This window comes from Mytilus edulis, chromosome 1 (genome assembly GCF_963676685.1).
Source record: "Mytilus edulis chromosome 1, xbMytEdul2.2, whole genome shotgun sequence".
NCBI lineage: Eukaryota > Metazoa > Mollusca > Bivalvia > Mytilida > Mytilidae > Mytilus > Mytilus edulis.
In genome coordinates, this window is record NC_092344.1 from 123,749,138 (window position 1) to 123,801,597 (window position 52,460).

General features: G+C 33.6%; 2 protein-coding genes and 1 long non-coding RNA gene across 5 annotated transcripts; all 3 read left to right on the forward strand.

Moving 5' to 3' along the window:
* The first annotated feature begins 18,811 nt into the window (after positions 1-18,811).
* On the forward strand, positions 18,812-19,573 carry LOC139506680 (uncharacterized). The gene has a single exon (XM_071295520.1). The coding sequence runs from the start codon at positions 18,812-18,814 to the stop codon at positions 19,571-19,573; it is 762 nt and encodes a 253-aa protein (XP_071151621.1).
* Positions 19,574-24,769: 5,196 nt separating this feature from the next.
* LOC139505310 (uncharacterized peptidase C1-like protein F26E4.3) lies at positions 24,770-47,817 on the forward strand. Of its 3 annotated transcripts, none has more exons than XM_071294995.1 (10): positions 24,770-25,855; positions 32,636-32,702; positions 33,792-33,902; positions 34,668-34,900; positions 35,660-35,810; positions 36,641-36,809; positions 41,117-41,162; positions 41,776-41,896; positions 42,260-42,305; positions 47,435-47,817. In XM_071294995.1, the coding sequence occupies exons 1-10, from the start codon at positions 25,546-25,548 to the stop codon at positions 47,726-47,728; spliced, it is 1,548 nt and encodes a 515-aa protein (XP_071151096.1). In that variant the 5' UTR covers positions 24,770-25,545; the 3' UTR covers positions 47,729-47,817. The 3 variants fall into 3 exon arrangements, with proteins under 3 accessions (XP_071151096.1, XP_071151098.1, XP_071151099.1); XM_071294997.1 differs by lacking the exon at positions 47,435-47,817 and adding an exon at positions 43,704-44,390 and having other exon boundaries at positions 24,771-25,855; XM_071294998.1 differs by lacking the exon at positions 47,435-47,817 and adding an exon at positions 44,107-44,390 and having other exon boundaries at positions 24,783-25,855.
* On the forward strand, positions 37,170-39,789 carry LOC139505346 (uncharacterized). Its single transcript, XR_011659678.1, has 2 exons — positions 37,170-37,267; positions 39,269-39,789. It is a non-coding gene; the product is annotated as an uncharacterized lncRNA (long non-coding RNA).
* Positions 47,818-52,460: the final 4,643 nt, after the last annotated feature.

A 52,460-nucleotide genomic window follows, 5' to 3' on the forward strand; every position in this document is an offset into this window, starting at 1 on the left:
GCGTTTTGTTACCAACAAATACAGAGACACCTCAAGTGTTGGTAACATGTTACAACGCCTTGAATGGCGCAGCTAGCCTCTCTGTCAAAATAAAAAGATGTAAGATTGGTAATGCTATATGAAATTGAACACGAAAAGGTTGCAATATCTTAAATTAATAAATAAATCCAACAAAAATCGATAAGCTTCAAAATTCCATCCTGCAAAACACAGTACAGAAAATAATCCTTTGTTCCAAGAACTATAACCGATTTGAACAAACTATATAAGAACATTACTAGTATAATTTTCACATCGGTAGACTCTTTTAAATCTTCAATTTCAAAGCATCAATATTTACTCAACTTTTACATCAAACTTATAAACATAGCATTTTTCGTTTTCACCTAGTATATTTTTTTCATTTGTATATTTATCAATATATATCTTGTTGTAAGTTTCCTCTTGTGACATAATCTTCAATTTGTTGAAGGCGGTCACTGTATGGTAGAATGAAAACAATCTGAAAAGCTACTTTCGTACATTATTTATTTATGTAATTGTATTGAAATATGTATAATTATCTCTATACTTTCTGTAATTTGGTTTGTGAGAATAAAGATATATATATGTCGTGTACAAGTTGCGATTTTGTACAGGTTATAACATGTACAAAAATATTGTACATGTTATAACTTGTATAATGCAAAAATACAAGTTATAACATGTACAAAAGTACCTCATACATGTTATAACCTGCACAAAATATTGCTTAAAAATGGTTTTAACTTGTACAAAATCGAAAAATAAGGATATTTTTCTATTATCGCAACAGATGATATTGACCTCAATAACATATTCATAACTTTTGTATTATTCCTTCATGTTAGTGTGTTTTCTCCTTTTTTGATACTGTAATGTCCAGGGGTCGGTAATATAACGAAGCATTCCTTAGACCTGTCATAAGATATATCTTAGGACATGTCTTATGATCCTCTTATGACTACCTATGGACATATCTTTATTTAATGAATTATAATGGTGAGTGTCCACTTTGAAGGCAATAGTAAAATACATTCTTTCTACTTGACACTAAAAGACATAAGAGGATAGCCAGGATAGATGTGTCTACAAATAAAATTGGGAATTGAAATGGGGTATGTGTCTAAAAGACAACAACCCGCCCATGGAGCAGACAACATACAAAGGCCACAAATACATGCTTTCAAAGTAGAGGATATATATTTAAAACATCAAAATGACATTCGCCTCATGCAATGATCTTATAGTTTATAAACAAAAATTGAGTTATAAATTTACATATGTCATGCTGAAGGCCAAAAATGTAGAAGAGTAGATCCAAAGATATTGATAATGAAGCATTGTCCAATGAAAACTATTTCAGCTCTCTCTTGCTTTTACAGAGTAAGCATATAAGACATAGTTTTAGTCTTTGCATGTTATAAAAACGAGAGGGAGGAGTATTTCCCAAAATTATTTAGAGTCGTTCTTAAATTTTATGGAAGAATTTAGTTACTATATAGTATCTAATGTAATTGTCATTGAGGAATGCAAGCTTTTAGTGAATAGTTTCACACTTATCTAAGCCATGATGGACTGCATGAAACATACAATTACATGAAAACACATTTTGCCAACATAAGTCATGAAACATATATTTCTGAAACTTTGTGATCATTGTCCTCTACAGAAAAAGACACGTTCTGGCCTATTTATTGTTTTTCTTTATGCATTGGTGAATTTAAATGTATATTTTACTTCATTAAAATTTATTTTAAATTTTGTACAAGTTAAAACCATTATTAAGCAATATTTTGTACAGGTTATAACATGTATGATGTACTTTTGTACATGTTATAACTTGTATTTTTGCATTATACAAGTTATAACATGTACAATATTTTTGTACATGTTATAACCTGTACAAAATCGCAATTTGTACACGACATATATATAAGATTATACTTGGTTATAATATTATTTATATCATGATTTATTAGTAAAGCAGACAATTTTTTAAAGTTACAAATTCAAAAATTTTAAAATAAATCTGACTCCAATCTATTTATCCTAATTTTTATTTATTTTTTTAAGTACAAATTAAAAAAAATTAAATAAATCTAACTCCAATCTATTTATCATAATTTTTCTCTATTTTTAAGTATTTATTTGATGAAAAAAGAAACATATTACAAATAAACAAGGTATTATACCTAAACAGTGTACCAAATAATTATGCTTTAAAAAAATACAGGTAAATCTTCAGTGAAATTCTAATTAACCCTGATTGTTATAAAAACACATTATTTATTAAAACATCTATTCTTATTTGCAAGTTGGAATAGAAGGAATAGTATTTTTAAAAAGTGGGAATAGGAGGAAGACACCACTGTATGGTAGACGTAGAAGTGTTGTCAATACACAATATGTCAGGTATTGTTTAGGTAATCAGAATCATTTAGTCTTGGTATAAAGATTATATTGTAGATATTATCAATCAGATTATCATTAACTTCATGAGACAATGTGATTCGGTTGGTCTTTTTTCTGCAGACTATGTGATGAGAGTATTTTAAAACGAAAACAATCTGAAAAGGCATCGAGAGCATTACGATTTATAAGGGATATTCACTTGTAAGTACTAAGGCACAATGTGTTCGTAGCAATACTCCTGAAACTTGATAACAATAATAATATAATGATGTCGCTGCTAATATGTGTTATTCCCTGAAAAGTCGCCAGCACCCATATCCATGAATATCTGTGAAACAGTGTAACCAGTAGCAAATTATGGAGATAATGTTTTGAACAATTTGTCGTCTAAGTAGAATAAATGTAAATATTCCTAAATATATATTGCATTTTCTGCCTTATTTTTTTCTATATTTCTATATTGATATAAATATCACCACAACAATTTTAAATCTTCAAATTTGCGAAATATATATTATTAGTTACATGGTGAGTTAGTGACCTAATACGATATATATATTGGGTCAGTAAATTCCATATGGGGTGAGAGCGAAGCACACCGCCCTTACTGAAAAATTCAGCCTCCTGCAAACATTTCCTGCAAGTCTGCTGCGAACTTGCTGCAGACTTGCAGCGAACACAGAGTCCGTGTTTGCCGCGTGTTTGCTGCAATTACGCTGCAGGTCTGCTGCAAACAATTTACCATGCAAATGAGTATTTGCCGCAGACCTGCTGCAAACATTTATATTCAAATGAGTGTTTGCTGCAGACCTGCTGTAAACATATTTATGCAAATTAATCTTTCTCCTGCGTGTTTGCTGCAGACCTGCGGCAAACGTTTTTATTCAAATCAAACTGTTATACAATTAACCAATGTCATGTTGTGTACACATCATTTTATCTATATTACACAGCAAATTCTAAAAATGTTATATTACAACCATTCATAAAATAATTCATTTACTTTATCATTTGAAAAATTATCATAGCATAAGTTTATACATTTTAACATGTTTAATAAGTTAAATTAATTCCTAGTACGTTCTCAAATGAATTACATGCATGAATCTAAAGTTAAAAAAGATTTATTTTAAATTTACTTTGCGCATGTATATAATTATATACAGCTATAGTTAAACTAAAATTGTCACAAAATTCGACAAGACTTTAATACATATATTTTGTAAGTAACAATCTCTAAGCATATGAGGGAGTACTGTATATTGCATGGTTACATATTTGAAAATGTATTTTTAACCTTCATGCAGATATCTGTGGAGGGAAGGAATTTTATACTATATATGTACTAATACAAATAATGTCTTGAAAAACTAATCTGTTAATTGCCAAGCTATAATGCCTCCCTGAACACTAATATATATCATGACACAAACATCACCAACATTTTCAAATTTAATCCCGCCACATTATTTATGTATGTGCCTGCCCTTACTGAAAAAATCAGCCTCCTGCAAACATTTGCTGCAAGTCTGCTGCGAACTTGCTGCAGACTTGCAGCGAACATAGAGTCCGTGTTTGCGGCGTGTTTGCTGCAAATACGCTGCAGGTCTGCTGCAAACAATTTACCATGCAAATGAGTGTTTGCCGCAGACCTGCTGCAAACATTTATATGCAAATGAGTGCTTGCTGCAGACCTGCTGCAAACATACTTATGCAAATTAATCTTTCTCCTGCCTGTTTGCTGCAGACCTGCTGCAAACATTTATATGCAAATGAGTGTTTGCCGCAGACCTGCTGCAAACATATTTATGCAAATTAATCATTCTCCTGCGTGTTTGCTGCAGACCTGCTGCAAACATTTTTACTCAAATCAATCTGTTATACAATTAACCAATGTCATGTTGTGTATACACATCATTTTATCTATATATATTACACAGCAAATTCTTAAAAGTTATGTTACATCCATCCATTCATAAAATATTTCAATTACTTTATCATTTGAAAAATTATCATAGCATAGTTCAGTTCAGTTTCTTGTATATTCCTCCATTAAATGTGGAGCACTACCCAAAGGGTATAGTTTGAGCAACTATTTACACCTTAAAACATAGGGAAACAATTAATTAAATTATATACAGATGACTGAATTTGGTTATAATGATCACTAAATAATAGATATCATAATTAATTCATAGGATTGTCATCATAAAGTTTTAAAAAAATATATAATAATTTATATGTGCTAGGGTGTAGGAAAGTGTTAAAAAACAACAACTGCATATACATGTATTTACAAGAATTAAAATGGTCAAAAGTTTAAAATTACTTATAATCATAGCTGAGAGTGCTATACATATATCAGGAATAATAATGAAAAATTTCCTGTAAGACTTATGTAAAGTGGTTGGGGTTTGGACAAAATTTAAGGTATAATATATACAAAAATTTTCTTTACAGTTTAATTTCTATATGGAGATCTTGTCATTACTCTTTTTAAATTATAACTGATATCTTACAATTTTAAAGTGAGGATTTATTTTAAAAAACTTATAAGCCGTAAAGTAGTTGGATGGTATACTATTTGTAAGTAACAATTTTAAGAAGTTTACTTATACTGTACTTGTGATCAGGTTTTTTATCCTTTTTGTGCGCAGCAAGTGCATCTCATAACACATATTTCTAGCAAGAGTTTCAATGTTTTCATACACAGTTGGGTAACAGTTTATGTCCTTGCTAGTACAGTCTATTATGAGCTGCAGTAAATTCCCTTGTTGTTTGATCTTCTTGTATGTTGACGTATCAATTTCATCCATTGTCTGTTCGATTTTTGAGCAGTATTTAGATCTTATTTGCTCTAGTTCTTTGCAGTGTAGAATAAAATGTTCTAGATCTTCATTTTCCTGTTCGCAAATTGTACACATAGGGTTAACTTTTGGATCGAACTTAGCTCTTTTGGCTTGGAATATGTACGTTTGAGTACTTATTCTTGCTTTTATTTCTCCTGCCTTTACATCTTTACTATTGTTTTTTACACTTTTCCATATATTGTGAGCTTCATTTAATGGATTGTTCTGTATCTCTATGTATTTAAGTGATGTTTTTTCCATTTTTTCATTATGACATTCATTTTTCCAGTATTCCTTGATCTTTATTCCTACTAGTCTTTTCCATTCCATTTTATTCAGTGGATTTTCTATGTAGTAGCTACTGGATTTCAAATTGTATTTTGATAGAGTTTTTTCTACTCTGTTGATAAAGTCTTTTCCTCTTTGGTCTGAGAATACTATTTGTCGGCGCAGAATTTCACATTCTATGGTTCCTGGATTTCGAACAATATTCATGAAGAAGGTAAGTACATTTTTGTCTAATGTGATGGCAATAGGTTCTGCTCCTACCAGGGTATATACAGCCATATTTGCTGTATTATTTGGAAGTCCTTGAATTTGTCGGAGGATTTTTCTCTCTGCCAGTTCAAGCATATCCTTTTCTTTTGCAAGTAAGTTCATCACCTCAAGTCCGTATATGCTTCTTGGTACTGCATATGTTCTCCACAGCTTGTATGCAACCATGGGTGAGAATCCCCTTCTGACATGTAACCCAGCTCCAAGAAGGCTGTATATTGTTGCCCTTCCGGTTCTTATTCTTTCTGAGATATTTGCACGGTTTTGCTCGTTTCTTTTGATACCTAGATGTTTGGTTTCATTGGTTATATTGATGTCATTGTCTTCAAATTTCAACGTTGATATGTTTGAGCCTTTTGCATTGTATAGAACCGCTTCAGATTTAGTTGGATTGATTTTGACTAGATCTCTGCTCGTATGGTGTTGTACGATGTCTAATATTCCTTGTGCATCTGCAGTACTATTTGCCAGGACAGCAATGTCATCGGCACATGTTGGTGCAGGGACTTGTATATCACCAATACATGCTCCAAGTCCACTTTTTAATATGCTATCAAGTATGACGTTGTTGTAGCATTTATATAGCGTTGTAGATAGTTTTGCACCTTGTTGAATTCCTTGGAGAACCATGACATCTTCTGTACATTGCCCTTCCCATTTAACCTTGATGCTCATTCCTTTATACAAGTTTCTCAGTAATATCCAGAGTTTTCCTTTTATTCCATAATGGTACAGTTTGTTGAATAGTATTTCATGGTTTAGCTTGTCAAATGCCTTTTCTGCGTCAAGAGTTACTAAGATCAGCAGTATCTTTAATTTCTTACTTTCTTCGATTGCTTCTGATGTGAGGAATGCTGCACATAGTGATGATACTCCTTCTGTAAAGCCTCTTTGCAGGGAGTTTTGTATGTTGTTAAATACAGAGTCAACTCTATCCTTCAATATACTTTGTAATATTTTTGCAAAGGTTTTAGTTACAGTTATTCCTCTATAGCTAGATGGTAATGTTTTGTCTTTTTCTTTCTTTAAGATTGGTGTTAGAATCCCTGTCTTTAGGAAGATTGGTACATCCAAATAGGTTAAGATTAAATTTAGCAAATGTACTATAAAGGGAGTTAACTCTTCCATCCCATGTTTGTAGTGTTCTGCCGAAATTCCATCTTCATCGGGTGCTTTTCCTGCTTTAAGTTTTTCTATAGCTTTATTTACTTCCTTTACATTAACAAGATCTATGCCTTGACCTTTTTCCCTTTCTATGGATTCTATTATATTGTTTTGTATCTCTACTAGCTCTAGTTTTTCAGTGTCAAAATTTTCCTCTATTGTTGGAGTAGCTAGTTGTTGGAAATGTTCTTGCCAGATGTTCATTATGCTTGGTCCATCTTCTGCAGTCTTTTCGTTTAGTTTCAGTATCTTGGTATTAATAAGTGGTGTTTTTCTTTGCATGTTGATAAGCTTGTAAAAAAGTTTTGTATCTGAGTTTGAAGCTTTCATAATTTTTCCCGCTGTTGATTCTCTCTGCGAGGCATAAGCTTGTCTTTGTGCTTTTCGAAGTATTCTCTTTGCAGCTGTCATTTTGATTTTGAGCTCATTACTTCTTTCTTGAGGTGCTCCATGTTGCCTCCAGACTTTAAATGCATTTTTTGATTGCTTTGATGCCTTATCTATTTGTTCATTCCATATCGCCTTTCCCTTTGATTTGATTTTGATTTTTCTTCTATACTTTGGGATTGCTGCTTCTCCGGCTTTATGTAGCAGTTTTTCTAGATTTTTTATATCTTTCTCAATAATTCCTTTTGATTTTTGCATGAGTTTTGGAAGTTCTTTATTGATGACTTCCTTATAAATTTGATGGTCGCAGTCAGTCCATTTAGGTTTTGCTATGATAGTTGTTGCTTTTTCCCTGACTTTTTTCAGTTGGCTGTTCAGTGTCAAGATAACAGGTACATGGTCCGAGGTATTCTCTGGGTCAGTATCAAGGACATCAATTTGTCTGATTTTGTTAATGATTTCTGAGTTACTTTTGAAGAGGAAGTAATCAATTTGTCCTTTCGACATACCATTCTGGTGATAAAATGTCTCTTTTACTGGGCATTTCTCAGTATTTCCTATACATTTTGCTTGAATATGGCCAGGATTTATTCTGCTCTGCTCTGTTGGTATTTGGCTATAGTGTGGAGGTGCCATAGGTGTCATGAATAGTGGATTGGCTTGGTTAGGAATCCTGGATTGCTGATTTATAAGCTGTGCACCAGAGTGCTGATCACTCATTTGATGTTGGTTTGAGTTCCTAGTATTGTCAATATTCTGATTATAAGGATAATATTCATGACTTCCTGGTCTTTGCCACATTCCTACTTCTTTCTGTAATTCCATTATTTGCAGTTTGTTTCTTAATTCGTTCATCTCCATTTGATGTTTTATTCTTAGGTCTCTATTTTCCATTTCTAACCTGAAGTTGTTCAGCATCATATCGACTTTGTTTATAGTCTGTTCCTGCAAGTTGTTGCTACAGTCACACTTTGGCTGGTAGGTATTTAAGTTACTTTTGTCAATAGTGCTTTCTTCTGATTGCATCCTAAGTAGATTGATTGTGTTTCTATAGTCTCTATTGGTATCTTCCATTATGACTATTCTTGCTCTGCATTGTGCTAATTGATCTTCAAGCTGTTGGTTAGTTTCATTTACATTTTTGCACTTATATTGCCTTTTCGGTTTTGCCTTGATGTTTTTTGGCTCATCTACATTTTCTATTTGTTCATTCCTGCTGTGCTGAACCATTTGGCTTTGCTGTTTGTATGAAGCCGTTTTGTTCATTTCTACCATGTCTGGTACTTCTGTGTTAGAATTTCTTGTTTCTGCCTTCGTGATCTGCGTTCTAGTTGGACTGTCTTTAGATGTATATTCTGGCATATTTTTAACTATATGGCCTATTTCGCTATAATCCTCTGTCACGCTTTGTTCATCTAGAAGTAACTTTGGTATTGTTTCTTCTGTATCTATAATTGAGTTATTGCTTCTTGTTGATATATTTACCACGTCCATGTCCATGATAGAGCAACTCCTACATGAATATTGTTCTTCTTCAGTTTGGCTTATTCTTGCAGGATCAATGTTTTCACATGCATAGTGAAACAGTTGACTGCATGCAATACAATCTATGGATGTTTCTGGTTGTGCTGTCTGATTGCATATGGCACAGTAGTTATGTATAGTAGACATGTTGACTGTACTTGTGTCCTGACTGGGTGTTGTTTCATCTTCTGACCATTCAATGGCTCTATTCCAGTTACTTAATAATTCTGTGTCTGTATTTTGTATACATTCTGTCCCTTTGGATACTTGTATTCTATTTATGTGGTTGATTTTAGGTTGATTATTTGTTGTGAATGATTCGTTCACTGTTCCTCTTATTTCTATATCAACTTCATTTCTCTTGATTATGTTTATCTGTTCCTCTATCTGTTTGTTGTAAATCTTATAGTTCCCTCTTCATTTCATTCTTTCTTTTATATCTTCAATGTGTGTCAAGAAGAGTTCCATACCTTGGCCATTAACCTCTACCTTTGATGTAGTATGGAATAGATTGATGCGATAGAGTTGTCTGTTATTACTTCTATTTCTGACCGAATGTGAAGTTCTGATGCATAGCCCTTGATTATCATGCTGGTGTTTGGGCAAGAGCTTGTATGTAGAGTGTTGTTCGAAGTATATGTCTATTTCCCCCTTTAAGACTTCATAAGCAGCTGCTGATAGCTCTAGGATGTAGTTTTGATGTTTCTGCTCAATTTTTATGTCCATTGCTCTATTACATGCTTCTAGTTTTTTGTCCAGGGCCCTGGTTTTATTGATACTAAAGTTTTCATATTTAGCTGGTGTATAGGGCTGAGGTTTGCTCTTGGTTCTTGCTGATGTTCTAGTCTGGATACTCATTTTTCACTTTATATATATTGCTGTTTTCTTTTAACGAAGAAGTTCTATGTAAGTTAGTGTGCAATCAGCGGGGCGTCCCCACTGAAAGCTAGCTTAGATTAGAATTTTCCAGTTAACTTTTATATCTTCCGATATCCGGGTTTAATGAGTATGTAGATATATATCTCTATATTTGCAGGTTATACAATATAGACTGGTGTTATATAAAAGCTGCTTATATTTCTATATATGAATGTTATTGTATATGGAATGGATAAATATGGTTGATATGAAGTTTATATATGTATAGTGTTCTATTCTACTCTATCTATAACATTGATGGAGAATTTTGGTTGCTATTCTTCTCATCCAAAGCTTTGCTAGTAATGAATTTGGATGTACGCCGTCAGTTCTGTATAGATTAAAGTTGTAGTATTCGTCAGTACCGCCTTTTCGTTTAGATGTTTTTCGAATGTCAAGATCAAATTTAGGTGATTTTTCTGTAGATTGATTTATTTCTTGGATGAAGGTATTTAAGAGATATAACTGGTTTTGAAGTGTTTGGTCGTCGTCACTGAAAATGTCCGGGTTTTTGTGGCCTTGAGATCTGTTCCAACGTTGAATAGAGTATGGCGGAATTTCTAAGAAGATGATTTTTGAATTTGGTTTTATTTTGGTGATGAGTTCCTTAAGTTCGATGAATTTTCTTCTTAGATATCTGACGTTTGAATCGTTTTGGTTCACAAGAGAGATGTATCTGGTAGTTCTGTTAAGTTCGGTTAAATTACAAGTTCCTAGCCAAATATAAAAAGTGATGTTTTTGTGTTGATGGCAGATTGATGGTAATTCTTTTTCAGCCCAATCAATAGCTTGCTGTACTTTTTGTCCTTTTTTTGTGATGAATTTGATGTTTAGGAAATCTTCAGTTGTTATAGCTCTTTTTATGTAGTTTCCTTTACTAACCGATATAATAATGGGTTGGCTTTGGACTGTTTTATCCTGAATATCTCTCTTATTTACTCTGAAGTATCTGCTTGACTTTATAATTTTATTCTCAGACATGTATCAATCTTTTGAGGAACAGAATACTAGGTTTTCTATCAGCTCAAAACAGGATATTAGTTGAAACACAAGTACAGTGTGTTTAAGAAAAAATTTAATTTTAACTATTTTAAGTATTTATCTATGCAGTACAAAAAATTTAAAGATAAAAGGGGGAGGGGTCTAAAACAAAAGACTTTATTATAAGTTTATACCCTTTTTAAAACATGATTAATAAGTTAAATTAATTCCAAGTACGTTCTCAAATGAATTACATGCATGAATCTAAAGTTAAAAAGATTTATTTGAAATTTTCTTTGCGCATGTATATGATTATATACAGCTATAGTTAAACTAAAATTGTCACAAAATTCAACTAGACTTACATATATTTTGAAAGTTATAATCTCTAAGCATATGAGGGAGTATTGTATATTGCATGGTTAAATATTTGAAAATGTATTTTAAACCTCATGCAGATATCTGTGGATGGAATGAATTTCAAAAGTTAACATTCTACGATGAATATGTACTTACAAATAATGTCCTTAAAAACTAATCTGTTAGTTGCCAAACTATAATGCCTCCCTGAACACTAATATATATCATGACACAAACATCACCAACATTTTCAAATTTCAAATCTTTATCTTCCAGGAAGTTACCAATAGGCATGCTCAGTCGCTTTATGTTGTTTCTTGCAATGCTCTTGCAAACACATAAAATTGTCAAAGATTCCTGCAATCTAGCTGCGAACATCCCTTATATTCTAGTTTTTCCTGCAATCTTACTGCAAACATATTTGTTTCTGCAAGCTTGCCGCAAGCTTGCAGCAAAAAGCTGCAATGTTTGCAGGAGGTTTGCAGCTAGCTGCAAACATCTGCAAACATTATTCAAAGGGTTCCTGCAAGCATTTTGTTTGCAGCAGACCTGCAGCAAGTTTGCAGCAGATCTGCTGCAAACATTTCAGTTCTGTAAGGGTGTCCCAAGTCAGGAGCCTGTAATTCAGTGGTTGTCGTTTGTTTATGTGTTACATATTTGTTTTTCGTTCATTTTTTTTATATAAATAAGGCCGTTAGTTTTCGCGTTTGAATTGTTTTACATTGTCTTATCGGGGCCTTTTATAGCTGACTATGCGGTATGGGCTTTGCTCATTGTTGAAGGTCGTACGGTGACCTATAGTTGTTAATGTCTGTGTCATTTTGGTCTTTTGTGGATAGTTGTCTCATTGGCAATCATACCACATATTCTTTTTTATAATAACAACTTGTTAGCTTTAATTATGTTTTATGAACTTATTTTAACCTTTCATCATCAATTTCGTCCTCTGTTGAATCATTTCAGATCTCTCCTCAACACAGTGTTGTTTTTATGAAGGGTTGTGGCATCATTCTTGTTTTGAAAGGGAAGTAACTCCTTACTAACCCATATGGTAACTTCATCATGCCCTACAATAATCTTCCATAGATTTGATGTATATGGCGATTCACTTGTTACGTCACATTTGCCATAGATTAGAACACGAATGGATAACAACTGGCATATTCCTGACTTGATACAGGCATTTTGTTATGTAGAAAACACATATTAGATTCATAATTACGATAAATATTAGCACAACAATGTTAAATCTGTAAATGTGCAAAAAATATATATAAAGGGTACATACACACTAAACACTGTCCATTTGTGATGTACATCCAGCTTTGTTACATGTATTTTTACAGTCTTGTATGATTTACCTTCCTTGTATCATAAAATTAATGTTTAAATGGTCCCCACTTTCTCTCTATATTCTAGCCTATCGCATGTGAACTGTGAAAGAGGAAAAGACAATTTTTCAATGATTTAATATTTTTTAACTTCTTAAGTGCTATCTGGGATATCCATATCTATTCCCAAGAGGATGTTGTGTTTGCTATCAAAAAAGTTGAAGAATGATTATAATGTATCAATTAGTTAAAATCAAAAAATGTATGTTCCATTGTCTCATTTGAGCTACTGCAAAAACCGTAAGTTTACACTACATGTGTATAGCAGATCAAATATTCGTAAAGTTGAAAATGTCATTTTATTACCTAAAGTACAACTGAAAGGATGCATATAGAGAATATCCCAGTGATTTATTTCCATAAGCAAAATTTCATTTCATTCATTTTGAGATTTTCATGATTTTTCATGAAGAGATCTACATAGATTTTTTTAACACTTTTCGTCGCTTCCACAGACATTACTAATTCAATCCATGCAAAACCTTCAAATGACAAATTTTGAAAATAGAATCAAACAAATGAATGATTAGTTGTATTATTTCAGTACTGTTATGGTTCCGGTTTAAGTTCATAGATTTGCAATAGTTTGAAGTGTTTAAACTCATCTTATCCAAAAGGCTACTATTGATATCATGTACAATTTATTCCCACTATGTCTTCCCTATGAAATAAGGATGTGACCATACTATAACTGGTACGCAACTTGATAATATCAGGCGAACTTAACATGCTGGAATTATGATGCCAGTTAAGCAATGAAAAATTATGTAAACCGCAGTATAGAAAGAGAAACAGCTAACAAACAGAAAAGAACAATTTAAACCAGAAAAAAATTGATATAGAAATATAAACATTCCACATCACACAAAATCACTTGCAGAAGTCATGTTCGAAAATGAAAAAGAGAAAGCAATAAATGATTGGAGAGAATGCTCAGTAGACAAGATCAACACATCCTGGATGTCAAAAGAGGTATGAACTACTCATGAGTTATTATTCAAAAACAAATATTGCAACACCTGTTTATCTTGATTGGTAGAAGACAAATCACTAGAAAAATATGAACTATCGTAAAATCATTTTTTTAATCACGAGGATCACAGGACCGGTGGTTGGGATGAGAGAGCGGGGATTGTGTAGGCGGAAATTGCCCCAAAGTTAGATATAAGGTGCAAAAAGCGACTATTTTCGAAGTTCCTATTTGGGCTCAAAATTAACATTAAAACTGGTAAACCAGACAATAAATCGTGTAGGAGCCAAATAACGGTATTTTGGCCCCCCCCCCCCCCCCCAATTGTAATGTTCTAAATCCAGTTGTTAATGAACGCATGGTTAATATCATGTTTTTTTGCATGATGCATTTTGTATTTATACAATCAGTAAAAATTATTAAACTTGGTACAATATTGTTATATAACAAATGATGTATAAATCTAAGGAACATTTTTGTTTAATTTAAGCACTAGAATGAACCCTTCAGAAGTACTTGATCAATGGCTTATTAAAATTAATCCAATTCTATATGTGTCGCAATTTGTAGCTATATTTCCTGTATATTCCCGGAAACCAGTTAGTTGGCATTTAGCAAGCTATCTTCGTAACACAGTACGTGATACAAAGTATGAAGCATGTGATTGGTTGATTAACGTCCAGTTACAAATATAAATGAATATTGAATCGTATGGTTATATACAGCGATTCGATCCAGACTTAGAGCGCGATATAAGTAACTCTACCGAAGATGATAGCATTTTTGTACTGTTTTGGTAAAGTGCCGAATTGACCATGTCGTTCTTTTTTTTTTTTTTTATCATTTCACTCCCCAATCTCATCTATCCCCCGATATTTGTCAAAACTGAAAACACGTTGTTTTTTCTATTTGAAATTAAATCCACCACTAGAGTAAGTTTACCTTTTATATTTGTGCTCATTTTAGCTCACCTGGCCCTAAGGGCCAAGTGAGCTTTTCTCATCACTTGGCGTCCGTCGTTCGTCGTCGTCGTCGTCGTTAACTTTTTACATTTTGAACTTCTTCTAGAGAACCACTAATGGAATAAAACCAAACATGGCACGAATGTTCCTTATGAGCTGCTGACTAAGTGTTGTTACTTTGTAGCCGATCCATCATCCAAGATGGCCGCCAGTGGGGGACTTGGTTTAACATTCGACCCAATGGGAAATGCATACAAATGACTTCTTTTAGAGAACCACTGAATGGAATGAAACCAAACATGGCATGAATGTTCCTTATAAGGTGCTGACCAAGTGTTGTTACTTTGTAGCCGATCCATCATCCAAGATGGCCGCCAGCGGGGGGACTTAATTAATTTAACATAGGACCCTATGGGAAATGCATACACATGACTTATTTTAGAGAACCACTGAAAGGAATTAAATAAACATGGCAATAATGTTTCCTATGAGGTGCTGACCAAATGTTGTTACTTTGTAGCCGATCCATCATCCAAGATGGCCGCCAGCGTGGGACTTAGTTTAACATAGGACCCTATGGGAAATACATACAAATGTCTTCTTTTAGAGAACCACTGAATTGAATGAAAGCAAACATGGCATAAATGTTCCTTTCTTAATGAGGTGCTGGTCAAGTGTTGTTACTTTGTAGCCAAATTTTATCTTTTTATATGATTTCAAAAAACCCACGTAGAATCAGGTGAGCGACACAGGCTCTTGAGAGTCCTAGTTTATAAATATCGTTGTGCATATTGTTGAATTATACATTTTATGCAACTTCATATTTGATTATTGGTATTCATTTACCATGTTTACGCATAACATGAACAAATATTGCCGCTGTGTATTTACAGTACTGTTTGTATTTTTTATCATGCGTTTGCCCCTTAAATTCCATTCATTATTTGTCAATCCCACATATTAGGATAGGATTTATTTTTGTGTTTTATTGATGTAGACAAGGATCACGCTCGAATGTTCTAGAAATACAGTACTGCACAGTTTTAACGTGTGTATATTTTTTATCGTGCACGGTATGAAAAGTACAGTCAATGACATATGCAACCTGTTATTTTTTGCATATATAGATACTTGCGTGTAACCTTTTTCTGATATATTGATGTTGTTTTTCGAAGTGTAGTGTACAAGAGATACTTGTATTAAACTACATAACCATTTTCTTTGGGAATGTACTACTTTTTGACATTTATTGTATAAGTGTTGACTTAATAGTATGCTTATGATTGTTATTTTGTACTTTCAGTTTTCACCCTCTCGGGGGGTCTGTATACCAATAAAGAGTTGATCTCTCAACGACTTATCAGTACAGTGAAAAATCTAAATTATAGAGATGAACCCAAGATAGTTTCAACATGTCAAAGTCAGAATCCGTTTCTGAAAGAGAGCTAAGATCTTCAAGAACACTAACATCAGATGGGGATCACCTTTTCCGACAGTCTAATGAACGACATCAATATATTATTAGAACTATTAAACGAGATATAGACGCTATTATACTAGACTTAGAAGATAATCCAGTAGTGGACCTCTCCACAGCGTCGACATACAGAGATGAACTTTTGAAGCTGTCAGAAAAGTATAAGAAAGAAGCTAACAGATATTTTGATTTCTTAAAATCATATGGGACAAGAGAAAGTGAAAGTGAGCATGCATCATTTAAAGTGTCATTCTATGCTTTAAAGGCTAAGATATTAGTTGTCAAACAAAATCTATGTGAATTGCTGCCTTGGAGATCAATAGAAAATAGTGAACGGACTCATAAAAGTCGTAGCTCCCAACATAGTTCCCGTCATACTGGGTCACAAAGATACTCGTCACTAAGTGCTCAATCAGAGATTTTTAAACAAACAGTGAAACTTGGAACCGCTAAGAACGACTTAAATATGTCAAAGATGAGGCGTTGTTGTTGCACCGCGAAGCTACACTCAAAGCAGAGAAAACCGTCCTCGCTATGAAACGAGACGTTGACGCAGCTGAGTCGGGATTACAAGCTGTTAAGAAGGCATTGGATTTCGATCTTAAAGACTATGGTGAAAGTTACGAACCACCAAGGATCGCTCATCCAGTAGTTCAACATGCAAATGAAAACAGAATGTCTGAAAGAAAGTATCGTTGTGCTAACGTACCAGATACACGTAACATTACAGAACAACGTACAGCAGAATTTGTGGAGCAAAAGCGCTCACATCATTCCTTACATTTGAGCAAACAAGACTTTAAAGAAAACAATGTAAACATTCCTATTCATTCTTTAGGACCATTATATCCTACAGCACAACGTTTTGTTCCAAGCCAGAGAAATGAAGCACAAGAATTGGCCAAGTTCATGGTGAAGAAAGATTTAATCACATCTAGACTCATATCATTTGATGACCAGCCGTCACATTACTCATCTTGGAAAATTAGTTTTCAACACATAATGACTGAGTTAGATACAAATCCATTGGAACAGTTGGACCTTCTAATAAAGTATTTAGGACCAAGCTCCAAACAGCATGCTCAGAACATAAGATGTGCTAATGCTCATAATCCGGCTTCTGCAGTGCGCCTTATATGGGAACGCTTAGATTCTAGGTTCGGTAGTCCAGAGATAATCGAATCGTCACTGCACTCACGTATAGTTAACTTTCCGAAACTCTCGAACAATAACCGAAAAGAACTCTACGAGTTAGCGGACTTGGCTGCTGAGATCGAGTCATTCCGCAAAGAGGAAAAGTTTGCCACCACATTCGCCTACTTTTATTCGTCTCAAGGCGATAATCATTATGTCACTAGATTACCTTACATTATTCAAGAAAAAATGGACACCCGCTAATGGTTATAAGTCAAGAAACAATGGAGCATATCCGCCATTTTCTTTCTTTGTGCCTTTTCTGCAAAACATTGCTAAAGTGCGTAATGACCCTGGTTTTTTATATGACAATCAAGACACTAAACCATCCACATCTACACTCAAAATCGAAATCGAAGTCCTGCGAAAGTTTCTAGCATTAAAACAGACATTGGACACAGTGTTTATAAACTACCTACTATTACTAGTATTCAGAAGCCAAAAGAGGATTTGTGTCCGCTTCAAGGAACTAACCGTACACTTAACACGTGCCGTGGTTTTCGTACAAAACCATTGTCAGAGAGATTTAATTAAGCAAAAATGTTTGTGTTCAAGTGTAAAGAGGATGTCAAATGCAGTGTTTGTGGTTCTCGTGACCATTCGTCAGCCTTACATATAGATATTACAGCAGAACCCCAGAAAAAGCACGAGGAGGAGAATTCTAAAGAACAAATAAGCAGCAAATGTACCAAAATATGTGACTCGATACACAATACAAGTAAATCATGTGCTATGATAGTACTTGCCAAATTATATCACTCTGATAGACCAGATCATTTCATAATTGTTTACTGTGTGATCGACGACCAAAGCAACAGGACTTTAGCAACTTCAGATTTCTTCAATTTCTCCGGAGAAAATAACACTGAAACAGAAAATGAACTTGCGTCTTGTGCAGGAAGGTTCTTTACTAGTGGACGACGAGCTTCCCGATACGTGTTAGCGTCACTTGACGGATCATCTTATCTTAACGTACCTGACATAATCGAATGTAATGACTTTCCAAACAATCGGGAAGAAATAACCTCGTCTGTTGTAGCTTCAAGTTATGCACACATGATGGACATAACAAGTTGTATTCCTGACATTGACAATCAGTCTGAATTACAGATGATAATAGGCCGCGACCTAATTAGAGCAAACCATGTTATTGAACATCGTATAGAAGTCGACGAGGTACCGTACGCACAACATTTGTCCTTGGGATGGGTTATTGTAGGGAATGTATGCATAGGAAGGCAAAATGTTGTCATTTAATCAAAACTGTAATTTTGAACAATGGAAGACCTACATCATTGTCTTCGTGTGATAGCCACATGTCAGAGAAACTAGACCCAATCTGCAACAAGACTCAACTAGACGAAAAGGAAGGCGCGTCAATAGAGGATCAAACCTTTTTGAACATTATATCATCAGGATTCTTCAAACAAGATGATGGACACTGGATCGCTCCACTACCATTTTTAACCTTCTTTAGAAAACAACAAACAAATTGCAGAGCGTAGAGCTAAATAGTTCAATATGAATTTACGTTGCAACTCCGTAAAGCGCACACATGTGGTAGAATTTATGCAGAAACTGTAGACCGAGAACATGCCCAGATAGCACCCAAACTATCGCCAGGTACTGAGTGCTGGTACTTGCCTATGTTCGCAGTGTATCATCCAAGGAAACCAGAAAATGTAAGAGTAGTTTTCGACTCTTCAGAAAAATATCATGAACTATCTTTGAACGATGTCTTGTTGAAATGTCCAGACATTTATAACAGCCTTCTTGGATTTTTATTCCGCTTTAGGAAAGAGGCTTATGCCGTAACTGTTGATATTGAACAAACGTTTCATAACTTCAGAGTCATAGATGAACATACACGTTTCTTGTGCTTCCTGTGGCACAATGACAACGATTTAGTTAAACCGCTAACTGAATATCAGATGTATTCACATGTCTTCGGAAACAGTCCGTCCCCAGCAGTGCGTCCGTATGGTCTGAGACGAACTGTCCAACACGCTGAAATTGATGTGAAAGAGTTTGTTAGCAACGATGTTTACGTAGATGATGGACTTACCTCTTGTGCAACTCCAGAGGGAGTTATTGATCTCGTTCAAAAAACTAAACAAACTTTATACGACAACGGCAGACTTAGATTGCATAAAGTTGCATCTAACAGCAAGTTAGTGCTCGAAGCATTTCATTCAGATGACCTTGCCAAAAATCTCGAAGACCTTGACCTTGGATCGGCAGATCTTCCGATGCAGAGGAATTTAGGTCTCTCATGGGACACAGAATTTGACGAGTTTACCTTTAGAGTATCTTCTGACATCAAGCCATTTAGTTGGCTTTGCTGTAACAGCGATCATGAGAGGCAAATCACTCATGCGCCAGATGCTCTCATCTTCATCTACTTCTGATTGGGACGATCCACTTCCAGAACTTTTAAATCAACAATGGGAATCGTGGGTACAATCATTGAGAGAACTTGAAATTTTTCGTATATCTAGAAAGTACAATGGACCTTCATTTGCCAATAGTGTTAAACGAGAAATTCACATATTTTCAGACGCTTCTAAAGATGCATTAGCAGCTGTTGCATATATCAAACTGTATACTGCAAATACTGTTAACATTAGCTTTCTTTTCGGAAAAGCCAAAGTTGCCTCGTCTCACGGACACACAATTCCACGTTTGGAACTGTGTGCTGCAGTCTTAGCAGCAGAGCTATCTGACATTAATTGAGATCAATTAGATATCAATCCAGATGATTTTTATTATTATCATGATTATACAGAGAGTCGTGTAGTACTTGGATACCTGACAAACGAAGCAAGACGCTTCTGCATATATGTTGGTAACAGAGTAAGCCGAATTCGTTTTTCGTGTCAACCTACTCAGTTGCCTCATGTGTCTACCAATGAAAACCCAGCTGATTTGGCTACTAGGTTCATCAGCACGAAAGATCTTCCAGAGAGTCTTTGTATAAAGGGCCTAGCCTTGCTCTTGATTAACGACAAACATGATGAACACGATCATTTACTAGTAGATCCCGAAAATGACAAAGAAATCCGTCCATCAGTTAGCTGTAAGAAAACAGAACTCAAAATTGAATGCAATGAATCTTCGTTAGGATGTAGTAGACTTATCAGTGTTTCTCGTCGGACAGCTTGTTATTGGAAAACAAAAGTAAGACAATTACACACGAAGTGCTTGTTACACTCATGGCTGAAGTTATGGCCATCATAAACAATAGACCATTACTACCAGTTTCAACTGATCCAGAGTGTCCCAGTATTTTGAGTCCGTCGTCACTGCTTACGATGAAAATGTCAAAAACGTGAAACCGTTTCCTTTATTCGGTCCAAGAGATATGTGGAAATGTGCACAAGGATTAGCAGAAGAGTTTTGGCGTAGAAATCCGAATATCTTCATGAACTTCAGATTCTTACAAAGTGGCAAACTGACCGTCGTAATCTACAAGTTGTTGACTTAATTCTCATGAAAGATCAGGATGCGCCACGTAATTCATAGCCCGTAGGACTAGTGAACAGGATATTTCCAAGCTCGGACGGCAAAATTCGAAAAGTAAAAGTGGCCATCGTCAAAGACGGAAAGCGCACAACTTATACCAGTAAAGTGCCGAATTGACCATGTCGTTCTTTTTTTTTATCATTTCACTCCCCAGTCTCATCTATCCCTCGATATTTGTCAAAACTGAAACATGTTGTTTTTTTTCTATTTGAAGTTTAATCCACCACTAGAGTAAGTTTACCTTTTATATTTGTGCTCATTTTCTATATCGTTGTGCATATTGTTGAAATATACATTTATGCCACTTCATATTTGATTATTGGTGTTCATTTACGCACTACATGAACAAATATTGCCGCTGTGAATTTACAGTACTGTTTGTATTTTTATGTATGCACTTGCCCCTTAAACTCCATTCATTATTTGTCAATCCCACTTATTAGGATTTATTTTTGTATTTTATTGATGTAGACAAGGGTCACGCTCGAATTTTCTAGAAACCGCACAGTTTTAACGTGTGTATATTTTTATCGTGCACGGTATGAAAAGTACCATCTTCGCTAGCCAAGGGTTACGATCCACTCCCGCTCTCTTCACCCTTGGCGGATTGAGCCAACATTTGTGATAACAATGGTACGCTATCTATCGGAAGATAAAAATCACGCCAATTCCGAATACATTATTCTTGACCAATGGTAGCACTTGAACTCTTCAATTTGGAGGTAAAAACACGGTAGCGTCTAGATTCTACACACTTGGTAAAGCCGGAAATGAAAACATACGTCAACATTCATGCATTTGTGCATGAAACATACACAGGAACTTCTATTTGTTGATTAAAAACATTCAAGTTTGCACTAAATATAGTCGTATGTTTAGGAATGTAAAGACTTGTTGCACAAAAAACACGTGGCAATTGTTTACAAACACTTTCTACATTTACACGTGATCATGTTATATGCGCATTTTGATTGGATGCAGCGAGTTTTGACTGCAACCAATAAAAATCCTTACCTTGTGTCTCCGAAATTTTATCTCAATCCGCCAAGGGTGAAGAGAGCGGGAGTGGATCGTAACCCTTGGCTAGCGAAGATGGAAAAGTACAGTCAATGACATAATCAACCTGTCATTTTTATTGTAGTTACAGATTTGTATGGCAAGCCGTTCTCGTCAAAACTATGTTTAAACCATTTTTCGAAAAATTTACACACTGAGAATTACAACAAAGCACACTGAGATTTTAAAGGCTTCAAAACGCACACTGAGAATTGAAAATTACACACTGAGAATTGAAAATTACACACTGAGATTTCATGAAGACGCACTGAGATTACAAAAATGAAAAACGCACACTGAGAATTCAAAATTACACACTGAGAATTGAAAATTACACACTGAGATTTCAAAAAGACACACTGAGAATAAATAAACTGAAAACACACACTGAGAATTTGAAATTACACACTGAGAATTTAAAATTACACACTGAGAATTTAAAATTACACACTGAGATTTATGCGCACTTTTTATGCGCACATATCTAATTAGCATACTTAATCTGAATCTATTACAAGCTTAAAACAACAAGGGGACAGAACTCGTTAGTCCTTTGATTTGGTCCCAAATTATTAATAAAAAAAACTTTAGAAATACAAGAACAAGAAAAATACCCACTTACTCTTATTACAAAATATAACCAAATGGTGAAAAACTTTATTAAAATCATAAGAAAACATTGGAACAATCTGCAAAAGAATGCAGTGAAATTTTTACCCAAGTGTCTATTATAGCATGTAAACGTAACAAAAAATATAAAAGATTAACTAGCGAAACCAGGGAAACAGTTGGAACACTTTTGAAAAGGGACCCACGGTTTTAAGTAAAAAAAAATCATCCCGATACACTGGTAGTAATGATCTGAATTATAGGCAACAAACTTATGAATATGAGCGATGTTAAGTCTTGAAATTTATTACGAATGTTGGTTGAAGGAATCGCATTTCATTATAATGACAAGAGTTCTTGAGATCAAGATATTAATCTGTTGAATTATTCATCTCATGAATATTCATTAGTAATTTGCATATTAATCTCAGTGTGTATTTTTGAAATCTCAGTGTGTAATTAACAATTCTTAGTGTGTGTTTTTCAATTTATTTCATCTCAGTGTGTCTTTTTAAAATCTCAGTGTGTAATTTTGAATTCTCAGTGTGTGTTTTTCATTTTTTTAAATCTCAGTGTGTAATTTCGATTTCTCAGTGTGTTATTTTAGGTTTTTAAATCTCAGTGTGTATTTTTTTTCGAAAAAGGGTTTAAACATAGTTTTGACGAGAACGGCTTGCCATAGATTTGACACCAAGTAGACTATATAAGAATGTATACAATGGGTTTTTCATATGCAGAATGCATGACACTCCCCCGACACGAATCATTTTATTGTACCTCACTATACTGACACAGTGTAACTGCATATTTATACATCCCGCTCAGACAAACACGAGTCGTTTTAATTTGATTTGTTAGCTAGATGAATGAAGTCTAGTTGACCATATTTCCTTACAAAAGGGTTGAAGACATAATGCCCGAAAGATAAATATCTGGCCTATAATCTAGTTACGAACGTAAATCCTTTATATTGTCTGCTTCACTGTAAAAAATGGTGTTTAGATCCTATACACAATTCTCAGCACATCTTTTAACCACTTTTTTTTACATGTTCAAGTCTAAACGTGTCTCAGTACAATGTGTTTAAGGTTGTGTTTAGAATCATGTTTAGCTTAGAAAAATGTTTAGCTTAGGACAATATTGTTTGAAATGAAAATATTCAAAAAAGATGTTTGACAACATCATGCGGCGTCACATTTAATGAAAAGTTGTGGACTAGTTTTATCTATGGAATTAATAATGCACATAAGTTCTTATTTAAATAATTGATTAATTGTTGGTTGCTTAACCTCCAGTGGCAAATATTTCATACATGTTCAGGATGATCTTATTTAAGTGTAATGTTCGAATACACCTGGAAACTTACAGGACAAAAATCATATGATGTATTCATGTGGCTTCACAAAAAAATAGAACTAAATTGAACAAGGAATAAACTTTTAGGCGGTGTTTCGATTCCTTTTCGCCCTCAGGGTAGAATTTAAACTTAATCCAGGATTCAAGACCCATTCGGGAAAGAAATCAATCAAAATCCATAGATTAAATAAAACCCGACAATTTAGTCTTAAATGCAAGAATATTTGTTATGAGTTGTGAAAGGCTTTAAACTAGCTGTCCGTAACTGTTAGTACTCTCATATCTGTTACGTGTACTTTGTGTCATTTTGTTGTTGGGATGTACAAGTACCCGGCCACGTCCACTCTGTGTTATGTGTATTTCTATTGCTATTCATCTGATGGGTTAAGCGTTTTTCAACAAATTTATAGACTTCGATCTTAAATTGTACTGTTACCCAACTGTCCCAGGTTAGGGGAGGGTTGGGATCCCGCTAACATGTTTAACTGCGCCATATTTTGTAAAGAGCCTGTAAGTCAGTGATTGTCGTTTGTTGCTGTGTTACATATTTGTTTTCGTTCCTTTTTTGTACATTAATTAGTTACTTTTTTTTAAGTAAGTAACATTTTTGTAACTCGGAAACATACAAATGAACTAAAATTAGTTTACATTTGTCATTGCATGGCCTTTTATAGCTTACGATGCGGTATGGGCTTTGCTCATTGTTGAAGTCCGTACAGTACCCAATAGTTGCTAATGTCGGTGTCATCTGGTCTCTTGTGGAGAGTTGTCTCATTGGCAATCATACCACATCTTTTTTTTTATATATAAAATGGTTCTAAATATCGTATCTATGTTTTCTCTGTGCTGAACAGAGCTATTATATTTGATATTCTTGTTATATACGACAGTTAGTTTGTAACGTGATAATTATTAAAATGTAATGTTGTATAATATGTAGTTGATATTGTCCATGCCTGTCGTATCATCCTATAGGTTTGACAGATGTAACATTATCTACTTACAACTTATTTGGTTAGGAATGTGAAGCATCTCTCTATCTCCGGATGAAAAGGGAAAGGTAAATTACCCTACACAGAACGTGGGACACTTTTGGATCATTTAAATTTAGATAAAGGACATTAACCTCAATTAAGAATGAAATAGGGATTTAAGTGGTATTTAATCTGCGTATCAATCCACCTCGATCCAGTGTTTGATAAAGTCTTAGTACAATACACTATAATTATAGATAAAAGTGAAGATATATTCTCATGGTGTTTTGGCCTACAATTATCTATGTCATCCATTATATACCTGAGTAATTCAACCTTCTAATGGGATACAGCTTCATGTATCATGTATACATGTAGTATATTTCATAGCTTATATTGATATAGAATATTCCACATGTATAGGTTGACGAGGTAGGTTAGACCTCAGCGCGCACCTGTCCGACAATTACCGCCGACTAATCCTAGAATAACCATTAAGTCTGGAATATAAAGTAACAACAAAAATATTACAGATTTGATATTTTGAGGACTTTTATTTGAAATTTGATTAAGGATTCAAAGGGCTCGATTTTTGGATCAAACTAACGGTGCACTCATCTTTGTGTAGCTTTGATTAATATTTCGTGGACTTTTATTAAGGAAAGCATTCTCGATGAAGTGGTATTATTTTTGTGTATTGTAAGTAAAAGCAGGATATTTAATAAGTACTATTTAAGTAAATAGTAAGGTAAAAACTTGAACGGAAATACAGTATTCTATTTCAATACAATTATATATGTAATGAAGTACTAACCGACGAAGTAGATTTGTAACAAATTATTTCATATACTCAGGGACAAAATATGATATTAGAAATGTCTAAACTTGGAGTTGTTCTTGCAATTGGAATTATGGTAACTTTAATTAATACTTCGGTTTGTGACAAACGATTGAATAGAAAGAAACGTTTTATTGAAATGGCCGATGATGTGAGAGGCCCGTACTGTGAGACAAAGCCCGGGGGTCCGTGTTGTCCCGGGAGAGATGACCAATGTACAGTTCCGATATTGGACAGTATTTGTTATTGTGATATGTTTTGTAATATTACTGCCAGTGATTGCTGTCCAGATTTCCAGAGAATTTGTATAGGAGGGAATCCAGAGCCCATAACACGTAAGTGGGATCAATTTTTATTATAATAATTTTATAATTCAAATATTATCATTGCATTATTTTGGTTAATCATTCCATTTTTAACCCACAAGCACGGCATTTTGTTTTTAAACTTAGTCAGTACATAACATTCACCTCAACCATTGCAATTGAATACAGTTTTCGTAATAAAACTGTCCAATATGTCAACGTTTTTCGTTTATAGGTCATTACAACCTAAAACATGAAATAAACGTAAACATTATCATTTTATATAGTATACTTTGATAGTTAAGTTGACAAACAGTTTGATCTTTTGAACTTAGATAATATTTGTTTGTATTTTCTAATCTAAAGTTAAATAAATGAGATAACAGACCTAAGAGTGTTGCGAATGTAATGTCTTAATCTTAAAAACATTTTGGGATTCGGTAGTTTAATTGTAACCCTTTTATTATTGTTTGACTTTAATTTCACCTTTATTATGAATGTCTACAGTATTAATCTGGTATTTAACTTGCTTAATTAGATTTAAAATCGTGTCCACGAATGACCTTTGTTCAAATAATGTAAATATGAATGTCCTCTGACCTAGTCATTGATAAGAATTTATTTGTAATAAAAAGAAGTATAAGAAATTTCTAAATGACTTTATAAAAACAATTGAATACACGAAAATCAAATCGATTCGAATAAAAAACGAAAGTTGACATTATTTTCAACTTAATCTGCTTTAGTTTGTTTATGTTACACCGTGCATGTTTGTCCTCGTATCTTTCGCATCTATTTTAATCAAACTATTTGGAGGAAGATATCTTACGTAGTACTTTAAAACATATATAAATAGATATAAGAAGACGTAGTATGAGTGCCAATGAGATAACTCTCAATCCAAGTCATAATTTATAAAGAAAAATCATTATAAGTCAAAGTAAGTCTTCTTGAAGTTCCATTTTTCTTGTACACTTGAAATGGGGACGTTGTATATCCGATGTTACGTGTAAAAATAAGCATACAAAAACTGACTAGGCCACTTCTGTATCTGTATCTGTATTGGTACGTGTAGAATCCTGTTTAGGCTTTTATACACGGTGGAGAAGAGCGCCGTTGTTATAGGCGGTGTTCTTGTAGAGCGGTCTTAAATGCCTCTACAGAACCTGCATGCACAACTTTATCTGGTAGTTGGTTCCAGTAAATAGTTGTTTCCACAAAAAATGAATGTTTGTACTGTGGTTTATTGCTATTTGGTACTTTAAGTCCTCTGGTGTTATTGATAACTTGACGTTCAATGATATTGTCAGTTTCACAGTTTGAATAAGTTTTGGCTTTTATTGTTCGTTTAGGTCTTGCTGGTATGACAAAATTGTAGAGCCGGCACCAGACCCTCAACCACCTTGTAAATCAGCACTTTCAGTCGTCGTCGTGTGGCATATTGCAACTAATTTCATCCCCCTCAAAAACACATTCTTAATGGCAGTCTAAACTTCCTGCCTGTCACCTTGATTAGCAGACGACGTATGACAGTTGATAACAATATTGTATTTAAGCTCCAACGGCATCAATTGGTGATTTGATGATCGCAAATACGCGTCGCCAGTAAATTTAATTTGCGACCATCAAATCACCAATTAATGCCGTCGGAGCTTAAAATGTCAAGGTGTTATCTCCTGAGTCCTGGTTATGCATGCATTATGGTGAACTGAACGATGCATGTTTTCTATCCCTTTGTCAGATAACGAAAACAGCAATCATTGAATTTGATAATTCTTGCACTTCGCCATATAACGAAAACAGCAATTATTGAATGTATACATGTATGGATTCTAGCACTTCGTCAGAAAACGAAAACAGCAATCATTGAATTTGATAATTCTTGCACTTCGCCAGATAACGAAAACAGCAATTATTGAATGTATACATGTATGGATTCTAGCACTTCGTCAGAAAACGAAAACAGCAATCATTGCATGGATATAGGAAGATTCGGTATGAGTGCCAATGAGACAACTCTCTATCGAAATAACAATTTACAAAAGTCAACCATTATAGGTCAATGTCCGGCCTTCAACACGGAGCCTTGGCTCACACCGAACAACAAGCTATAAAGGGCCCCAAAATTACTAGTGTAAAACCATTCAACATGTACACATGTATGGATTCAAGCACTTCGTCAGATAACAAAAACAGCAATCATTGACTGTAAGATTTCTGTCATTGGGTCAGATAACGAAAACAGCAATCATTGAATGTACACATGTATGGATTTTAGCACTTCGTCAGATAACGAAAACAGCAATCATTGAATGTAAGGTTTCTGGCACTTCGTCAGATAACGAAAACAGCAATTATTGAATGTAATGTTTCTAGCTCCTGGTCACATAATAAAACAGCAATCATTGAATGTAAGATTTCTAACACTTCGCTAGATAACGAAAACAGTAATCATTGAATTTAATGTTTCTAGCACTTCGTCAGGTAACGAAAACAGCAAATGAATAATTTAATTTAAGGTTTCTAACACTTCGTCTGATAACGAAAACAGCAATCATTGAATTTAAGGATTCTAGCACTTCTAGCAATGCGCTTTGTGAGAATTTGAATTTGATACTCAGCCCTCAGTTTTTCCCGATAATTTTGAAAATACGAAGATGTGGTATCAACTATCCAACTTTACCATATGACATAGAAGTTGGCCACTAACGTGATGGTATCCGAATTGGACATATTTTCACAGCTTATTCATCTACCCATATAAAATGACAAAGGTTTTCATCTTTATTCTTAATAGATGTTTACTTAATTTTTGCTTTTTTTCACTAGAAAATGCATCTATTGATATATAATACTGTTTTATGAACATTTAGATATATTTAGCTATGTTGAAAGTCGTGTATAAAATATATAGAAAATAAAAAATTGTTAACTTAAGTCTCTAAGAAAACTATAATATTTTAACTGCTGTTTTTTGTGTGTTATTTGTTTACTGATACGTCACCAAACACCCTTCAACAATGAACAACACCTTATACCGCATAGTAAGCTATAACAAAAAGGCTTCGAATGACAAATGTAAAACAATTCAAGCTATAGAAAACATATAATGTGTTCAAAGCTGAACTTATGTTTCCCCTTCCTTAATTAAGCAGTAGATAGTTTATACTTATAGTTATATAATTACATACGGGTCTGCTTAAATTTATATTTGCATTCTGCAGAATCATGACACATAAATATCATATGAAATCCTTGATCATTGTGGAAAACAGTGTGGTGTGTCTATTTTTGGTCTATTTATGTCTCGATTACATTAATCCTTCGTCTAGTTTTATTTATGCTGACAATTTTTAGATGAACTTCAGAAAAGTGTCACGTGTATGGGTACTATAATAATCATTTGACTAAGTAGTGAGACCGTTTTGGACCGACAATTAAGTCCAGAATTAGGCACAAGTGTCCACTTTTACAGAATATCGAAGGTGGTAGACTAGGGATGTTGACAAAAAAGGAAGACACTTATAAAAGTGTTATCTTTCAATGAATTTGGGTGTACTTTTCTTAAGGGCTTATAAGAAGTATTATAGTAAGTCAAGTATTTGCGATACATCGCAGTTTCCTTATATTTGTTCTGGAATGAGACGAAGATAAGAATATCCGATTGGCATAAGATAATATAAGATAAGAATTTTATTAATCTAATCAAGAACCCATAAAGGCATCATTTTACAACACAATATGATTGGAAAAAGCAAAACAGAAAACGAATACATACTATAACGTTATGGACAGGATCAGAGCCTAACACAACATGTGTTTTATATAACTATTATATTAAATCTTATAACAATAAAATACTAAATTACTTCATATATTTTGTTTACATCTAGATCTCATTTCTAAACCTTTAATAATGTAATTTCCTAGGCACATGAGAGTTGGTAAATGCTCATTTGTGAACAGCCAGAAAAATTTCTTATCATTAGGTAGTTCTTTAAAATTAGTACAAAAAGTGATAACTTTATCAAATAATAATTTCCTCTGTTCATCATATAATGGACAATTTACTGTAAAATGGGTCTCATCTTCAATAGAATTTGATCCATGTGATAAGCAGTGATGACATGGACGTTGAGTTCTCTCTATGTATTTTTTACTATATCTATCTTTCTCAATTTTAAGATCATGAACACTTATTCTCATTTTACATAAGAATATGTTAAATCTGCTCAAAATTTCTAGCAAGAATACATGTTAATCTAGTGATACAAACATATCGTATTCATTTCAAGTCGTTTTACGATTTTACCTCGATTACCAGATACTGATTTTCTATATAATATAAAAAAAAAAAAGATGTGGTATGATTGCCAACGAGACAATTTTCCACAAGATTACCAAATGACACAGAAATTAACAACTATAGGTCACCGTACGGCCTTCAACAATGAGCAAAGCCCATAACGCATAGTCAGCTGTAAGAAGCCCTGAAATTACAATGTAAAACAATATCAAACGACAAAACTAATGACCTAATTTATGGACAAAAAATTAAAGGAAAAAGCGGGATCCTATCCCTCCCCCTAACTTGGGACAGTGGTGTAACAGTACAACATAAGAACGAACTATAAAAAAAAAAACAGTCGTAAAAGGCTTAAATCATCAGATGGATATAAATACAATCAAATGAATACAAATACAAATGATATACAGAGTGGACGTGGCCGGGGACTTGTATACAACAACAAAAAGACACTAAAAACTCGCAGTTACTGACAGATAGTTCAAAGCCACCAAAAACTAATACACAAAAATCATGCATCTTACACTAAATTATCAATCAGTACACATCCAAAATCAAATGGGTTTTGTGTAAAGACATCCTAAACAGTCAGAGAAAAACATGAGCATTTCGAAAGTTTTTTTTCCGTGTACTTGATATCTGATATTATCCGTGGTATTCGTGTGGTAAAACGTATACGACCAATATGTCATTCCAAACTGTCTCAAATAATGTGTACAAATAATAATTACGTTCTTGGTCTTTTGCTTCTATCGATGGATAAATAAAATTGAGAATGGAAATGGGGAATGTGTCAAAGAGACAACAACCCGACTATAGAGCAGACAACAGCCGAATACCACCAATGGGTCTTCAATGCAGCGAGAAAATAAAAGCAACATTTGTCAGTGTCTACACAGTAAAAGTATGTTGTCTGCTCTATGGTCGGGTTGTTGTCTCTTTGGCACATTTCCCATTTCCATTCTCAATTTTATTTACTGTGATTAACTTTTCAATATAGTATCTGTATTTTGGAAAGTTAAGCATTGGAACAAAAACATTAAGACATTTCCTAGTACCCTTTTAGAAATCGAGTTATTCTGAGCAGGAATGTTTGCTACTAATTTTGAACTTTGGCCATTGCACGGACGTAACCTTCAGACAGTATTACCCGCAGGGTAGATTGACTATCTCACAAAAGAAATATCACTTTACAGTATTGTGTTGATGTGCCCTGTCTTTGGCCTGTCTTAACTATTCATCATCTTCACAATAATCTGTTTACGTGATGGGTATTATATTCTCGCAGTATAAACAAATAATAAAGATAGAATTTAGTCGAAAAGTCGGTATATTTCGTACCAGCAGTTCGATTGCGTACTAAACTGAACTGAGTTAATATGCATTAATCTTATTTTAATTCTTCAGTAAATACACGACGATAAAACAATTTGTATAAAGATTTATGCATATCAATTCAAGTTCAATATTTATTATGTAAAGTCAACTGGTCAAATTATGATTGATATTAAATCATACATTAAAGTTAATAGGAATATTATTCAACTAAATCTGTATGATAAATGTAAATCTTTCGATCCACTTACAGTTATAACATATTCGGAAATGGTATTTTAGTAAGATCATATCTCCTCTTTGTAAAACAATGGTCTTATGAAGTCCAATAAAAAGTCTAGTAAAGTTATTTTACTTCGTAATGTTTGTAACTATAACAAAATCAGAAATATTTAGTTGCATATTCGTGTTCCATGGCAACATTATATTCTACCCATTTAAAAATGTCCTGTCCTTTATACTGGTCAATATATCAACCTCAATAAGGATTTTAAGCCTCCAATTGCCTTTGTAAGTCTTGTGTGCATTTTAATTTTAGTTCATTTATATATTTTGAAGTTTAGTGTGACATCAAATTTCACTGAAGTAGTACACAGTTTTATATAGGAACCAGCTGAGGAGCACCTCTTGGTGCTGGATTTCAGTCTCGTTGCGTTGAAGACCCATTGGTGGCATTCGGCTGTTTTCTGCTCGTTGTTGTCTCTATGATATATTCCCCATTTCCATAGTGAATTTTATTTTTATACAATATTTGCGTCTGGCCGTTGAATGTACGCCAATATGAAAATATATTATCACTTCAAATTAAAAACAGAAGATTTGCTTTTGTTATTTTTTTCTTTTCGAGTTGGTGATATATAAGGTAGTTGTAAGCACAAAATAAGATAAGTACAAAAGGTCAATGGGACATCATTCCAACGATAACAAAATTGGAAACTTGCATTTTAACGGACAGCCTACAACTTTCTACAATAGTGAAGTACATTAAATTGTTAACAGTTTGTCTAGCTTCTAATTACCTCATGTCTGAAAGGTTGTGAACAAATAGTTAACAAAGACTGTGAAACCTCTATCATTAAACACAAACTTTAATACCTCTGTCTGGTTTTTTTATGTTTTTTTTTGTCATTTTTAATTGTACTGTGATCTGAAATTGTGTTTGATTGCAGGTGGTTGCAGGGTGAATGGTATTGAATATAGAGTGGGTTCCGTCTTCACAAACAATTGTAACCAGTGGTAAGATTTATAGACCCACTGAATGATTTACACCAATATTTGTTTCAAATGATTAAAAAAGAAGAAGATGTGGTATGATTGTCAATGTAACAACTCCCCACCAGAGTCCGAATGACGTTGATTTCACAAACGGCCGTCAGCAATGAACACCTATACCGTAAAGTCAGCCCCGATATGACAAAATGTGAAAAAACTAAAAACGAGGCATGACCAGATTTATGAAAAAAATAGTAAACAAAGAACAAAAATGACAGACACCAACCATAACAACAGCTGATTAAAGACGTGGTACAGACGTGGTACAGACGCAAATAGAGCGTGTCGATGTTAAAATGTATCACAACATAAGGAGCAACTTAAAATCATTTGGAAACGTCTTGACTCATTAGATGGCATAAAGCTCAAAAACAAGTAAAATAAAGAAAAAGATACAACAAATTAAACTTAGGGTCTATTATAGTACAGTTTGTTTAGGGTATATAAAAATAATAACAATCTTAATTGTACATATGAATTCCTGGATGGCAGATATTTTTTAAGGCATACGCCAGCCCATATTTGTTTTCGCAAGATGTTGAAAAATAGACCTAAAACAGTAATAAATCAAGAATTTTTTCTTGATTTATATGGTCTTTTTGAACTTTGCATGATAACAACGAGATTAACTACTACACATTGTTACTTATTTATACGTGTTACATATATGCATTTTTTTTCGATAAACGTTTAAATCTGTTAATAAATAGCGTCTTCTTCACATAAAACATTACCATATCATTTAAAATAAACTCCCTGACATATCATCAAAGTAAATTTAGTCATGTCATCGACCAGGTGTCATTGGTTAGTTAAGGGTGATCATTTTAATATATTCTCCTTCTTATTTGAAATTTAATCTATATTAGATTTAATAACGTGGAAATGTCAGTCTTGTTTTTTAAATGACACCGAAATGTGTCAAAAAGTTTTCGTATGTATACAGATATCTAATCGTGAATTTTACAACATTTTCAACAATTTAATATGCAGCTGATTTATTTGTTTGATAAAGTCTGTAATATTTGTATAAATGATATAAATTGGTTACAGTACATGCCGCCGGAACCCCTCCAATCCAAACCAAGCTGAACTGAGATGTACTGACGAAGTATGTTTGGTACAACCAGACATGATACAGCTAGTCAACAATGCAAACTATGGGTAGATACAAGTGTTTTATTTTTGTTTGTATCATGTAGCATAGTAAATGGCACAAGTGTCTTTATATAATGAGAGTCGGGGGTGTAAAACATATAATACGGAACCTATATTTGGTGTTACACCATTCTCCTTCACTGGTTTGATATTGCTCCTCAACAGTATGATATCATTATCGCTGTGCCTTGGTAGTTGAAATAATGACTGAACATGAACTCTTATTAACCACGATTGAAAAAAATAATGTTTTAGTTTTATCTCTTTTTTTATAATATTATTAGCATGTTTTATACTTCTGTAATATAAACCATTCCACTTAAGGTAACAATCCTTGTCAGTATGAACATACGCAATGTAATGATAGATATGTGTTAAGAATAAAACCACTCCAAAAAACAATGTGTTTTTCGACCAATTAATTGACAATTTTATCTCTCTCCATAAGTCTGCATTGTTATCATTATCGTTGTTAGTATTATGCTTTTAAGCTAATCCGTGAAGTAATCTTACCATTCGAAGAACAGTTTCAGATTTCGTAAAAATATCATTCGAACGTAGTCTTCAAAACACAACTTACATTTGTAAAGTGTGACTACAATTTGTTCGTACGTGTTTTAACGACGATGTTTAAAAAGGTTTTTTTTTCTCTCATAAAATCGTAAAGCACTTAAAGACCGAAAATTATTTTTCAATCGGTATATATATTTTTAACATAACTCATTAACTTAACTAGTTCTAATATGTATTTTAAGACTGTCTTACTTTTAGATGGAAAGCTGCGAATTATTCGTTTTTCTGGGGAAAGACTTTGAATGATGGCATAAAATACAGATTGGGAACCATGCCACCTAGTGACCAAGTTCTCAACATGAACCCTATTATAATGGACAGTGTTGATCAACCTCCAGAATCCTTTGATTCTCGTCAAAAATGGCCGAATTATATACATCCGGTGAGAGATCAAGGCGACTGTGCTGCATCGTGGGCGTTTTCTACAGCCGGTAAATAATGGCATCTATAATTAATTCTTTTCTTTTTAATGGGGATGCAAGTTTTGTATTATGGCTTACGTACTTGTCAAAGGCTTGTGTTATGCTCCAGTTTCATTGGTGCTCACCAGATAATTTCTTCGTTCTTTTATACATCCCATCTTTGAATGGAATATTGAATGAATGATTGATTATTGGCCCTACTTCTTGTCTAGTATGCAAAACAAAACAGAACAAAACAAAGTTCACAAGATCTAATCCCTTTTGCTAGTTTTTTGTATCTTGAAGCATACTATATATGATAATTAAGCTGTTATTCATTTGAACTTTATATGTACAGCTAGTGTACCTTTCTTTTTAAAATATCTTGCTCATAAAAGATTCTCGCTGTTTTCATTCAACATAAAACATAGATGTAGTGATATAAATGTAGATCCTAAACCTTTTGACATTTAACCTTACATTTTAGTCTATTTGTTATTTCCTGTTCTATTCAATCAGACAAAATAATGAGTATGACTGATCGTCTGCTGACAATGTAATTGTAATTGACCAATTGAAACAAGCCCCCGATTTCCTGATTCCGGTTTCTAACTATGCATGATTGAAAGTTGAGAATACGGATAAGCAAATTGAATATGAAAGCACTTACTGAAAACAATTTTTGTGCTAATCTTATGTCATTCATATATTGGTAGCTTTTGAATCTAATTACCTTTAAAATTTATTTTACCCTTATATGGTAAAATGTTTGCTTGATACCTATTCTAGCTGTAGCATCTGATCGTCTGGCAATTGAATCAGAAGGAGTCTTGCCAGAAGAGTTATCTCCACAGCATCTCATTTCCTGTAATGTAAAAGGACAACTTGGATGCGAAGGTGGCTACCTCGACAAAGCTTGGTGGTTTTTACGGAAGAATGGGTATGTATGACAGTGTGGTTAAATCTCCAAAAAGTAAGTTTTTTTTTTTAAATAGTTACAATATTATGTTTTTTAATTGCACATCCTTCTGTGCATGAGAGTTACCGTATTGTATTAATGTTACAAACTTTTATCATACAGTCAAAACAGGTACAAAGTCAAGTTTTTTGTTTAGCACCCATGATTTACTGTTTTATCTATCATAACTACATATTAATCTAATTTATGTGCATTAGCCATGAGGAGGACTATCATATGGTAATTCTTTTTGAGTATTAGTTTATGCTTGTGTTGTAAAGTATTCATGTGTTCATATTTCTGTGTCCTTTAAGCACCTGCCCTTGGTGACTCCTGCATATGAACAACTATTTGTTCATATGCATCAGCCACGATGCGACTTCTAGTGCGTGGTCAATAAACACTAAACACACTGGTTTACGTGAGTGCATGTATAATCAACTCAATTTATATTTCATGTTTTTTTTTTTTCAGTTGTATTTCTATTTTTTATTTTCTTGTGTATTGTCTTTTGCAATTGTTTGATATAAAAAGTCAATGTACTGACTATGCTTATATTGAGTCCTCTAATGGAAATAAAAGTTATCTATATCGAACTTATAGAAAAACAAAGGATATGGGGTATCCTTCCATGACACAAAATCAGTACATGCACAACAAAAAACGCAACGGGACAGTGCTTTTCTAAGCTTCTTTGTGCTTTCCTCTGGTGTTTTTTTGCAATTCGTCAAGTTCAGCAACACCGGTCATGCCTTTATTGTATTGTTTATTTTTTGCTGTCTGTTTAAGACTGAATTAATGATATTTTTTAGAATAGTAACTGATAGTTGTTATCCATACGAAAGCGGATCAACAAATAATGCTGGCTTTTGTAAAATGAGAAAGAGTAAAAACTATAGAAACGTTACCTGTCCAAATTCTGGAGAAGAATTACTGGAAAAGATATTACACTCCACACCGCCATATAGAATTAGAAGTAATGTAAGTAATATAGTTATTACACTCCACACCGTCATATAGAATTAGAAGTAATGTAAGTAATACACTGTAAAAATAGTGCTTAGAATTTAAACGTGTTGCAAGACTTATGTGCTTAGGTGTTTAATTTCTAAGCATTAAAAACTAAACATGTTTTGGCTCTCAGCACTTCGCACTAAACATATTTTGGCTCTCAGCACTTTGCAATAAACATGTTGTTGTGCTAAACATGTTTAGCTACATCGTCAAGTATGTGAAGCTAAACGTGTTTAAATTCTAAGCACTTTCAATATTTAGACACTTTCCTAAACACGTTTAGAATTACAACATATTTAGGCCGAAGACGGCATGCATACCACGTGCTAATTTTTAAGCGGGAAGAAGAAACAAAGAACCCGAAGTCAAAGGCCACGCTGTTTACTTCTGACCATAACTGACCGTAACTTAACTGTTTCAGAAAGGTAAGGAGTTATAATTATACTGATTTTTTATTTTGTACTGCCAATTTTAAATGATTATTGACAGTTATAAGTCACAGGCGCTTGGGTCTATGATACAGATTTTTTTTTTTTTTTTTTTTTTTTTTTATTAAAATATTCAATTTTTTATATTTATAATACATATCTATCACTTCTGTGCATGTCTCACCTAGTTTCGAGTGATTTAAACGACCCAGAGAAAAAACCCAATTTTACTATCCATACTAAGAAACTAAAAGGCAACTAACTCGACGCCATTTTTCTGCTATCTATAAATAAATAGATTGACCTACCTGGATTCCCCAACGATTTCTCTAGGGAAACGTGCCTTCCTTGCCGTCAGATCGCACACATCGTTGATATTTATCAAATTGGTATTGTTCGTAACATTTTTAGTCCATCTCCAGCATATAATAAAAAGATTTTAACTTTTTTGACTAATTTCAAATTTACGTGCCCGGAAGTTGACTGTTTTTCCCGAACTTTTGTTAAAGGGAAGTAATATTTTCCCGGACTTTTTCGGAACATCTCTCCAAGTACGTATGAAAATAACAAAGTGATACGATGACTTCCGAACTAATACTATATGTTAACAAACAGATATGATGAACAACGAACAAGATCAAGCCCCTAATTTGATTGTTAGTGGTCATAATCTTTTAATTTTCAAAAATCACACAGTTTTGATTTTATGATAGAAAGGGGAACTGCAAAATTTGAAAATATTGTCCCCCCCTTTTTTTTTACTTCAGGTAACATGACCCATGTTTTGTAATAATTAAAACATTGTCAATAACATTTTCGTGGAAATATTAGTAAATTTCCTTGCACCCCCCTTTTTTCCACCAAATAAATAAAAATATCAGATCAAATGGTTAATGGCTTAATTTTTTTTAGTTCCTCTCATAAGTCAATTTTGTGTGAGTATTTGTATATTTATAAATTATCATGAATCAATATACTGAATATGATGACAGATTCTTTTCCGGCAATTGGAAAGTTGCGCCTTTTTGGTTAAAGTTCGGAAATCATCGTATCACTTTATTATTTTCATACGTACTTGGAGAGATGTTCCGAAAAAGTCCGGGAAAATATTACTTCCCTTTAACAAAAGTTCGGGAAAAACAGTCAACTTCCGGGCACGTAAATTTGAAATTAGTCAAAAAAGTTAAAATCTTTTTATTATATGCTGGAGATGGACTAAAAATGTTACGAACAATACCAATTTGATAAATATCAACGATGTGTGCGATCTGACGGCAAGGAAGGCACGTTTCCCTAGAGAAATCGTTGGGGAATCCAGGTAGGTCAATCTATTTATTTATAGATAGCAGAAAAATGGCGTCGAGTTAGTTGCCTTTTTGTTTCTTAGTATGGATAGTAAAATTGGATTTTTTCTCTGGGTCGTTTAAATCACTCGAAACTAGGTGAGACATGCACAGAAGTGATAGATATGTATTATAAATATAAAAAATTGAATATTTTAATAAAAAAAAAAAAAAAAAAAAAAATCTGTATCATAGACCCAAGCGCCTGTGTTATAAGTATTATTTACAAGTCTTCTACCGTATAGTCAATGCAGGAGAAGAAAAAGGGGGAACCATCCCACGAAACAAGAGCTTTTAGTGTTCAAACTATCTTGTGTAAAGATAAGAGTTGTTTAAATGTTCTATCATGCAAGCTAGCACTTATTATTTTATATATATATATATATATATATTCTTGGAAAAGAGTTTGTGAGGACAATTTTCATTTGGTACTCCTCGGAAGATTATAATGGAACATGAAGGGAAGCGGAATCTGCCGAGTGCATCATTCGCAAAACCAGTGTCATATCGAGTTCATTGTTTTAGTAAGCACTTCCTAAATGCACAATCAACATTTGCTCAAAATAAATCATGAAAAAGATGCTTGTTTTTATTCAATAGTTATAAGCGATTGTGCTTTCTTATATTTTTATTTATATGTATTGTTTTATTCTAGATGAGAGAAGTGCAGAGGAAATCATTTGTCTTGACATGCTAAAAGAGGAGATATGCACAGTAGCAACAATATCGCTAGGTAAGAATCCGAAGTGTATTTGATTTTAAAAATGTCAATATATATTTGATCAAATGAATGATATTTAGCATGAAAAGAAGTTTTATATTAAAAATATCAATTGACTCATCAGTACAATTATGCTTTTATACCACGGTTCTAATGTTGTTATCTTGATCTTAAATCATGCATTTACTTTTTGGTGTTGTAGTTCGTATACTTATATTTTTAGATTAATTCTACTTAGTTGCTTATCAATATTTTTCTATCTTTCAGGCCAGTGACCAGCAGTTGGGTACTAAGAAAGGAGAAGCTCTTATTGACTTGTAAAATGAAAACAGGACATTTTCATATTGTTTTGATTGGTCAATATTATGTATATGTACGTTGATATGAATTTATGATTTTATGAGTTTATATTTGATTGTGTTCAATGATTAACTGGAAATAAACAATTACATAAATTCCTTTGTTTCATATGTTGTAATTTTGTTTTTAATCCTAGAATTAGTATATTAATAATTTCATTTTAAAAGTTCTAGACTGTTTAATGAATATTTGAAATGAAGAAAAAATGCAATAGTCGAATGTCAACAATTGAATTAAAGAAAATACTCATTCAGATTGAAAAGGTATTAGTCACAATCAATTTGATTTGGAAATTCAAGTTTCTTAGTTTGATGCGTTTGGTTCCTTTTGTGATGGTATGAAAACATGTAGTATTGAGAGCTATCATACGTTTTACAGTCTAGTCTTCCGGAATATTAGTTTATTTGGGGTCTAATGAAGTAACGGCTTATCGCACTAAAACGATAAACATGTTTCTTCACGACCCTTTATGGTCTAAACATGTTTACATTCAAAACACTTCACAGCTAAACGTGTTTCCTGACAAAACACTTCAGAGCTAAACATGTTTCCAGATACAACACTTTACAACTAAACATGTTTACAGTCTAAGCACTTTTTAGCAAAACATGTTTCTAGTCTAAACACTTTACATCTAAACATGTTTACAGTCTAAGCACGTTATAGCTTGACACGTTTAGGCTGTTAGCACATTAAATATTAAACATGTTTAGATTTAAAACATGTCAAAAATCGGTTTCACAAATGTGTTTAGGAAAGTGTTTAGGCTCTAAACACAATTTTTAGAGTGTATAGTTATTACACTCCACACCGCCATATAGAATTAGAAGTAATGTAAGTAATATAGTTATTTAGTGTTTTGTGCACTGTTGTTTGTCTTTTTTTTACGTGTTTACTTTGAGACATGGTGTATGTTTTACTTCGACTAGTTTCCCGAATTGTATCTCGCTTATCAACATGGTATATGAGTTCAAAAGTTCCAAACAAAAACACGTACAGACGGACGTAGAGTAATTGGAGTTTAATTATCACTTAATGTAAATGTCGAAGTATTTCAGTCGCTATTATGCTCTATTGTGCTCTTTCGAATAAAATATTGAATTTAATTGAATTGAATTATGCCTACCACATGTACCACGAAGCGATAAATTTTTAATAAAGTGTCGCAAATGTGTTCAATTTTCAAGTTAGGAATACTTTCCATGTGAATGCTTTTGTCGTATTAATGACCAAAAAAAATAATGATAATATTGTTATCTCATCTATAAATTAATGAATTAATAGTTTTCGTTAAAGGTTAATTTTGTTAGATACGTATAGTACTTTTAGACCGTATGAAAAGTTCAACATGGTGAAGTTGCTTATGTAGAAATAATAAATTAGATATCAGACGGTAACACAGAGTTCATTTGTCAATTTTAGGAAAGAGAAATTATGATGGAGATAATGAAAAATGGACCAGTACAAGGTCGGTATAATTGATACTTAACTAAATTAAAACTGTCTGATAGCATTGCAAATTAATATCATGACAGTCACTATGCTAAATATGTAAGTGAAAAAAAAATACATTCTGGTGGCATTCGGCTGTTGACTGCTCTTTGGTCGGGTTGTTGTCTTTTTGACATATTCCCCATTTCCATTCTCAATTTTATGATGTATGTGGTTCGGACTTTACGGTAAATATATGCACAACAAATTGTCGAATGGAGGAGGGAATACCAAGTTATTTACTGTATATGAAGCAAGCACTTGATCTTTACTTATGAAAATATGATTCCTCTACAGAGGGAAGAGGGGTTCAAGTTAACTTAGAATAGATAATATATTCCTTAACTTTGATATAGACGGAATGCACGTCGGTAGGACACCTTTTACAAATGGTCCACAACAGAAAATCAACAATACCAAAATTAATGTCCTACATTTGAACATCACTGGAGTTCATAAAAATAACCAATCAAAGCATACTCGAGAATTTACAAATACAACCTTTTTGTGTATTAAGAAAAAAACAAATAATACGTTTTTACGAATAACCTTTACGGTTGTTTTATATTATCAAAACATATCTGTTACAGCCATTTTGAAAGTAAAAGAGGATTTCTTTATGTATAAGAGCGGAGTATATAGTTACAGTAGAATTCAGCCTGACAACATGGCGGACGATGACAAAGGTTACCATTCTATAAGGATAATTGGGTATGTTGACATAGGGAAGATTAATATCTACTAGATCTCAGTTTTGAATTGTATCTGTCTTCCTTTGACAAAGTTGTTGTTTTCTTTTTCGTTCAATGATTAATGGTTGTTTTTAAAATCAAGTCTCAATGAAATATGCCTCGGAGTCAAAGTTACATGATACGCTGTTTGTTTATAATCAAAGGTTGATTTTTATGATAAAAGTGTCTTGTTAGTCTTATCTAATTATAATTCGCCAAGTTGGTTTTAGCTCTGCACTCTTCAAACACATTGAAAAAAAATATGAACAGAATAGGTTTTATGTATACTTGTTCATAAATATAAGAAAATGTTCATACTCATTCTTTTCTTTTTAAATTGTAGCTGGGGTGTTGAGCGACAGGCCAGTGGAGTAGAATTAAAGTACTGGGTAAGATTGTCGCTGTAAAATGATACAAACTTCAGTGTTTCGAAAGACACTGTTAAATTAGTATACTCAGGTTTGATAAGAACGACACTGTTAAATTAGTATACTGAGGTTTGAAAAGAACGTGACATTTAATGTCGGCAAAGCCTGGTCGGGTCGATACTGTAAAAATCACACAGAGATAGGTCTTATTGCGGACTTTTACATTGAAAACTACTATAACAAATACATTCTGCTCATTGTCTTGGTTTATTACAAACCAAGGGTTATTTTCATTTGAAATGTTCATGCTGTTACCCTGAGGCGGATGATATAAAAATGCAAGCCAAAATTCAATAGTCTAAAACCGGTAAAAAACACAGAAAAACTCAAAACAACAACTAAAAGACAAACAACACCTACAAGAACTACAATATTTACACTTATACATAGAACAATCAATAAACAAACACCAATGTCATGGATCTAAAATAAAAACCCCACGTTAAAAAGTGCAAAATGGTGAATGTTTAAGAATGGAATTGATTGATTCATTATTGTTTGCTTAACGTCCAGTGGCAAACGAGGATGAAATGAGGTGCCGACTGTAAACATTAATAGCACTGACTTTAGCTGTGACACATTTTTAATTTGACATCGTTGTCATTTGAAAAAGAGTAAAAAAAACTTAAATTTAAAGACAAAGAGATAGAAATTACTGTAGCCCCTGAGTAATTGTGATTTGTAGTTCTTCATTACTTCAATTCCACTGCCAACAAAAAACGAAAAGTAATTACATATGCCTTTTTTATTACAGCTTTGCTTTAATCAAAATCAGAAATATTAATTAGCTTTCTACCTTAAATCGCCTGCAAAACGAGAAAAAAAACTGTACTTTCGGAGAAAAAAAAATATTTTTACTTGTGACTGTTCTAGCTATATATTTATAATTATACAGTGTATTGTTTGCTTCTGTGAATATAGTATTATTTAATATATCGTGTATTTATTCATCCTTATATATCCACCGTTCTATTATTTGTGTTGCCCTGATTTGCATGCTAATTTGTGCCTTCTGCTTACCAATGTAAATTTATGCGCATGCTTCGTAGACCGCAAACCGGATGTTTTACAACCAGAAGATACAATGGCGGCAAATGAAAGGTAATGTATTCATTATATGAATGATTATTCCTACCTTTTAATTATATGATAGTTAGATACTTTTTCTCGCTTATTTTTGTTCTCAAGACAACTATAAAGTATTTATTTTGCATGTTATAATAACTTTTCCCTCATAGCTTTTTACTCTATCTCTTATATACTATTTATTTACTTATATCAATCAATATCTATCAGTTTAACCCGACGTATGATGATAACATATATATAGTATCCTGTACGTTACTTTGCATTTTACAGCTTTGCTTGAACTCCTGGGGAATGCAGTGGGGTGAAGATGGCTCCTTTAGGATTAGGAGAAATGTGAATGAAAGCAATATAGAGGCTGTGATATTAGCTGCTGACATAACCGTGCGGCTTGTTAATACTGAACATCCGGGCATTCTAAGGAGAGATGGGTTGTATAATGTATATAATAGAGAAAGAGGAAAGAAAAGACGAACAACCCCTAAACCATAGTCTAATTAGGGAACATTGCATAATGGCATGCTGTTCATAGAAAACAATAATGTGCTTAAACTTAATGCTTCAGCATTTAATAATTTTTCCACATCAAATTATCAATGTAATCATAAATATATTTTTCTAAAATGCTTATCCTCTATATTAACCTTTTATAATATCACAAACCCTGCCGTTTCAGCTAGGAGTAAATTCGTGGGGAACGTCATGGGGTGAAGGCGGATACTTGAAGATAGGACGAGGTATTGATGAATGTAAGGTCGAATCGTGTATTGTATCATCCTGGGGAAGTGTATCATCAGCAATGATCACAGAATATATAGAGACAATACAGAGAAAAAGAGATCCGTAAGAACACTGGCATTTTCATAGAGACATTACAGAGAGATCAAGGACCTTAACAACGTTTCCACGCTGATTGAATAAAATTGACTTCATGCAGAATGATAAAATATTGTTTACAGATGTTTTGTTTTGTTTTATCTTTTATATATACATTCAATCAAATCAAAGTATAAATAATAAACGAGGAGTATACGTCTAATGGACCTCATTCAATTGACGACGACACAAAGACAGACACACATAAACAAAGGACATGTCATGTCTTTGCTTAATTTTTCGGCCTGTGTCTTTTCTGACTTTGGATAGGTATGTGTGACCTTTGGCGTTCCTGAATTTGAATTGTTATTTATAACATGTGACGGTTTTATCTAGTTTTGCTAATATCACCCAATCCTATATATACACAGAGCAATGATAACATATGGTGCATAAAAATGATAACATATGGTGCATAAAAATGATAACATATGGTGCATAAAAATACAAAAAGTTTTTCAGTCATTATAATAATGAAAAAAAAACTGCGCTCCATTACATTGGGAGTGAAGAAGAAAAAAAGTGCACGTAAAATAATACCAATTTATATCGTGTCACACAATGCTCGAATTCACTGAAAGCAATATCATATAGATGGAAAAAGATGTGGTCTGAGTACGAATGGGACAACACCCCATCCAAATTAGGTCAAAATACGGCCTTTAACACGGAGCATTGGCTCACACGTAATCAGACAATGATCAACATAAGGGAGTTTTTCATAATATATGAATCTTTATTTTATTTGCAACTATATTATAGGCTTCAGGTTGGTATATTGTAAAGACGGGATGTTGACCTATAATAGATGTATTCTGATTATTTTTGTCGTTGGCATTTTGTCGTCCCCATCTCTTCGCACATTAAAAGGATCTAATTTTATTGCACCAGATGAACAATTTGACAAATTGATATGTCTTCAGCAATTAAAGAACGTATATTAGCGAAAATGACCAAAGTAAAAATCCATATTCAGGACTAGAACATGCTTATTTAGTATGAATATGAACCCGATTTTATACTTGACAGACTAGATGAATCGGATGTTTAACGCATTGAAAAAATTGTTAATACTAGGTATGTACATATTATTCCCCAATAGAAAGAAATATAAAATGAGTAGAAAATTTTATCACCGTTATTTTGTAAGACACTAGTGTAAACTATAAATGTTAAAATAATTACAGCAGATTTCAGTCAGTATGTAGCTAATGGTAATATCTTTGGTTAGCTTGCTTGTTAGCTGAACCGTGAAGTCATTGTTAGGTAAGGTATACTACCCTCCTTTTAAAGTAGCTTAGTCCTACAAAGAGATAGATTGGTTATCTGTTGGGCTAGTCTACTATTAAAAGAGGGTAGTTTACCTAACCTAACAATGACTTCACGGTTCAGCTAACACGCAAGCTAACCAAAGATATTACCTATAGCTTCATACTCACTGAAATCTGCTGTAATATATAAAAAGAAGATAACATATAATTAATAATCTTTATTTGGAGTCGACATGGTTTAAACAAAACAATGACATAACATTAGTTCTACTGAGCTTTGACAGACACTGAGTATACCATTTAAATAGAATGATTAGGCAAACTTAAATCGTTCTATAACCGTAGTATATAGACGTATATAGACGTTGTTTATTCCATTTAAATCACTTGTTAACCATTTTTTGTTTGTTCTTCGAATGTCAGTTGGTTCTAACGTCCCTGTCAGTATTTTATCTAATTAACATAGGCTGTAAATCTTTATTATACTCAATAATATAACAACAAATAAATCTCATCAGAGTTATGATATCAATACATTATCCCGCAGCAATACCATGAAAGACGAAACACAATTCAATATTTAGTAATATTTCATATTTAAACTTTATTTCAAAAGAACTTTGATACTCGTTGAAATGACACATTTGTAAACTCAAAAATTCAGACTTCAAAGGCTGCCATTCTGAAGACACAAATATCTGAGAGAAAGTCTCAACTGTTCTGTGTAGCTTTATTTCAATAATCTATTAAATCAAATCATTATCATACTATCTTTTCATTGCATGATAACGTTTGTCACAAAACATTCCATATCCAGGATCGCTATTTCATTCGAAGGTTTAATGATACTACTATAATCTGCTACAAACAAAATGGCCAATACCTTGCATACTGCATTAAAACATCCCAGGATGTCTAGCACCGTCTTTTTCTCTCTGAATATGTCCTTCCGAACAAGATTTATTATCCGGTGAGCACTTGCATGAGCAACACAACGGGTTCCATGTATGGAACACAATCTGCTTAATCTTCTTGGGAACATGAAATTTTGTTAGGGTTCGCGATTGTGTTAGTCAAACTCAGTCTTTTCGCTTTTGTTGCTATTGTATTGTCAGTTTATTTTCGACTTATGAGTTTAAATGTCCCTTTGGAATCGTTCGCTTCTATTTCCCAGTTACGGTACAAAGTCTTACATATTTACACATGTGAAAAGTTAGTACCATCTTCTTTTCTTCGAATATTTCCAACCGAATAAGATTTTTTACATTTTGTTTATGTACACATATAATCATAAAAATGCAATACGTTTTCAATAGAGACGATGATTTCGGTGCATTATGTTCAGAGTTGTTTATTTTAATTCTTCATAAAACTATTTTGGTAGAATGTTCAAAGCATATATAACTTTGTAATTTTCATAGAAAAAAACAACAGCAGAAGGTGACCAACAGGTCTTCAATGTAGCGAGAAATTCCTGCACCCGGAGGCGTTCTTCAGCTGGCCCCTAAACAAATATATACTAGTTCAGTGATGCATTGTTGCATTAATTGCGTAAGCGCTTCTTCCTTTTTATTTGATTCCTTGTTGATTAAAACTTACAAAATACGCATTCCGGCATTTCAAGCATCAATACATCATTTGGTGATACTATCCTTCAAAACGGATATCTATTTTCGTCGAAATATGAAAGTGTGTAATGCGTTGTAACAGCGCAGTTGTATTGTATGATAAATATTTTAGCCCATAATACGATGCAAATTGTGTAAAATAAAGACACTCTTATGTAAATATAATACAGAAGGCATGATTTCGTTCATTAAAGTATAATTATGTGTTTTGTACAAATTTTATTCCTAGGTATGTGCTAACTCATGGGGTCCTTCGTGGGGTGAAAATGGATATTTCAAAATAAGCAGACAACAAAATGACACGAAAATAGAATCATTTGTGCTTGCTGTATGGGGAAACCTATGGAGATTAAAGGCAGATAACATCTATGAAATCCGGAAGTTAGTTGCACAAAGAAAGAAATTGAGACTATTGACAGAATTTCAAAATGACAGTGGTTCTGTGAGGCATTATAACGGAAAGTTGAGAAGATTAGAAAATGTTTTAAAACTAAAAGATGAGAAAGGATTGCTCAAAGTTTGACATGTTATTTTTACCTCAGTTTTATGAAATGATATTATTTTCTTGTTATGTTAATAAATGTTTAATTATATATCATTTTTATATTGTAACTCATTGTCACTTATTTATCTGCAAGTACACATCCAAGGCTCCAAACTGTTTGAATCACTTACATAGCCAATCACCTGCGTAATATTACCTTACATGACAAGGTTTTGTCCAGATTCACTTAAGTTTGTCATGTTTGTATTTTACTAGGTTAGAAAAATAGAGCTTCATCTATACTATGATTACCAAGATTTCTTTTATAACAAGGAGATCAGAAATTGCTAATAGCTAGTGTGTGTCATACTCAACTGGTATAAATTGTATTACGAATTTAAAAGCCACCTCCAAAGAACAATACAATTCTGTAATCCAATTGCCGATCTCTCGTACTATGTCTAATTTTTGTATTGAGAACTAATTGCTTATGCTTACTAAACGTGTTTAAAATAACGGTGAGCATCCTATGGGAACCAATAGTGCATCAATCCTCAAGACTCGTTTCTGTGTCATGACCATATTTGGACTTCTCAAGGAAAATGAAGAAAATGAAAATTTTCTTTTTACTTTTATGACGTAGGTCCATCGCATATTTGATGTCCTCTTGTTGAATGGTCTAGTTTGGTGACTGTATTAACTACATGGTCACAATTCTGTTATACTTTCCTCGGGAGACGGATGTATACAGTTTTTTCAAACTTGTTTCCAAATCCCAAATCTGACTGCTGTGTAATATTGTGCTTTTATATGTCCCGAGAACAGAGTTATTTCGTAGTGCATTTCTTTTATATGTCCCGAGAACAGAGTTATTTCGTAGTGCATTTCTTTTATATGTCCCGAGAACAGAGTTATTTCGTAGTGCATTTCTTTTATATGTCCCGAGAACAGAGTTATTTCGTAGTGCATTTCTTTTATAAATATGTCCCGAGAACAGAGTTACTTCGTAGTGCATTTCTTTTAGAAAAAAACCCATGAAAATACCACCTGCGCATTCTCAATTAATTTTTGTATAATGTGTTGTACTACTTTTTGGACAAATTATATCACAATTATAGGAAATTTCATCAGCTCTAACTTACAATATGTACAATATGTACACTTTTATGTTAAGGGGGTATTAAAATCTTTTGACAGCTTCCGAAATGCTAATTTTTAACCTTTTTCAGCTGGACTAAATTTCTTATTAATAACATAATATGTACAATTTCTTTACAGTGTAATTTCACCCCCTTACTTTCTATTTGACGCATAAAACATGATTTTGAATTTTCCTCGGAGTTCAGTATTTTTGTGATTTTACTTTCCACACTAGGGACTATATTCATCCGTACGATAACTGTGTTCTCGGTCCATATTGGGGTTTTTTTCAATAATAAACTAAATCTTTATTTATTTATCTTTAAATACTAACAGTGTTGACATGACTTTCCTTTTAATTTTAAACTTTTAAAACTCTTGATACTTTTTTTTAAACTAATGTCATAATTTATTTTTTTGTGCTTTCAAATGGCTTTCTCCATCCCAAAGTTCACTAAATAACTTCCTTTCTAAATCATGTGAGTCTTCACGAGATAAGTTACTAGCAGCAACAACCATTGCTTTTAAATTCCGAACGAATTTTGGGTCTCCTTCACAGTAATTGTGTAACCAAGATTTTGTCTGACAGCTGGCACGACACTCATTTGAAGATGCCATCGACCAACTGGACAAAGACACTCAGAATGTGTGCCTTGCTAGAAGACGACGACGACGACGACGACGACGAGTTTAAATTTGACGCGTTACTGGACGACGAAGAACTTTTAAAGGTGAACGGGAAAAAAAAAAGTTTTTAAAAAGCTGAAAGAAGAACTTGACGCCTACTGTCAGCAAACCGTCTTTCTTGGATTCAACTCGGCTAAATACGACATAAATCTGGTTAAATCATACATGTGACATGCACCTTCCCAGTGGAAAGTTAATCGTGAAAAGAAACAATAGATACACCTGTTTGTCCAACGAGTAAGCTTTTGACGTTTATGAAAACAAGGGATTCTTCCCGTGTGAATGGTTCGACAGTGTAAATATGTTGAAACATTCGACACTTTCGTCTGACGAAGTCTTCTACAGTCCATTGAAATAGTCCACCATCTCCGCCAAAAACTGCTAACTGTCAGAACATATGGAGTCATTTTACGACTTTCTCGTCTGGTACAACAATTTAGACATCGGACCGTACGTCCATGCCGTGGGAAATCTACAAAAATGTTAATCTGACAGAGATGTCAATATCTTCAAATCCTCAATCTCCGTAGAGGGACTCGCAGGACGTATGTTCTTCGATACGTGGTCGACAGCCCATAGCGTCCCTCGCCCTCTTCGACGAACTCAACAGTGATCTTTAACACATCGATAACTATAAGTTAATCATTGGACTGTCTATCCTTTTCAATCGTCATCACGAAGTAGGACAATCGTATATCCGGAAAAACCATACCAAAAGATTATTTCATTTGATGCCAACGCGCTCTTTCTATGGGCCATCGACCAGGACATGTTGACTGGAGCCTTTGTTCGACGACTGTGTATGATGGCTCCACTTGTATTTGTAATATTTGGATTTTTATCCATCTAATGAGTTAAGCCTTTTCCAACTGATTTTTATAGTTCGTTCTTATGTTGAGCTGTCACACCACTGTCCCAGGTTAGGGGGAGGGTTGGGATTCCGCTAATATGTTTAACACCACCACATTCTGGATGTATGTGCCTGTCCCAAGTCAGGAGCCTGTTATTTAGTGGTTGTCGTTCGTTTATGTGTTACATATTTGTTTTTAGTTCCTTTTTAACCGGATTTTTGTGACAAAAATGTCGGTTATTGATTTGGGGATGTACGGCGGGCGGCTGGGCGGGCGGGCAGTCGGGCTGTCGGGCGGTCGGGCGGGCAGCAATCAAATGTTGTCCGTGCATTAACTCATGAACCGTTCAACCAAAGCTTTTTAAATTTTAATATGTTATTACTGACAACTATACGAAGGTCAAGTTCAATAATGGCGATTTTGACTTTTACCGTTCAGGAGTTATGGTTCTTGAAAGATTGAAAAAAGGAGTTTCCAGTCGTGTCCGTGCATTTACGCATGAACTGTTCTACCAAAGCTTCCCAAATTTTAATATGTTGTTACTAATGACAGAATGGAAGTCAAGTTCAATAATGACGAATTTGACTTTTACCGTTCAGGAGATATGGTTCTTGAAAGATTGAAAAATGGAGTTTCCAGTTGTGTCCGTGCATTTATGCATGAACTGTTCTACCAAAGCTTCCGAAATTTTAATATGCTGTTACTGATGACAAAATGGAGGTCAAGTTCGATAATGACGATTTTGACTTTTACCGTTCAGGAGTTATGGTTCTTGAAAGATTGAAAAATGGTGTTTCCCGTCGTGTCCGTGCATTTTCTCATGAACCATTCAACCAAAGCTTTTGAAATTTTAATATGTTGTTACTGATGACAAAATAGAAGTCAAGTTCAATAATGACGATTTTGACTTTTACCGTTCAGGAGTTATGGTTCTTGAAAGATCGTAAAATGGCGTTTCCATTCACGTTGTTGCATTTACTCATGAACCATTCAATCTAAGCTTTTCAAATTTTAATATGTTGATACTGATGACAAAATGGAGGTCAAATTTAATATTGTCGATTTTCACTTTCACCATTCATCAGTAATGGTTCTTGTGATATTGCCAGGACACAAATAAATGTTAATAAATCCGGTTTGCTGTCGTTGTGACAGCCTCTTGTTTGTACATCATCATCATCATACTTTATTTCCTCCTATAGGAGATTGACATAAGACAAAATACAAATATTATGTACAATTAGAAAGGTTTTGAAATCACATAATTAGAAATGTCAATAAATTAATATTTGGAATGGAAAAGAATTTACAGTCTACAGTATTTTAGGAAGGAAAATCCCTCGTTAAGGACTTCCAAATGATGTTCCGGTATTAAAATGTCACAGAGATCTTCATGGTTGCCAAGCAAAAGATCTGAGAAGCTCTCATCCGATTTTGAAACCGTTGTGTACATGAAATTGAAACTAGTTAATTCAGTTAATCTGTTATAAAGTGAAAGTCTATGTGATTGAAGTTCTGTGCACATGCATATTTGGTGGTTCAGTATATCTAGAACAAAGTGTCCACACAGATTGCAATTTCCGCTAGTAGGAGGAGTAGTCCAGAGTTTAGCTATATGTTTCGCGGTTAAAAGTCTGCCACTAATTTTTGCATATTGCCACAGGAAATCATAGTTATTGTTTTCAGATAATCTTAAGAATTTGACGAAATCGTTGTCCCTGCGCATACGCTCTTCCTTTTGAAGTCTTTCAATTGGGTTAACAGCACTACTGACAATGTTTTTCCACTGAAACTTGGTCGGGAATGTGCCTGTGAACATATAGTTTGTCAAATATTTCAAAAGGGAAAACTTTGATAAAATGTTAATCACATCTGGGATGAACCCATATTGTTTTCTACATGTATCTCCGAAAAACTGGTATAGTCTGTAGATGAAAATTTGTTTTGTAAGAGATTCCGCCTTCATCTCACATAGTTTACATAGGAACATCAGTTTCCGTTTTTCAACTAGTACTGGTAGTCTCTCGAGGTTGATCATCGATTCGCACATATCTGACCGTGTTCGTCTAGGAAGGCCTTGAATATGTTTCACA

What these genes read in the sequence shown, in the direction of transcription:
- LOC139506680 (XM_071295520.1), top strand. Translation starts at nt 18,812, where the DNA reads ATGTTCGCAGTGTATCATCCAAGGAAACCAGAAAATGTAAGAGTAGTT.
- LOC139505310 (XM_071294995.1), top strand. Translation starts at nt 25,546, where the DNA reads ATGATATTAGAAATGTCTAAACTTGGAGTTGTTCTTGCAATTGGAATT. An exon ending in GAATCCAGAGCCCATAACAC is followed by an intron (nt 25,856 to 32,635) that starts GTAAGTGGGATC and finishes GTTTGATTGCAG; the next exon opens with GTGGTTGCAGGGTGAATGGT. An exon ending in GTCAACAATGCAAACTATGG is followed by an intron (nt 33,903 to 34,667) that starts GTAGATACAAGT and finishes TCTTACTTTTAG; the next exon opens with ATGGAAAGCTGCGAATTATT.